Source organism: Osmerus mordax, chromosome 13 (assembly GCF_038355195.1).
Source record: "Osmerus mordax isolate fOsmMor3 chromosome 13, fOsmMor3.pri, whole genome shotgun sequence".
In the NCBI taxonomy this organism is placed as follows: domain Eukaryota; kingdom Metazoa; phylum Chordata; class Actinopteri; order Osmeriformes; family Osmeridae; genus Osmerus; species Osmerus mordax.
The window spans coordinates 8673931-8744687 of NC_090062.1; the positions used below are offsets into that span (position 1 = coordinate 8673931).

General features: G+C 40.6%; 5 protein-coding genes across 9 annotated transcripts; 3 read left to right on the plus strand and 2 right to left on the minus strand.

Moving 5' to 3' along the window:
- The first annotated feature begins 10604 nt into the window (after positions 1–10604).
- Positions 10605–23357, plus strand: kcnq1.1 (potassium voltage-gated channel, KQT-like subfamily, member 1.1). The gene is made up of 18 exons (XM_067249266.1): positions 10605–10978; positions 14045–14135; positions 16863–16989; positions 17113–17191; positions 17617–17713; positions 18113–18253; positions 18805–18915; positions 19140–19235; positions 19337–19453; positions 19813–19951; positions 20388–20408; positions 20780–20836; positions 21115–21247; positions 21988–22063; positions 22249–22343; positions 22488–22534; positions 22758–22819; positions 23097–23357. The coding sequence occupies exons 1-18, from the start codon at positions 10605–10607 to the stop codon at positions 23355–23357; spliced, it is 2124 nt and encodes a 707-aa protein (XP_067105367.1).
- A 3414-nt stretch (positions 23358–26771) lies between these two features.
- LOC136955698 (cyclin-dependent kinase inhibitor 1-like) lies at positions 26772–27450 on the minus strand. Its single transcript, XM_067249428.1, has 2 exons — positions 26997–27450; positions 26772–26875 (listed from the first exon to the last, which is right to left on the minus strand). Exons 1-2 carry the CDS (start codon positions 27448–27450, stop codon positions 26772–26774), a joined length of 558 nt encoding a protein of 185 aa, XP_067105529.1.
- Positions 27451–29021: 1571 nt separating this feature from the next.
- trpm5 (transient receptor potential cation channel, subfamily M, member 5) lies at positions 29022–40377 on the plus strand. The gene is made up of 24 exons (XM_067248729.1): positions 29022–29104; positions 31095–31153; positions 32104–32257; positions 32527–32707; positions 32848–33014; positions 33258–33435; positions 33598–33662; positions 33922–34107; positions 34268–34367; positions 34533–34651; positions 34822–35169; positions 35330–35473; positions 35793–35916; positions 36044–36189; positions 36791–36903; positions 37123–37221; positions 37422–37686; positions 37878–37996; positions 38284–38416; positions 38508–38682; positions 38972–39140; positions 39386–39564; positions 39887–40019; positions 40139–40377. Exons 1-24 carry the CDS (start codon positions 29078–29080, stop codon positions 40218–40220), a joined length of 3465 nt encoding a protein of 1154 aa, XP_067104830.1. The 5' UTR covers positions 29022–29077; the 3' UTR covers positions 40221–40377.
- Positions 40378–41210: 833 nt separating this feature from the next.
- traf6 (TNF receptor-associated factor 6) lies at positions 41211–46489 on the minus strand. The gene is made up of 8 exons (XM_067248730.1): positions 46436–46489; positions 45500–45819; positions 45033–45183; positions 44599–44757; positions 44242–44313; positions 43902–43979; positions 43358–43651; positions 41211–42968 (listed from the first exon to the last, which is right to left on the minus strand). Exons 2-8 carry the CDS (start codon positions 45817–45819, stop codon positions 42372–42374), a joined length of 1671 nt encoding a protein of 556 aa, XP_067104831.1. The 5' UTR covers positions 46436–46489; the 3' UTR covers positions 41211–42371.
- Positions 46490–47145: 656 nt separating this feature from the next.
- ttc17 (tetratricopeptide repeat domain 17) lies at positions 47146–58977 on the plus strand. Of its 5 annotated transcripts, none has more exons than XM_067249110.1 (25): positions 47146–47313; positions 47977–48066; positions 48312–48481; positions 48736–48847; positions 49044–49175; positions 49472–49581; positions 49801–49948; positions 50177–50316; positions 50529–50689; positions 50834–50946; positions 51104–51250; positions 51498–51613; positions 51751–51907; positions 52724–52795; positions 53035–53259; positions 53453–53642; positions 54344–54484; positions 54641–54912; positions 55007–55157; positions 55568–55691; positions 55923–56082; positions 56339–56422; positions 56750–56869; positions 57158–57301; positions 57524–58977. In XM_067249110.1, exons 1-25 carry the CDS (start codon positions 47146–47148, stop codon positions 57653–57655), a joined length of 3579 nt encoding a protein of 1192 aa, XP_067105211.1. In that variant the 3' UTR covers positions 57656–58977. The 5 variants fall into 5 exon arrangements, with proteins under 5 accessions (XP_067105211.1, XP_067105212.1, XP_067105213.1 ...); XM_067249111.1 differs by having other exon boundaries at positions 55571–55691; XM_067249112.1 differs by having other exon boundaries at positions 47192–47313; positions 54347–54484; positions 55571–55691.
- Positions 58978–70757: the final 11780 nt, after the last annotated feature.

The following is a 70757-nucleotide window of genomic DNA, read 5'->3' on the forward strand; positions in this document are numbered from 1 at the left end:
AACAGCTATCTCTACTCACCAACTGGTATAGCTGCAGGAAGAAGGGTAAAGTAAAAGTTGGGTAAGGCATGCATGAGTTCTTATGATTTCCCTCCCTATTACTGATGTAATATATACTACAGTAGTACATTACAGAATTTCAAGATGTTGCATAGATGGGTAACTGCAATTGTCCTTGACAGCATGAAAACAGGACACCTTACTTATCTGCCACACATAAACTATGTAAAAGCCCACATTATGCAAACATTTTTACTATTAGTCTGTAATGAAGCATTATTGCAAACTTCAAGTTGCAACTTCAAGTTGACAAAATTCCCAAGGTATTGGATTACATTCATGCAGAGCTGGTGTCATATGTATGACTTATCCCCACTCTTCAGACTTCTGGACTGAATACTTGAGCCATGTTCAATCAGCAAACATAACATAGTCAGAATGATTACATTTGTACATGTGTTTATTTTGTATCAGGGCTTACAAGTGCTTTATGCATCCACATTTTTGTATTCACACTGAATTGACCGTGCCCCAAGAAGGTGTTTTCAACAAAATGTGTTGACAGTTGTGCAAGGTAGGTTGGTCTAAAAATAGATAGACTACAATAGCTCAAGTCCAGCAATAGTCCACCCTGCGGCCCTCTGGTGGGTACCGGTATTGATCTATCTACCAAGAGCAGACAAGACAGTTTGAAAGACAGGAAGGTCATTGTCGGAGGTGTTGTTGATTGGTCTGTAAATTTACCACACATTCACACACACACACACACAAAATACATGCATGTGAAGTCCATATGCACACCCAATAGACTTCGACTTTGTAATGAGCTATTTCAATTAGCAATGGGCTTTTGCAGTCAAGTTAGTCTTCAACTATCAAGATAATGACTCCAAATCCAGCCCAGTAGCTTTAGAGTCACAATCTGGGGTTTGCATTTAAGATGGGGCAGATGGGGGTGGGATGGGGAATCAATTCATGAAGTCAGAGTCATGCCATGCCAATCAACCAACAAGAGTAACTTAATATCCCAGCATCCCTTTGCCTGTTGTGTGTAGAAGGGTATTGGGGAGAATTATTTTGAATACAGAATTCAGAGGTAGGTGAAATATTTGTGACACAGTGACCTGTCCTAATTAAATTGTGTCTCAAATCTTTCTATATGGGTCAAGGAGTTTTTTTCCCAGCTGCTGGAAGCATACATTCAAGAATTAAGTAGTAAGTCTGTCAGACCTCATGCAAGTTGTGGAACTGAACAGTTGGAAATGTATGTATTGGGAAGTCTAAAGCAGAAGTATAATGTAAATGCCCCTCTGACCATCCATGGCTGTCTCCTTCACTCAATTTATGTATAAAATGTGACATTAAATAATTTAAATAATAAATTATATTTTATTTTAGACTATGATTTATCAACAATATCTGACACTGGCAGTGTAGGTATAGTTCTCATACAGGCATATTGTTTGTTACATATTAAGGTTCTATGCTTTTAAGATGCAGATCATTGACACGGACAGTCAGTGGTTACTGTTTGTTTATAACTGCACACACTGTATACTGAAGCTAATATAAGGATGAGAAAATGACATTTGAAAACTTTGCGTTCCTGCTGTGAATCAAGTCTCCTGTATCTTGGGTTCATCTGGATCATCTTGTGAATTCTAGATACAGTAACTGAAACAGCTCCATGATGTTATTGCAAATAATGTAATTCTGACTGTCCAGGTATCTTCTACCATTCAGTGCATAGCTGCTGTCTGGCACTCGACCACAGCCTCTGGGGATGCGCATTAATTGATATCTTTCATCTATCTTGCATTATTAAGAATAACCACAGACCACTCAAACTCTAGCTTAGTATTCACATCCGCTTCACCCATAATTGTGTAGACTGAGTAAACAATGCTGTTTATTATCCCTCTATTTTTGTGAGAGACTCGAAGTCTGTAGAAAAGAATGGAGGCTGGCCAACAGAGTATTGAAAACACCTTGAGACTTGTCTCATCCTGTCTCTGGATTACAAAAACAATCCATCACTTCACACTTCAATTGCAAAGACAATCATAGCAAAACAACAAGATGGGTTAAAGATTCAGACAGAGTAGGCCCCTAAAAGTAATACATTTAACAGTTGGGTAAAGAAAATGTGGCTCTGGTGAGTAAATATATTGTAACTTTTCAATCCCTCCCTCTGTGTCATGGTGTTGATAAAATAAGCTCAAAGACTCAGCTCTCCACGTGAAAATCTATGTGGGGATTTTAAGTGAATCTACCATCTGTCACTGAAGCTGTCCTTTCCTTGACTAATTATTCATACACGCGTGCACAGACATGCTTATACACATGTGTTGAAACAAAATTATACACTGTATACATTCTCATACAAAGCTTCGCTCCCACACACCCTCAAAACATACACATTAGCCCTTCCAGCATCCCAGTATGATTTTCACTTCTCATCATCCCCAATGACAAGGAGACTTTGTTGTGCACCTTTATGTTGGTACTTGTGTTATCCCTGTTTTGTCAAAACTGTCACTGTAATTCCCACTCTCAGTGATACCTGCTGTTGACAGTTTCCAGATGCTGGGATAGACTGGAGGCACTGTGAATGCTATACTGTGTGAATGCTATCTACTAGTATCCAGGCAACGGATGCAGCAGGTGGAATCGCCATTTTATTCAGTGTAGAAGAAAGTGTTGGTGTTGGGTTTCAACTAAAAGGTATAGTGTTGGGCTATAGAATAGTATAGAATATTTCTAATATGTTGGGTACTATAAAAAGCTGATTACATAGGCATATTTATTGACACGGTTTCTGACACAAATGTAGAGGTTCTTAGAATGTTCCAATGTACTTTAACTACTTCTGTACTTGAGTTCTGTAAATGCTGATTCATTCTTTCATTCCTTACATTCCTCTCAAGACGATTTGCAGCTGCATAAATCAATTTTGTCTGCAGAACTCCATTCCTTATAATTAGGTCTAGGCCACTGATTTGACAAGATGATTTTACACAAGATCAGCTAATGGTTAATGGTTGATACCAGCCATTATGATGCATGCTGTGTCATGTAGTCAGTCATATTTCTGCCATACTCTTGTTGTAATTGAGGAAATGGAGTCGAGATTTTGTGTCAAAGAAGTCGAGTACATGTAAGTGGCTGTGGCTGTGGCCATAAGTGGGGTCATTACCAGTGCTCGTATTGCAAAAACATTTGTTTTCTTGTTTTCGTGTGTGTAAAAAAAGGCTATACAAGTCAAATTTGATTTGAACTTGCAATAGTGAACCGAAAACATTGTCATCACTGTTTGGAGATCTCTGGCATACAATTCAGTCCTGCCCCTCTTGATGGATTGATCACCCTTCCAGTTTTTTTCTTTTTAGCTTAACGAAAGAAAGACAAACAGTTGTGAGGCCACTATACATGACTGCACTAATATCTAACATTCATGAGCAAGAAAGGAAGAGAGAGGGTAAGAAATGTTGAAGGACAATCTGCTGAAACAGTGCAATTACATTTATTACACTCACTTTCTTTATGAATTATTTCTGGTCCATTATCATAATAACCCAAATTCACCTACTGAATTATTCAATGGCATATTCATTTAGAATTGTATTTAACAAATGTGTATTTGGTATTTATTTGAGATTTGATTTAATTACATTCTTAATTGATCTAATTATCAATACAAAAACAAATATCCATCTTTAATCTGCATGCATTGATTGTATTCTAGATAATTACAGGGTACATATCCATGATTATTAAGATGACAGCACAAAGATATTACTCAACATTTAGAGGAAAGCCTAAAAGATCCAGACTCACAATTTAAAATACTCATAGAGCAAATACATGCACGTTATTACATTATAAAATTGTGATCCTAAATGTTTTTAAGGTACAATGGTCAATACAGGTATAAATGTTAGTGACAAAATACTTATATATGTACATACTTCTGTGTTTTATTAATATATAATATTATATATAATATTATATATAATTTCTATGTAACCTGTTACTAGTAATGCCCCTACAGATGACAAAGTTACAAACATAGGGAATGTCTCATTTAATGGGCCACTGCCTGCTGGGGCCCCAGTGTCCTTCACCAGATGGTGCCCTTGGAACTAACCCAGAGGAAGGACAAAACTTCAACAGTGCAAACATTTTTTTCACACAGCACAATAAAGACTGAACACACTTTAGTACTTTTGTCAATTATTTGTCATAAGCTAAACAAACAGACGTAGAAATTGAAAATCCATTTGGAGATTTTTTTATGAAAATTAAGGTACTTTTTAGTCAAATACAACTCCAACCTGTTTCATGTGTGTACAGTGTACAGTAATTCAATTAAATGTTAAAGATAAATGAGTCAGCCTGTGGGAAAATACTGTACAGAAATTGTAAAATGGTGTAGGAGTGAGAAAGGCTTAGTGGTGAATAATGACAGTCAAAATTACGCGGAAAGGTGTTAAGTGGGCGTTAGGTACAGTACTTACTACTTCTGCATGGAACAGCACAGATTATGTTACAAGCAAGTTGCTGTCATGGAGAAATGAAATAATAATTATATTATTTTTAAAAGAATAGAAAAGAATAGAATAACATTTAATATCAGGATTTTTAAATATACACCTATGCATTCACCCTGCAGTCTCACTGCACCCAATTTTGGCTTGATTTCATGGTTAGAATATGCAGTGAAAGCTTCAACTCCTGGATATAGAATTCAAATTTCAAGCTGCATTAAGACAATGCATGACTTTCAGACACAGGCAGAGGGAATTGTTTTCGCTTAGTCCCTTTTATTCCCAACCCAAACAGTCAGTCCTCCAATTTACAAAAACAATATCATTTCTTGCCACTCAAGAAAAGTTCAACCGACTCAAAAAAGAGAGTGAAATCCCTGAGAGTGAGTGATACGTTTCCATGCTGAGCATACATTGATATTATGTCACTACAGGTCTGGCAGCGGGAAGCAACACTATAACTAAAAACTAACTGAAAGGTGTCTAAACCAATTATGCATTCATGAGTTATAGCTGGAGCTGAACCCATGGTTTATGTTGCATGTCATGGGGGAGTCAGATGGCTGAGCGGTTAGGAAATCCGGCTAGTGATCAGAAGGTTGCTGGTTCGATTCCTGGCTGTGCAAACCAAATGATGTTGTGTCCTTGGGCTTCAGTTCAGCTTCAGTGCAAATATTTTGAGAAATGGCACAGGAAATGACTGCAACAGTCAGCCATCTTATTACATTCCAGAGCAATACCAGCAGCATTTCAATTTTGGGAAACGTCAGCCAAACAAAAACATCTGATCATGGAAGACACGTTGATGAGCTCTACCTTGAAAGGAATCCTTTGGTTGCATTCCTTAAAGGTCACATTCAATGGACTATATTAAAGATTATAATCAGTACATGAGCCCCATGTGCCTTTGTGCTGTTAAAATGCTGAACATATGACAAAAACATAACAGCATTTATCCCACAGAGGAGTAAACTGGTTCCCTCAAGAATGTCTTGCTGTGCAGAGTGGCTCATCAAAGACTTCTGTGAATGAATGAACAGCAAAAAGGCAGATCCAATTTGAATACCAACTCTCCTCTATTACAGATGACCTCCCTGAACTGTTCATTCTGAGCTTGTTTATAAAATTAAATGAATCCCCATAGTTGGAGAAGAGAACGTGCTCATTATTATTATAATGCCCCATAAAGTCTTGTGTAAATGCTGAGTTGTGACTCATGAACCCTAATTACATGTGAACATAATTACATGCTGTTTAATTTTGAATGGGTGTCAATGGGAGGATGCCCCAAATGCAACACGCAAATTATGGGCATCTTATTAATATTTTTTTATGTCTTCTCTATTAAGCCCTAAACTTGAACCATAACCACATTTGCTACCATTTACATGTTTCCTGGCCCTTGGCCTCAGAAAGCCATCCATGGCCATAGGTAAACTCAAGGTGCTTCATGTTCTATGCATTTATTTGAAGTGTCCTGAAGGGCAAACAGTGAACATAGCGTTTTCATCACAACAGCAGTACTGTGTCACTGGCAGGATTGAACTGTATTAGCAACAACCACCTCTATTGACCTACATATTGACCTGGTGTGCATGTGGCAAAGTTTCAGCATTTAACATTGCGCTCCAGCAACCTGGAAGATCATCTGTGAGTTTGCGAGGGGGCACAAGGCCCTGAGATTTGTCAGAGGTTGGGCTAAACTGCCAAGTCACTGTAGTTCATGGGACTGATCCCATTAGTGAAGCAGTGTGGAATAAAAGCATCTCGGCGGTAAAATAGTGAGTCACCCTTCTCTCTTCTTCACTCACCCCCCACCCTCTATCCATCTCTCTCTTCATTTCCTGAATATCCGGTAGCAGCCTCCTTTCATCCTGTGCTTCTCTGTCATGCTGGATCCCATTCTCGCCAATATGACTCGATTTCCCTTTCTCCTTCTTGGTCTGTCATTCACGCCCCCCTCTCTTTCTTGCACTGTCACATGTTTTCTCCATCATGCTGTATCTCTATCTCCATCTTACTCATCTACTACCCCAGACGGAACAACGATGCGAGATGCCATGGCAGTGAGAGACCTCTTCTGCTCCACAGCACACGACACAAACCCATGCAAAGCACGTCTTCAGTGCAGAACATGTCTGATACTCACCAAGACCAAGTTTCTCTGCTATGCACAAAGACAACAAGAGGATCAGCCTTTATCTTCGATTGCTATGATGGAGATTGGGACAAATGGGGTCAAATGTTCAATTATCTATAAATGTAAGTAATATTTGTGTAGCAAATGTTACCTCCTGTGTGGCAAGGGAATGTCATTATTTATTTTTTATGTAAAGATTTTTTACTTTTGTGAAATTAATATAATTACATGATTACGTATTGGCTGTGAAAGGGAGTCCAAGTATTTACTTATCCAATCACCAGACATCAGATAACAGTGGCCATAGACAACCTGGAATAATGATATATTCAGGTTTGACTGGGCCTGAAGGCTACGATCTTAAAGTCAGCATAACTGTGACATTACTTAATCATTAAAAGCAGCTCTGTACAATATATAATATAACTTGCTAGCGCTATAAATGTAACCTTAAATATATTTAAACTTTCTACTAGACAAAGAGGATAAATGGGACTGAAAGGCAAAGCACTTTATTGAATATGATCTAACACACTCAATACATAATAATATTTCCTGATACACAACGTACTCAATTGTGTACTTTGAAATGCCTATCTTAAATGTATCTCTCTTGTCCTCCTCTATGCCTATCTTGTAGAGTGCCGACATACCTTTGTAACACCATGTTTGAGATATTTCAATGGCTTTTTCTTGCGCAAGGCGGGCATGAAATGTCACTTTTCCTCCAAAGAACCCCAAAATAGGTCAGTCATCCACCTGGTAGATCAAAGACACCCCTGAATATCTATCTGATGGAAGAAAACCTCTTTTATCTCCCTGGGAGCTTATTGGTAGTTCTGTCAGAGCATTTGCTATTCTGATTTCCTTATAACGATAAGAGTACCCAGATCACTGCAGCTGGTGCTACGACTTGTCCTCTGGATTCACCTGTCTATGTCTATCTAGAGGTAATACAAAATCATCTAACAGAAAAGAGATTGAATTTCTCTTTTGATTTTATAATATTCTACGGTTGCTACAGATTAAGTGATCAAATAAAATTTTATTTGTATAGCCTTTTTTGCATGCAATGTTACAAAAGGCTTCAAGGTGGTATGTCTGATACAGCACATATAAACACCAGGTGGTTAAAAGGAAAGCTTGTCTAAATGTAATTATAACCCTAGATAAGGTTTTAAAGGCAGGGTAGGTACGTTTTGCGAACCTAACAATCCTTTCGCAAGAGTACGAAAGGATTGAAAACAAAATATCCCAAAGCCACTCCTCCAAAACACATGAACGCGCTGCCTGAGTACTGACAGTATATAGGTAGGTAGACAGACAAGTAACCTGTCCAATCATTGAATTCAGTCTGAATGCCGTCCAATCGTAAGTGCCTGTTCGACCTTAATGAATGGTTGTGTTTACAGTCCTGCGACCCCAATGGATATCAGATTGATTCTCTTTTTACTATCAAACCTTTAGATTTATTGGTTGCTATCAGGATGTTCAGTTTATTACATCAACTGTGACAAAAAGTGCTTTTCAATAACATTACCCACACTTTAATTGCATAGAAAACCATTAAATGTTTTAGAAAACAGTAAACATGTTTATGTTGATTCCAGTAGTTTTTTTACCTTGTTGGATAATTTCTATATTTCATAATTTCTGATTACTCAAACTAAATACCAAGATTGAAGGGTGAAGGGGACTCACATCAAACAAAGCTATTGGCCTTAAATTACTTAACCTAGCAACCGTGTCATTCCTACAGATGTCCAAATGTATATGATTAAAATAATTAAAAACAGATTATGTGCAAAGCTCCTTTACAGAAGCTATGCCAAATCTTAATTTGTTGTCAACAATTGTAGGACCGTTTCAAAAATAGACCTCTGAACAAATGAAAGCCTGCCATCTGGTGTCTTTTTTAGAAATGCACACTGTTGAGTTTCAGAAAATATGGAAGTTCTCATTACCAACAATGTTTAATAGTCAAGCATGAAAGCCTACATACTGTGGAAAAAAACAAAAACCCAGTTGGTTAAAATGGTGTAAAAAAGGATCCTTTGACTCCTCTTCTCCTACCGCTCAGATCCCCAGAACACTAATCTGACTGTTCAGCTTCGACTGTTCACATTGCCCCATCTGGGCAAACCCCCCACACCCTTGTGGTGTGGGGGGTTTGAGCTGTCAGCACCTGCCTGGTCGTCGGTCAGCCAACGCTGGACCTGGTCGCGAGTCTCCCGGTCCTGTCCTACATCTATAAAATTGAACAATGGATTTTGGTGTTTCAAAACCCATTGACACTGTATGACTATGTTTAACCTGTGTTCTGCTCCTCTCTCTCACCAACCGTCTCTGGAGCAGGGGATCCCTCTCTGAATTGCTCCTCCCAAGGTTTCTTCCATTTTTTCTCCTGTTGGGAGTTTTTCTCTTCTTTTTCTTTCTTTCCTTGTCTTCCTTGAGGGTTTAGGTTGGTTGAGGGGCAGTTCTATGGGCGTATGTGAAGCCCTCTGTGACATGCTTGCGTGTAAAAAGGGCTATACAAATAAATTTGATTTGATTTGACTGCATGGCCTCTTTTCTGGACCCTGAGACTACACAGAGGCTACCGAATACGCTGGCTCACCCGAAACCGGAAAACATTGGTCTCCTGAATTTTGTGTATTTCCACATACCAACTGGCCAGCCTCCAAAATACACTAACTAGTCGCAGCCTTGATATCTCCTGTGGGCTGAAATGGGCATGTTATGGAGACCCAAACATCAAGACGTTTGGTCAAGCCTACAACCTGTAGCCCACTGCATGCTCAGTGGTGTTATACAATTGCAAACACTAGGCTAGACTACGTATTTGAGTGGTGATCCACCCATTTTAATTTTTGGTTCAACGGGTTGGTCCTCCACACCATCTGCCTTTATCAATAGACTCTGAGGAACCAGGGGTAGCCAGCAGGGATTTTCTATAATATTTATCCTATGATAAAACCAACTGTGAAGAAAATACATTACTGTAAATAGTGTGTTAGCATTGCATAGACCTAAAACGCTGAAGGCTATGTCTAAAAGTAGGCTAGCCTACTTGATGTGGGACATCGTATTTTCACAAGTAGGCAATGGGACACCAGTTGTGTTAGAATGGTAGACCTTCAACAATAGTATGCCTTCTGAGTCTACTGACGGGAACTCACCTGAAGTGACTGACATAGCTGAACCACAAGCATAGCCCCGCAGGTAGGCTAATGGCCATCTGACAACAGAATCTGTCATCACTTGAGCATTGTTCAATTTCTAGCTGCACGTCATGGGTCCAGTTAACAACCCTTTTTGTCAAGGTCATTAGAGAGCTCCACAATGAAACATTCACAGCAGCGCTCAGCCTTCTTATTAGGATGCTGTAATCCCCCTCCCCTATGTTTATTTGGCCACCAGATAACAAATTGTATATGAGATTCAAAGGATTCCGAAAGTAAATGTTTTTAGACTAGGCCTATGTCTATTACGTAATGGACAAAATGTCAGTGTTTGTGCTGCTGCCTATGGTGCATATGTGTGTGATATGAGTGAGTGAGTGAGTGAGAGAGAGAGACAGAAAGACAGAGAGAGAGAGAGAGAGAGAGAGAGAGAGAGAGAGAGAGAGAGAGAGAGAGAGAGAGAGAGAGAGAGAGAGGGGGGGGGGGGGGGTTGGTACATAGCCAAAGAAGCTGTTTTTATCCTGTCCTCTAAAGTTCTAGCCAAATAGACAAGTTCTGCAACAGGTGGAGATACTTGCTACTACTTTCCGAATCTGTACTAAGGACATTCAGTAGAGGAATAGTGTAAATGGGATTTAGCTCAATTCTTGACGTCTGCATCAAGTGCAGCAGTTTGGAATACGAATGCGTGCCTCCTACATTGATTGGAAACAGTGACAACAGTGATAATACGGAATGGCATCTAAGACACAAACCAAATGGAACGCACGGAGGTCTTCCGCGGCACTACATGGAAAGAAACAGTCGGAGTTAGAGATGACAGACGCTGCGACCGGCATCTCTTTTGAGCCTGGGCGGGTCATTTGCAATAGAAATCTTTTAGCAAGAGACCAAATGTCCGAGGATAATACACAAACTGATGGCATCACCGTCCACACAACGGACTCTCACCCGCAACAATCTCACTTTCCTGAGTTGAATCTCACCCACCGGATGTCTGTGTATAGCGCAACCCGTCCCGTCATCACCCGCACATACCTTCAAGGACGCGTGTATAACTTTCTGGAACGACCGTCGGGGTGGAAATGCTTTGTATATCACTTCACAGTGTGAGTGTTTTCGATAGCCTTAGTCTACTAGTGTTATTTCTGTTCATTGTTAATTGCTTAATTTGATGAGCATAAGGCTATCTGTTTCACACCACCTTATGGCCAAGTAAGCTAGTCTACTCGTTTGCAATTTAGGCCATCTCTTAAACTGTATAGGTTGTATTTAGCAATTCCCCACAACAATGAAAGGTACATATGGAAACTTTTATCAATCTGTTCTCAATTACCTTTTGAATAAAATGGTGAATACCATTTGTTTGTAGTGCGTGGTTCGAGACTGATATAGAGAAAGTTATTTCACAGTTTAATATTTGCAAATATTTTAGCATAAACCGTATTTGTTCTCAAATCAGTACTTTCGAGGAGTCTTATGACTATAGGGTAACAAACAAAGCTGATTTAATTTATTTATGTATCAGTTGCTTGTTTGCTTTACCTTGGATTAATCAAAATATTGTATCAAATGGATGCGCAGCCCACCTTTTCCACAGATTACAGTAGGTTTTGCTTTGCTTTGAGCTGGCAGAATATTAGTTCCTGACACAATATTAGGTATATCAAGAACAAGATATTGTTGATAGATGATTGTTGATATTAGATCCAAACTGATCTTCATATATTGGTATGAGCACTATTACTCAAAATCAACTGTATCAGTGTGAAAGGATAGGGCCTTCTTGTCTGTGGCTCAGGAATGTGCAGAATGAGGACCTCTCTCATCCCACCCTCTTCCATGTGTAGTACTGTGTGCTATCACTGGAACTGATAGTGGCCAGCTAAAGTTGGCTGCCAGGCTGCTTTCAGAGGAGTAGGCCTAGTCCTTGTCTGGCTCTGCTACCCTATGACCTCCAGATTGCCATGGGAGTGTGGGAGAAGATGTCCTGGGGTTGGGTCTGGAGTTCAAATGCCTGTGATCATTATGACCACTGTGAAGGCATGTTATCTTACATGTTATCTTATCTTAGTCTGGTTTAGAACAACATGCATTGCAAACATGCATACATTACAGTATATGTTATATCAGTGGTTCCCAACCCTGGTTCTCAGGGCACCCCTGTCCTACATGTTTTAGATGTTTCCCTGCTCCAACACACCTAATTCAAATGAATGGGTTGTTATCCAGCTCTGCAGAAGCCTGCTTATGACCATTCATCTTGAATCAGGTGTATTGGAGCAGGGAAACATCTATGCAGGACAGGGGTGCCCTGAGGACCAGGGTTGGGAACCACTGTGTTATATGGAGGCAATGTTTTTGATATCAGTTAAGTCCTGTATAATAGATTTATATTATAAATAAGGTGTAATATTTTGTTTGCAATTTGTCCCAGCTCTCACCAACATCCATAATAAGTTGTCAGATGTGGTTAGTAATGTGTTTTCTGCCCAGTGAGTTGTTGCATTCCTTGTGTTAGTGTGTGCAGGAGAGAGACCAGCGTGGGGAACCAAGTCTGAGCCAAGCCTTATCATTGACCTAGAGTTAGCTTCAGAGACCAAAGGCCCTTATCAGTGTGTGAGTGTGTGCGTGCGTATGACCACAGTGGAAATCCTGAAAATGTGCCCTCTCAATGCCCCTCTCTACAAATTGGCACCATGCACAAGTTCTTCACATTTAGTATAAAACTTACATGAAGAGTGACATCCCTTTTCTTTATTTTATTTCAGATACACTGCACTTTTATATATGACATGCTATTACTGTAATAGCTACAAAGGTTATGACTACTACTATAGGAACTATGTATCAGAATCAATGAAGTAACTAAAAAACTAAGGTTCCCCTCATATTGTGTGCCAACCACATAGTTGCCTGTAAAGCTAGTTATATTATGGCTATGCCCCACAAGGGAAAGCAGTTGTTTCCCATACTAAATAATGACAAAAACTAAATGGTCTGTAACTGCTATGGTAAACAGATTTGCAGTTATGCTGTCAGTTGTTTTCATATTTAATATTGCATTTTTCAGTGTGCATTAGATACTACAGTTATTGCTTTTTTATTTATGTTAAGGGCCCTATTACCTAGCACCAGTTGGCATTTTTATTATACATGGGCCTTCACCACTTTTCTTATAAAAATTGGAGATTTGATTTACGAAAGTGGTATGTTGGGTTAGGGTTAGAAGTATGAAGAGCTTTCATGGAACAAGCACTGACCGTAGACTGAAACCCTTCCCTTTTGGACAAAAGTATGGTTTTGTAACATAAATAGCAATGAGTATTGTTGTGATATACAGAGAATTGCTAATCCAAGGATCTACTTTCTACTTGGGGTCAAAACCAAATTACGAGAAATACAATGAGACAAATACACTTGGGCCCCAAAATACAGAAAAAAAACTTTTAAGGTTCCATCCTGTGTGCTTCAATGCAGTATGTAGACTTTTGACTAATCTGGTGAATAACCATCTGAAAGGGTTTCCGTACAGTAAGTAAGTCTGACAAACTGTAAAGGGGAGGACAGATATAAATGTTTATGTCATAGGTAGGCTGTGTCTGGTTAGCAATGCAGTAGAGTGCAACCTTATCTCTGTAAAAGAATATGACTTTATCTTAAGCTGTTCGAGGGACTACAGCGCTCTTATTGTTGGTGCAGTCGGAAACGTTGCCTTTGACCTTGTAAGGGAATGAAGATACTGACACATTTGTTCTTTCTCAATGTCAACCCCCCCCCCAACAAACACCCTCTTGATTGTGCGTGGAGGTCAGTCAAACCAGCTGGTTACTTTTGCTAGCGTGTGGGTACTGTATGTATAGCTTGTGGACCCATTCTTGTACTGTATATGTGCAATTGTGTGTGTTCACTGTATATTGATATTCAAAACTGTACTACTATTTTAAATACAGTACACAACCAGTGGTCAAGCATCATCTTTGAATATAAATAGTTGTTTTGATGTCCCAACTGATTATCACTGAAAGTTTAAATAATCTTTAGTGGAACATTTATATTATTTGATGTAGACTGTACAGTCTATTCTCACCATCTGTTCTGACTATAATAGTCTATGTCAGTGACTATAGGGATTGTAGATTTAAATATATGTTGGTGTTCTTCTCATTCTGCAGGTTCCTCATAGTCCTGGCCTGTCTAATACTAAGTGTTCTATCCACCATAGACCAATACCAGGCCTTGGCCCACGAAACTCTCTTCTTCGTGGTGAGTATATTTAAGATGGAGGATTGTTTGATCCTTGTGAAAAGCATTTGCTTTATGTGCCTGGTCTCTACCGACATGGGCTAATATACATTCTCTAAACATTTTATCAGCGGAACTCAAAACTTGAAGTTGATACAACAGATGTCCTTTGAGCATGCCACAAGATGGCGTTGAAGTAAAAAAAATTTTGCTCCTACAATACATACTGTACATCATTATGATAGAAGACAAACCCTCCCATAACATAACATATTATATTTACTGAGTTAAGAGGGAAAACAGAGATCCAAAAGACACACAATGACACGTACCCTTTGAGATAGGTAGAAGGTCAGTTAACGGGAAGCAAAACTCGAGCATTTTCCACTGTTGATTGTCTGAGCTTATTTTATGGACACATTCTCCAGCAGGGGGAGATAGTTCACCATTTTACACTTTGCACTTTTGGATGGCCATGTGTAACTCAATTTCCCTCACTAATATACAGTATATGTTGGAAACCAACAACAATGTTAAGCCATGTAATTCCATTCATAACCCAAAACAACTCTAGAATCATAACTTTGTACAGATGAACTTAGCCCTCACTTTGACTGATGGCACTACATAATAATTTCAGTTCTGTGAGTATAGCGTTATTCTTATGAATAAGTAACGGTCTGCAGTTTATTTGGGTTTCATGTACACTTAATTTTTTGGTGTAAATTTTTCTCTCTCATTTATTCACACTTTATGCGTATTGCATCACATGTTTTGGAAGAGCAGGAAGTTTATTTTAGGCTCAGATAAAAATCAACCCTAGCTAGTAGTAATTTTATTAACACCAACACCACAAACTCCTCCACGTTTTATTTGCATATCCCAACCTCAATCCATCTATAAATACTAGCCTGTCCAACCCCAAATTCTCAATTTAACCCCATAGGCACCAGCTGTTGAGTTAAGTAGATCCTCCATGTCAATGCTTTGGTCACAGATCAGCTTTTTTTGCAGTCAAAGGAGCAGGGATAAAGAAGAGAATAGAGGGACTCTATCCTTAAAGGTAGAAGTAAAAAAGTAGAAAAGAAAGATTAAGGGTGGCTGGAGGGTGGGTCTGGAGTGTGGCGGCACAAGGGCACATGTGAGGTCAAAGAGTGACTCGGCCAGTGAATAATGGGATTAAACTATGCAGGCCTTTTTTCGTTGATGCTTGGAATCACATATTAATCTGCGCCTAGAGGGATGGGATTTGCAGGGGCCTTTCAGGGCCTCTCTGTATGCCCAGAGTTTGGGATTAAGTGGTGCCCTGACAGGTGTTCCCCTTTGTGTCTCAACAAGAGGAACAGCACAGAGCAAATAAGTGTGTCTGTGTGTGAGGTTTTTGGGGGTTTCTTTTTAAAAGCTGCATTTTTTCCCCTTGAAAATTCAACAACAAAAAAATGATTCTATCCAGTATCTATCCCCACGCAGTAGAGGAATCTGTTTTGTTTTTGTTTACAAGTTTTTGAAGATTTGTTTGAATAGGCCCTCTTTGTAAACTTTGACCTTTGCTCTAAACCTCCTATCCTCTCCACCTACCTTCCCCCACAGTAGGACCTCTTTGTCTATCTTGCATCACATTGCACGCAATGTTAATCATTTAAGTCTGCTCTCTTCTTCTCTAGGCTGACAAGGAGGACCCTGTGCTTGCCTGTGATAGGATGTTTTGCTGTCATATTTGGTGCTGGGATGTACAGTTCCTTAAACGTGTTGCTCCTTTTGGGTTATAATTAGTTTGACTTCTAACTGACTCAACTACTATTCTCGATATCCCCTTCATCTGTAATTTTGTGACTGTATTGTTTAGCATATTCTATACAGTATATGTTTTTCCTCCCTTTTGTCGTTTATTTCATTTGTTTTGTTTGTCAGAGAGATTACATTTGGTGATTAAAATGTAGTCCATAAACAGACTTAACTCACATTGCCACTCCCAATAAGCACCACTGCTAATTAGATCTCATCAATCTGTCATTGTTAAAAGCCAGTTGAAATAGGTATTGATTATCTATCAGTCAACTAAATTGTTACTTCTTTTCAGGGATAAGTAACAGATTTTAGAGCACTTGTTCTCTATCTTACTGCCATTCATTAGTCAGTACATGCATCAGAGTCATGAGTGTAATGAAAGTACATGAAATGTACTTTCACTTCATTGGGCTCAAGGGAAATAGTAGATTACGGTAAACAAACTACCATGGGAAATCATGTGGTACTGAAATTTATGACACACCTTTTTTGTGCTTTTGATATTACATATATTTGTTTGTCTTATTATATAGTAATCCATATGTACTGTAGTAATCCATCATGCAGCAAACTGAGTTAGTGAGTTGGTTTGTAATTTCATTAGCTTCTAATGAATTAGGATTTATTGAGCAATTTACTGTGAGTTTTGAGAAAGTAAAGAATCCTCGAAAATAAACATTTGTTTTATTGTTTTGGGGACCGTTTTGTATACGATTTCAACCTAGGAACTTAAATTAAATACCGTACTAACAGACTTTCTGGCTTTACTGTCATTTATTGTTAGGTGTTCGGTACTCTTCTAATACGCTGTTTGATAGTCTGTGATTTAAATCTCATCTCTCTCTCTTTCACTCTCCCTCTTACTCACACACATGCTCTCTGTGTCTTCCTTTCTCTCCCACACACATACTCAAATCCTCCCTCTTTCTTGCCCTTTTCTATCCCTTTTCCCTGTCACAGGAGATTGTGCTGGTAGTGTTTTTTGGTACAGAGTATGTAATACGCCTCTGGTCAGCAGGATGCCGCAGTAAATATGTGGGGATCTTGGGCAGGCTGCGCTTTGCCAGGAAACCGATTTCCATCATTGGTGAGCACACACACACCTGCACACACACATTTATAGAAGCATTGCTTGTATTTCACAAATGTTTTGAAAATTACAGTTTTTTGTTGCTGTTCTCACAACTGCCCCCTCTTTGTCTCTATTTAGACCTCATTGTAGTTGCTGCCTCTATCATTGTGCTGGCAGTGGGTTCCAAGGGTCAGGTTTTTGCAACATCTGCAGTTAGGTGAGGCTTTTACATTTACATTTAGTCATTTAGCAGACACTCTTATCCAGAGCGTGTCTGCTACTCCAGAACGTGTCTGTTACTTATCCCTGAAAAGAAGCAACAATTTAGTTGACTGATAGATAATCAATAGCTATTCTTAGTGTGTAAGTGTATGTGTGTGTGTGTCTGTGTGTACATTCATATGCCTGTACACAACATAACAGTTTAGCATTGTCTCTGTGTTTAATGGTGTAGTCTACACGTTGAACAGGCATACACAGTATGTCCACAGGGATATCCTGTATGCCTAGGGTATGATGAGGGATTCCTGGGATGATACAAGCTTGGTAAATTGACAGTATGCCCATGACTTCATACTGTTACTACATGAGTAGAAATGTGTGGTTGTGCGTGTGTCATACTGAGAGAGTGTGTTTGTCCAGGGGCATCCGCTTCCTGCAGATCTTACGGATGCTCCATGTGGACCGCCAGGGGGGAACGTGGCGCTTGCTGGGCTCCGTGGTCTTCATTCATCGTCAGGTAGAACACCCACTCCCACTGTACAACAGCATTCACCTGAAGGGCCTTGCCTTTCGGCCATGGAAGGATGTGTTTCTGAGATCATATCCTCAATTACTGTTCTTTCTTACTAATAACAACAGCTTACACAGTTTTACCTACGCCACACCATTCTAATCAAACATTCTTAAGGTTTTTCTTATCATTGTACTTATGTAAGGCATCAAAAACGAGTTATGATCACAGTATGTCCAGTGCTCATCTATCTTAAACCTTTTAAAAACATAAAATAAACAGAAGTATAATCGTAGGGTCAATCTGGTCATTCCTCAACAGAACCTGTTTGCTATATACTCTGTTGAGAAATGTGAACATTTGTTGTTTTGTCATTTTTGTCTGGGTGTGTGTGTGTATTTTCAGGAGCTGATCACCACCTTGTATATAGGCTTCTTGGGCCTGATCTTCTCTTCTTACTTTGTATACCTGGCAGAAAAGGATGCTGTTGACAGCAATGGTGTCACAGAGTTTGGGAGCTACGCTGATGCTCTGTGGTGGGGGGTGGTAAGTAGCTCTACATGTGCGCATGCATGTGTTTGTGTTTAAATGTACCGTACTTGTGCTGTGCCCGTAGTAGAGACAGAAGGTGCTTTTTCTTGTGCATTTCCTTATTTTTAATTAATAACAACAAGCTGAAAAACCTTGTCAGTCAGCCACAACTAAAGTTAGCTGGCTATACAACCCGTCAGTCAGGTGGGCAGCTAGCGAGCTAATGTTTCTGAAAGCCAGACTAGTAGTTAGCTAACGCTATGTGGGTATGGATTTTAGCTAACCCATGCTTTTACCTGTCTTGATGGCCTCCTCATATGACAGGAAACCCATCCTTGACTTTTTGCCCCCCATGTTGCCCTATTTCATGGCAATGTGAGAAACAAGATAACATGTGATGAGGTGGAGTCTGTACCAGACTGTTTCTTGTTAAATCAATTCTGTATGCAATTCAATGATCACTACTACAATGCCAATGGTTTGTATATCTCTGCCATGGGTTTATGTGTAAACTATGTGTGTTTCAAGATGTACCTTACATACTGTATTGTGTGCTGTCCATCTAGGTGACGGTCACCACAATAGGCTATGGCGACAAAGTGCCTCAAACCTGGATTGGCAAGACCATAGCATCCTGCTTCTCAGTGTTTGCCATATCCTTTTTTGCCTTACCTGCTGTATGTACTATCATTTTTAGTGGAATTCTTTAAACAGTCAAACTAGTGGTCTTTGGTAATTATGATGCTTTTGTGAAATGGCAACTTGTAGGTGGTGCTTTGAGGGTTTGTTCAATCAAAGGTGGTACTTGGTTTGAGAAACAATACTGTAATTTACATATTCATTGAATTTGCATTTATGTATATGCTTATTTGCATATCAAAAAAACATTTGTGTTTTACAGGGGATACTGGGTTCTGGCTTTGCCCTGAAGGTGCAGCAGAAACAAAGACAGAAGCACTTCAATAGACAGATCCCTGCTGCTGCCTGTCTTATTCAGGTAACACTGACACAATAAATCAAAAGGGCATTTTTGTTGAACCCTCACCTTAACCCAAATGCTCTCTGACCATTCCACAACATTGACTCTGTTGGTCCCAGACATGCTGGAGATGCTTCGCTGTAGAGAACCCTGACTCAGCGACCTTCAAGATGTTTGTGAAGAGGAGATTCACACTTCAAAGCTCCTCAGTGTCCAGCCCCAAGCCCAAGAAAACCGTCAGTACTCACACGTTTTATGTACTTACTACTGAGTTCCTTTTTGGAACATAAACGGTCAGATCGGAGAAAAATATGTTCTAAAATACATATTAATTTTTATTAATATTTAGCTTTGGAAGTCCAATATTTATCACATAGAATACAGTTTCATGATACCCACTGACAGATAGTGTTTACTGATGTAAGGATAAACAACATAAATACATCATAGTTACAGATATTTTACACTGTTCTAGTGTTACAATGTTACAGACAGTAATTTTTGGGGTTCATACATTTATGAGCCATGTACCAAATGTAGCTTGGATCAAAACGGGTGAAGTCCTTTGATTCAAGTGCTCCTGTACTGTGACCAGGCGAAGATGAGGAGGAAGCTGAGGAGCAGTGAGAAGGACTACGGCCCTGGTTCACCCACTGTCCCCAGCATCACATTTGACTCTGTGTTTGACAGCAACAAGGACCTGAGCTCTGATATCTACAGCACTGTGTGCACGGGTAGAGTGATGTTCAGTGTGCAGAGTGTGTGTCGGTGTGTGTGTGACGTCTAAAGCATTGTGTGCTCAGACAGTGTATTAATGGAATTGCTAACTGACATTACCTTTGGTCCCGATACCAGGCCTATTGGTGCATATGTAAGACGATTTAATTGGTGGTTGATAAGCACATAATGATGAGCACACAAGATCAATGTTCTGTTCAGGATTTCATGTGACCAAAAACATCCTGCTCTAGATTTAGGTTTTTCCAGAATATTTCTGGAAAAATGGAACGTCACCTTTTTGTTTAAATTTACTGGTATTCAGCTTGTTGCCATCAAATATTAAAAAAGCATAATTCCTTTTCTTTCTGATCTGCTATGATTAAATACTTTTGACTTGATTTGTTTTCTCTCGTCCACTGTGTATTGTGTCTGTCCTGTGATTAGCTGGAGCCCATAATCTGGGAGGATGTGGTGAGCTGCTGTTAGTGTCCACTTCCTGCACGTCCTCTAGTCCAATCACTCTCACTGTCCCCTCATCCAATCTATGCCTGCCACTGTCTCTCTTGTTCAATCACCGTCACTGTTACCATCTCACTATCCAAGGCGACACTTGACCATAGACTTCACTTACTTTAGACGTAAAGTATTCGGGTTCCACTGAACATAGTTTTTATCAAGAGTCATTCACCACAAAAATTATAGGAATCTTTTAATACTCTTATTAGTCATGGTGTCACCAGTCATTCAGCATGCTTTGTATATCTGTGCCTCATTCGCTGCCATGTAAGAAAGATTGCATCATGATTCAGTATTTGTAAGCCTCATTCTACTGTGTCTCCCAGATCACCAGCAGTCCTGGCCCTCCCTGTCCTCGATTCAGTTCAGCTCACCATTACCAGGTAACTCGCCTTACAAGTCAGTCTTTGAGTCGCGTGTGTGTGCGTGACTTTGTTTAACTACCCATGTGGAGACCAGAAATCACCACAAGGATTTTCTTGAAAAATGTTTGGTCTGAATAAATTACATATAGTACTGTGTACATTCAGTTTATAAACAGTATACAGTATATCCAGTAAACTAATTGTCACAATGATCCTGGTAAACTATAAGTGGAAGAGTATAGAATCAAAATAATTCAATCCACTCTTATGTATTGTATACTGTAAATGTGTTTCAGTGAAAAAGAGCCGCCCTGGTTTTCTGGAGGTGCAGTCTCCACCTCCCCTACAGAGGAACAGTAGCTTTGCAGATGACCTTGAGATGGAGGGAGAGAGAGAGAGTGACCTAATCCCAGTCACACATGTATCACAGTACGTCTTCCATACTCCCAGCCTGGAAGCCACTTGACAAGTATCCGACTACATGTTAGGTTTAGTTTTTTATTATGTAGTTTGCAAGTTTAATTTCATTACAGAACATGCATTGACCAAACTATCTCTCACACAATTACTTTCCTCCCTTAGTTTCTCTTTTTAGAAATCTCTCTCTTAGTATCTTCCCAAAGTCTGACCTTAACACACAGCTCACATTTCCTTCCATGTCATCCTTCTAGTTTTACTAATTCTCTCCCTGTATCTGTCTCTATATCTTATCACATGTTCCCTATGGCTGCCTTTAGTAGGGGGGATTTCACCCTGTCCCGAGTCTCCCATCCTCACCTCTTCCCCCAGGTCCAGACTCTCTCTTTTGGCTCACTCCATCTGGGTGATGAGGCCTGACAGGCCACAGATTCTCACTAATATTTGTTATACCACAGTCTGTACAGCTCCGGGCTTCGTTTCTTTTTTCACAAAAACATTAAAAAAGTGTTTTACACTGTTCTGTTGAGTATTAAATAGGAGAATTGAAGCTTGTGGGAAATGCAGTAACAATCTCATCCATCGCTCTGTTTTCGGGTGCATCCTCTTTCAGGGTGTTTCTGTCGCACTATGCCATTACAACTATTTAAACAGACTCTATTATTGTTTCACAATTGCTTACAAAAAAGTTACAATAGAAACACTGGTTGTGTTATGCAACATGTTTTAACTAATATAACTTTTTCATGCAGGTTGAAGGACACTCATAGGAGGGCTATTCGTGTGATCCAGAGAATGCGCTACTTTGTTGCTAAAAAGAGATTCCAGGTAAGTGAAATCAGTAAGGTTAGGTTAATTGCAATATTCCTATATATTGTAAATTGGGTGGCAGAGAGTGAACAGTCGAGGAGACTGTTCACCCTCTGCCACCCAATTTACTATTTGAAAATGATGATTGTGAAATAGCACAAAGAGCATTTCTTTGCTACTGCATTTCTTTTTTTTTCTTTCAGCAAGCACGTAAACCTTACGACGTGCGAGACGTAATTGAACAGTACTCCCAAGGACACCTCAACCTCATGGTGCGCATCAAGGAACTGCAAAGAAGGTGACCTCCCCTGTCCTATTGTGACTATGGGAGTTTTTTTTTATGGATAAAGGGATGGATGATTGGATGGGTACAACCTACGGATAAGCATACATGTTTCAAAATGTATCATTCAAATCCTAGAATGATTTGACTTTCTCTTAGATTGGACCAGTCTCTTGGGAAGCTGAGCCTGTTCCAGACCAGTTCAGGTAGAGGACTGTCCGAATTTGAAATATAATCTGTCATTCAATAGATTAACTGTCTTGTAAGTCTGTGGTCTCAAAAGGGAAAATAGTTAAACACAGGAAAATGTGATGTTTGTAACTTTCTAAAACATTAATGCATAACTGTAAGTGCTAGTATTAGTGGAATTTTTTTTAGTATTTATTTTTGTTGAGTTGTCTTTATATTCCTTTTTTTTATCATAAAAAGAGAGAGCCAAAGATAAAGGCACCAATACAATCGGCTTCAGACTAAACAGGATGGAGGACAAGGTACTACAACAATTCACACAATAACCCACATTAAACAGTGTCTGACCATAGTGCTATTGTAACCTAAATTTGAACTTCTTGAGGTCATTTCTTTGTGAGATATGTGCAAACAAATGCTAGCTCGCGAAATATACAGTACAGTCAGTGTGTATACAGTACTGTTTAATAATGCCAGGACACTTATTTATACAGACAAAAAATATAAGGCAGTCACAGCATTTGTATTGGCTGACAAACTAGAAATTGCATTTGATGTTCTCCTACTGTACCTCATCAGATCACACACATGGACAAGACGCTGAACCGCATAGCTGAGTCCCTTAACCGCCTGTTTGGCCAGGTGGATCTAGGGGTGGTAGGGGAAGGACCGGTGGGAGGGGGCAGGAGAAGAAGGTCCCAGGATGTTGATGGGGGAGCACAAGGAGCCAACTTACCCAGCCAGGACAGCCTGCCGAGCTATGACCAGCTCTCCACTTGCTCTGCCTCTACCCTCAACGTGCCCCTCGACTCCACTCACAGCCTGGACGAGAGTTGCTAAACTGTATTCATACCAAAAACCTCTGTTACCCTACCCCTTCCCATGCCGCCTTGGAAAGTGCTTAACATGTCTGATTAAGACTTTGATGTTACATTCAGCATTATTGTTGTCATATAGTTTTAGTCACTGCATTACAGGCATTAACAGGCAAAAGATGTTTGTAATTATTCAGACTCTACATTTAGGGTCGCCCCTGTTTCAGCATCCTCTTCCTCTTTACACCCCTTCCCCATAATGCTTACAACACAATGAAAACAAATGTCCTTGATCAGCTCCCATCTAAATGGGGATACTGAGACCTTTTTGAGAATGTGAAAAGTTATATAGTAGTCTATCATTTAAAATATTGTATTTTATTATCATGAGTTGTGCATGTAGTGTATCTTAAATACCAATCCAAAACAGTCATATCATAATAAAAATGCTTTACCTTATATTAAAAAATACATCTAGTTACAACATGAGATTTTGAAGCATTGAGTGTTAAATTGTGAATCTACCAACCATGTACTGTAGATGTATTTGAATATTCAATTTGATTATTTTGTCATCAGTGTTAAATAATCAGCTTCTAATGTTGATGCCATTAGTAAAAGGTATGCACATGATAAAAATTGTATGTATAATTTAAGAGGAATTCTATATCAATTGTATGATAAATTGTCAATGGAATCAAAACCAATGAGAAATTTACAGTGTTTAGGTTTGGTTCAGACATGAATACATATTAGGTTTAATGAATGTTTTGAATATGCAGGACCCTAGAAATAAATTAATGTGGCTAACGTACAGAGTTCACAGCTTTCTTGCTTGTAAAAAGTTCTGTCACATCAGTAAAACCTTAGAATGCACACAAGACGATCCAAATTTTAAAGTTACAATGTCTCATCTCTGAAACTGTCAAAGAACAAACCAACAGTGTTCTGGACTGTCACCACCATTGCCTTTAGGAGAAACTTCCATTATAACCATTGGGTTGGGATAGTTAATTGGACTTAGTCGAACCAAATTGGTTTCTGGGGATGGTAACGGCGTTGGTGGTTGGTGGCTAATACATGGTCTCTGGACTCTGGACAGGTGACCTCTGCAGCAGATGGTGACCTCATCCTTGGCTAGCCTGATGGGGGGTCCTCACATTCCTTTAGTTGTAGTAGCCTCCCATATAAAAGACCAGATGACCATCTGGACCTTGCCTCCTGCCTCTGTGTTGGCAACAATAACCCCCATCAACAATACACCCCCCCCCCTTCCCCTACCTCCCCCAAAAGTGTGTAAGTGTGGTGGCCCCTTTGTTGATATTTGGAGGTGGGTGAGGGGAGAAAGTGTTGCTATTGAGATGCAGCTGAGGCCTGAGGCTTAGATTATCCCCTTTAAAAAGATTTTGGATGACTTTTTGGGCTATAAAGGTGGTCTTGAGGAGAGAACTCTGACTAATATTGATCAGTTTGAATCTTACTTTGAAATCATGTACAGGAAGCTAGTTAAAGGAACTGCGTGGGATTGAGTTCCATATATACAAGAGATATTAAGTATCTCTTTTTGAGGTTCACTTAGTTAAGAGTGAAAATAAAGTTTTAGTCCCACTGTCCATACTTTAGTCATGTAACCTTAACTCTTAACATAACATGTTGCCTAAACCTAACGCTAATCCTAAACCCCCTCAACCTCCTTTTTAAGATTGCTTAACCCTAAACAGAACCATTGTCAAGCTTTCAGATTGACTGGACCAATGCAACAGCCCATTCAATTAAATCAACTTCATGATATACTGAACAGCTGTCTGTATGTCAATTTCCCACTCTAATATCATTAAGGGACATGGAACAGCAGTGGTGAGTGGTAACAGTGGACCCCTGGGACGGATTCACAACAGATTAAAAATGGATACCCCCATCCAGGTCCCCAATATTGACCATCTGGTTTTGGGAATTATGGAGGTAAAATAGACTGGGTGGAAGAATTAGAAGACTATATACTCACATTGCTTTTCTTGTCGGCAAATGTCGGCAAATAATACAGTCTGAAGAATACAGACAATATTATTTATATATTTTAAAGATATACTTCTTCGGACCATGTTGCTAATTTGACTATGAAAAGTGTGCAAGGAATAAACAGAAATTGGTTGAGGAGGGGGAGGAGGGGGAGGAAGGGGAGGAGGGGGAGGAGAGGGAGGAGAAAGAGACTTAAATTAGCCACAAAGCCTAATTTGCAGGTGAAATAGATGGCACACTCTTCCCTTTTCGCCATTGTTGCCTGTCGTGGGGCTGATGCCAGATGGCCACTTTTGTTTGGAGTTGTGTTTAGATCACGTGTGTTGCTTTACTTTCATAAATCATGGAAATACATGCGTTAAAGTATGGTAAACCGCACGCTGTTGAAGGAAATATTAGTATGTATTTCATTAATAACATATGCCTAATGTTTTTATCATATTTGTGTGTCAGTAGTCTAATTGACAGCATTGTCTAGGCTATTTCATATACATTTTACCATGTGTAATGTTTTACTTCGTGCAGCTAGTCTAATATGTAAATAAAACCTTTCTATTTGTTTCTGGACTTGAAAGCGATATTTTCTGTTTGTCACCTGGTGAATTGGTGGAAAGGGGATGTATTTATGTGTAGTTGCTTGTTTTTCTGAAGCACAGCCGTGATGATCCATTGCCTTTAACTGCCGAATGTAAACGCATTTCAGAGGCACAGGAATCTTGATTGCATTCATGTGTGTAAAATGCTTATTCCTTCACGCATAACCCCTGGTCCACGGAGTCGAAAAGTATCAATGAGTTCAACTGCCATACGAAGTTTTGTCTTTTGTAATTCATGACATTGTTCAACTAAATATATACAGTGGTTTGACGTGACGGCCGCAGTGGCGCACGCATAGCTCGTGGAGCATGACCAATTAACCATTTAGATACCCATTAGGCTATCTTGGTTTTCATGTTTTCAAAATTATTTAAACCTAAATAATAAACATGATATAATATAAAAAGCTATAGCAGATGTTTTTAATCCGTTTTTTCACGTGATACAATTGGACAAAAATATATTACCATCTCAGACACACAGAAACAATAGGGGTAGGCCTACAGCTACGTACAAAAAGAAATTAAATACAGATAAATAAAATAAACATACAACGAAATAAATTATACATACCTAGCCTACTAAACATTGGTTGATACAAAAAGTGTACACAAACATTTTGAACCCGGTGATGATAGTGCATTTAAGTCCTTTAGCCTCATATGAGGCTATGGCTGCGTTCTGCTGACTCAGTCTGCTTCCTAGGGTTATCCATAGGGTAGCCTAATGTTAATTGGAAATTGTGCAAATCAATGTGTTTGACGTGTTGTATTATTTTGGATGTAGTTAGGCCTATCTGAATTGGATGACGTTATTTCCTTCTTTATCGTATTCTTTTGCGTGGAGTTTCCTCAGTGGCAAATGCAAGAGAAGAATTGAGATTGATGCCCTTCGTCTCTAAAGTTCTTTTCCTCTTCACAAAGAAATCTGAAAAAAAGAGAAACAGTTTGTTGGTTATTATTCGCTCTTGTGTGGCCGTTTCTATCCGAGAGGACAACAAACATTGTCAGCAAATGTGGAAAAGTGAGTAAAATGCACATAGGCCTACCTGTTATTTGTGTATTGTTGTTGGGGTGGGGTTTCCTCATCTGTCGGATGAGAGGACTATCCGCTGTATTAGAGATGTTGAAGCAATTCTCTTGGTTTACCTCAATTGAAAAAGGTCGGCTTACAGTTTCTTCAATAACGCAAGTGTCCCTATAATTGACGTTCCCTCTAACATCCTTTTCTTCGACGTGTGTCAACTCTTGATATAGTCCAGGGGATGAGTTCAGTTCTTCCCACTGATATCTTCCAACCAGGGGCGTATTAGTCTCGAAATTGAAATTCCACCTACATTCGTCCTGTTCGTAAATTTCTTTCAATTTTGCCTTCAATTCGCAGCTCAACTGGTCATTATCGATTGGTCCAAATAAATTCCGACAAACGCCAGATCGATGGACTGGAATTTTCCCGTGCACCACCGAGCTCTCCAAAACATGTTTTCTTTGAACACTTTCCATGCCTGACACTAAGTCTCAGAAAATGTTAAATACAATCCTTACTTGAAAGCAGAGTAATTAAATGCGAGTAAGTGCAATCATGGGCTAACCAAGTCCCATTTAAGGGGATTGTAAACAATAGTGGGTCATCCTTATTGGCTGTCTGTCTTTTGGTTCGCCCCTTCAACTTCGTGGTTCGTGCAGGTTCGTGGGGGTTAGGTTATTTGGAATGGCGCCAATATTGTGTGTGTGTTGTGTGTGTGCTGGGACGCCAAACCTATAGGCCTACTAAATTTACACAAGCTATTACACATACCGAAAAAAATTCTAAGATAAATGTAACAAATATGAGAACACAATTATGGTTGCTTGCATGTAGGCCTATGCCTAATTATAGACAGTAGGAGTGCATGGAACTTTATGTGGACATTGTTCTACTACCTATCTCCGATCGACAGTTTGGTGACGTTCACTCATACTCATTGGTTCTTTTGCTATGATATACTCCCCCCTGCTGGCAAAAACAGACATGATCAGCATTCTGGAACCAAAGGTTTGTACAGTTTACAGTACAGGCTTACTGTGAAATGTGTCTGTATGTCTTTATGTCATTTTTGACATGAGGAGTAAGTTCACATTTTAGCATATAACAGTTTACAGTCCCAGATCTAGCTAGCAATGTTGTTGTTGTTTTGCAATCTCTATAAATTACGATTAATAATATCTTACCAATACCTTTCCTTTCATTCCCATGATCTGATTCACCCGACTACATCAAGTCTCTCTTCAAGCCTTACACCCCCACCTGCCACCTACGGTCTTCTTCTGACAACCGTCTGGTGGTCCCACCTGTCAAGAGCGCCCGCTCCCAACATAAGCTCTTCTCCTGTCTGGCCCCCCAATGGTGGAATCACCTCCCCACCTCCATCAGAGACACTGCACTTGTTCCGGGAGTACAATGGTACTTAGGAATGATTTGCTGGACCTGATGTTAGTTTCCTCCAGGAACACAATGACCCTTATTGAAGGACTTGTTGCTCTTGTTGGTTAGTTGTAACTGATTTAACTTCTTGTACTCGCTGTGAATTATATTATTGTTGCTTTTTTTTCTGCAGGTACACTCCTGCACTTTTTGAGGTTAATGTATTTTAATTGTAACTTGTTTAACTACATGCTCTTATGGTTCTTCCCATTGGCACTTATTTGCTTCTCACAATGTATTCTTCATGTTTTGGCTACCCACAATGTTTTTGGGCTATCTCGTTGTTATGATCAGTGACCTATGCACTTTTGTAAAGGTCTCTCTTGGAAGTCACTGTGGATAAAAGCGTCTGCTAAATGAATATATGTAAATGATTCAACACAGCTATTTATTACTTACTTATCCCCCATTTCAGAGATAACAATGTATTTCAAAGTACCTACTGTACAGGACCTGACTCTGATGAGTATGCACCTGTGTATGGGCTGATAAATATGCAAATAGGAGGAAAATCAACTCAGTCTAGTTTATGTTAGGAAAAGGGAGAACGTCTGGGTGTGGCTCACCTGCTGGCACCCTCCTGATGGATCCATGGATTTACCTGAAAGCACTTAGCCCCGAGGCATGGACAGAGACGAAAGCAGCGCTGCCTGAAACAGAAAAGCCATGCCAGAACGACAAGAAACCTCACTGGTAAGTAAAATGATTTGTTACCCTAATTAATGGATGTGCCTCACAGAACATGGTAGCCAATGGATCACATTACTGCAATTACACATTTTTCATAGAATAGCCTATGTACTTAAAGATAAACCCTTCCAGCATCCCACCATGGTGCGGATGTAGTTTGTGTTTGTTACTAAAATCAAAATGTGTATTTGTGTCAAAAAGTGATTTAGATTTAAAGTTGTATGTCCAAATAATAGACAATAGTGGTTTGGGAAATGCATAGGACTATTATGGTTTATAAATAATTAAACAGAATGACCATCCTAAAAATGCTTTGACACTTAAGCAACATACATACAGTAAGATGCTTGGCCAGAATAATGCAGACATTAACACAGGCAATTGTAAAGTCATATATCTTCATAAATTTGTGTTAAGAGTTTTGTATGATTGTCAACAGTTATTTAGTGTTGAAATATTTACTCTTGGTTTGTCATCACGCGAGGACCCACTTGATCCATCTGACATGTATAAGATAGACAAGAGCCTGCATGCCCGTACGAAGAAAAGAAACCCAGACACAAAAAATGAAGAGACCCCCCCTTTCCACTTGTCATTCCTAATTCTTTTGGTGCATACAAGCCACTCCTGGTCACACCAAGGCTTACACGTTCATGACATTCAAAACCATGCTGTCATATCTAACAACACAAGTGCATAGAAATCCACATGCGCAGGCACACACACACACCAGTCGTACTGACAAACCACATCTCTGTGTAATCCTGTATTTAAATGCTTATATTTGCAAGGCCTTTTGCACACATGCCCTGTAGTCAAATTAAGCACTCCCTAATTCAAAGGACACTTTTACATCAATATTAAAGATTTCATAATGAGTCACACAGCAACATAAATCTAAAATAAATGTATACAACTTTAACCTGTGAATATTATGTACCATACAACAAATATTCTGCACTGTGAAGTAATAAGAACTGTTTTCGTTGTCAAATTATGATCTTGTCCTATCATATTTTAAAGGGTGTCCCCACACAGGCAAATGACCACTGCTGAGCAAATTTAAGGTTGACTCATGCAAATTGTCAACTGCTGTCAATAATGAAAACAATTATTTTGAGTGATTACATTTGAGCTACTGAGCAGTCACGATACTCCAGAGAGTTGTCACATTCAGACACATTTTCTAGAAACCATAGAAGGTTGAATGGATACTTAACTCTACACTTTAAAGTGTATTTTATTCTGAAGCCTTCATTTTGTCAGCTTTCCTGTAAAGAAAGAAAAGAAAAGGGCCATACCTTTCACTTCTCATACCAAACTTTTTATTAATGTGAAATACTTGCCCTCCTGAGTATATATTGAGTTACAAGTTTACCATGACAACAAGGATGTTATATGCTGTAATATCAATAGGGTTGAGGTGTGTGGCCTTTCAAACTGTAGCTACCTTTTAGAGAAAAGTACATATTTCTCAAAACCTGGTTGATGACACATCAGGACCCAACGTCAGCAACCAGTCCATTATTTGGCAGTTGTTTCTTTCCCAAAAAGTACAAAAAATTCAGACATTTAATTGTTTTCACTACCAATAGTGTGTGATGGGTGAATCATGATACACCTACATTGTCACTTTCATTTTCATGATGATGACCCTAAACAGGAACAATTGAGATTCCATTGCTATTCATATGACCATTTAAATATATCAAGAATGTCGATTTTACATTACTTCATGCTCACGACAACCCATCATGCGATTTACAAGGGATTGTTAGACAACAGTACACTTTTATTCATGGTTTTCATGATTTTTATCTTTAGAATGGCTGTGGTTCAATGTGAGCTAAGGGTCAGAGTGGAGACTTTTTGCATTTGAAGCAAAACATGAAAATGCTTTACGTATACCAAACCCCTACAGGCCTCACACCTGCCGGTGAAGCCAGTGATGATTGCTCTAACAGTAACTGAACACAACGTGTTTTGCCAACAGGGGGTGCATCAGCCGAGGCGATGCCCTCGATGTGGAGATATTCTGGAAATGGAACATAGGTGATTATAGTGTGTGTGTGTGTGTGTGTTTGTTTGTGTGTGGTTACTGTATGTGTGTGAACAGTACAATAGTTTCCCAAAATGTTTCCAAATCTGTCTCACAAACAGAATCACTTGTATTTGGTATTTGCCATCCTTCCACATCAAAACTGAAAATCTTCTAATGCTAAACACACACACAGACAAGACATCACCGGACTAGACTGAGGTGCTGAGCATTGTATATTGGTTTCCTTGTCAAAACCAGATTTCAGGTGTTTACTAAATGTTTTATATATGAATTTGGTCAGCAGTTAAGAGTCAACTCCAACTCATATTATGAATGGTTGGCTTAATGCCTAAATATCCGTATATTACCACATTGTTGATTTAGTGACTAATGTAGTCTGACAAGTATTACCTCCTGATATGACAAAGGATGGTGTTTACTGATGCTCATCATGTGGTTATTGATGTGCACAATACCCAAGTCTTTTGTGGAGGCAAACCTGAGAGAAGCTATTTTCCTAGAAGTTGGCTTTTCATTTTAGTGTCTATTGTTGCCTTAAGCATGTGCATATTTCTTTGAAGGTAATACAAAAGATAAAAAGGTCAAGGTTTGCATTCAGAGTTATCACGTGCAGATGCTTCATGAAATTGGGAGGTGCTCCTGAACATGTTTTTTTAGACGTTGTAGTATTGTTCCACGTGCAGTGTTAACCATGGTTTAAAAAATTAAATGAAGCAAATTATTGTTTTATGGGCCAATATAAATCAAATTTAGAATAATCACTAACTCCTCCATGTACCGTATTCAGAGGGCAATTGTTCTCATTGGTTAAACAGTTTGAGGAAGTCAAAACTAACCTAAAGATGACCTTAGGCCCCAATGTAAATGACCACATAGCTTGTATGTAACATTGATGGCTTGCTAAAGGTATTTATATTGAATGTTTGTACTGTACTTACAGTGTTCTTTTAGGCTGCCGTTGCTGTTCTCCACTGGACGAGGTTCTAGAGAGTGTGGGCCGAGGCCTGGGTGTCCAGGCTGAAAAGAAGGCCCACTGGGCGGCTAGCCGAGTGGGGGACATAGACTTCACTGGTCCAAGCAGGACAAGAGCGAAGGTAAAACAAACCCAGATGGGAGTAGATGTCACACCTGCAGTGCAATGTACCACTGCCTTTGAAAATATCTTTGTTGAGTTTTTTTCCTCTTACGCAATAACAAGTTAACCAAAAATGTACTATGGCATCAAATGGCAACCAGACCCTCTATGTCCTAGTACAGTATGTTAGCAATTTGTCTATGAACGACAGACTAGTTGGAGAAAAATGCACTCAAATAATACAAACAACATATCAATGTTTCGTATTTATGCTCTTTTATCCTCCAGTTTGTAAGGGTTCACAGCTCCACAGACCCTGTGCTTATTTATCAAATGCTAACGGAGCAGTGGGGCCTGTCACCTCCACACCTGGTGGTGGCGCTAGTGGGAGGAGATGAATTGGCTCAGATGAAACCCTGGCTCAGGGACACTGTGAGGAAAGGGTTGGTGAAGGCTGCACAGAGCACAGGTGTGCCACAAGCATTCATTAATTATCACACACACAAGTACCCACAGACACATAGTCACTCAGTTTTTAGGACACTCTCTCAACAAACAGCATCAAGGAAAGGACATCCAGCATTATTCACTGAATTACTTATTTTACAGGAGCATGGATCCTGACCAATGGCCTTCGATTTGGTATCACCAAGCAGCTGGGCCAGGCAGTCCGGGACCACTCTCTGGCCAGCACCTCTTCCAAAGTCAGAGTGGTGGCCATTGGCATTGCCCCCTGGAACATGATCCATAATCGGGAAGCACTGCTCACCTCCAAGGTCACAACAGGGATACAGTGCAGTAAATAAAGAATATGACTTGTTTAGTCCATTCGTTAAAACATTCTGTTGTAAGGACAAATATTCATATGTATGAATTTGTGTACTGTTTTTCAGAAAGCATACATGATCTAGAATATACTTAATTATAAGATTTTTTTTTACATTATTAGAATCGAGGCCAAAAATGTGCGTGTTTGCCCATAAAGTAACTCATACCTGTATGTGTGTGTGTGTGATTAGCGGGATGAACCTGCCGTATACGTGCCACAGGATTTGCCTCATGGGACGGTCTATTCACTGGACTGTAACCATTCACACTTTGTCCTGGTAGAGGAAGACCCCAATAGACCAGGGTCCACCAGTGAGATGAGGGTCAAACTCCTCAAACACATCTCCCTGCAACGCACTGGCTATGGCGGTAAGCTGTTAATGGTCAACTTAAACTGTTAACATTCATTTCATAGTAAATTCCTACATTGGTATTCTAAAATGGTTATTATGTCAACGTGAGATTGACAGAATCCTTGTAATATATATTGTAATCTTTGTCAGTAGTAGATTAACATATTGATTCTCACAGGTGCGGGAAGCTTTGAGATCCCAGTGCTATGTTTGCTAGTGCACGGAGAACCTAAGATCTTGCAGGTACCAAACATACCAGCATGCACTCTTTAAATTCACGCAAAGTGTGTGATTTCAGTTTTTGATCATTACTAATTCTGACATTCAAAGGAATAGTTTAGTCAAAAAATATTACTAAATGTAAATGTATACACACTTGGTCTAAAAATGTGGGAGGCAACAGTATTTGTTTAATCAAAATGTCTCTGCTGGCTAATTTAGCCACAAAGACAAATGCAGTAGTAATGGGATAATACCTGTTAAACCAACTCATTTTCCACAGAGGATGTATAAAGGAATTGGAAATGCAACACCCTGGCTGATACTGGCCGGGTCGGGGGGTGTGGCAGACATCTTGGTCACTTTGATGAACAGGGGCAGTTGGGATACTGACACTGTCCAGGAACTACTGCTGGACACATTTCCCCATGTACACCACAGCACTGATATCCCCAACTGGGCCAAACTGGTGAGGAACTGAGAGACTGTTCAACAGCTTGAGTTTACAAGTTTTTGTATTTTTTTGTATGTTTATCTTGTTGAAGTACAGTACAGTGCTGATAGTAGATGTTCTTAATACCTGAATATATAGGAAAATTTAAGATGCTTGGTATTGGTTTTTACTCTAGATTCAGAAGATAATGGACAATGGCCATCTTCTTACCGTCCATGACCCTGAACAGGAGAGTGCTGAGCTGGATACGGTCATCCTCAAAGCTCTGGTCAAAGGTATGAGCAACTATTTTTTCGTTAATGTGTATCGGGTCTGTGAGTATCTATACGAGTTCTATAGGTAATTCAATTTCTCATTCTGCAGTTTGGGAGTTGTTAATTTAGTGATCTGAAATGGTATTAATCGTAATCATAAAATACTTTGGGATTTCTTTACTCCAGCCTGTAAAAGTCAAAGTCAAGAAGCCCAAGATTTCTTGGATGAGCTGAAGTTGGCGGTAGCCTGGAACAGGGCAGACATTGCCAAGAGTGAAATCTTCAATGGTGACGTTGAGTGGAGGGTGAGAAAAAATAAATAAAATAAAGGCTTCTGGTATAAATGTGGATCATTCTTTTTTTGGAACATAGCCACCAACTTAACTCTATTATAGCAAGAATACATTAATCCAGGAGTCGTTGAAGAGCCAGTTCCACTAATCACCAGAATAATGTTGATGAATGATCTCTGTAGGCATGTGACCTGGAGGAAGTGATGATGGATGCACTGATCAATGACAAACCAGACTTTGTGCGCCTCTTCGTGGATAACGGGGTGAACCTGGCGGAATTCCTGACCTATGGGCGTCTGCAGGAGCTCTACTGTTCTGTGTCAGAGAAAAGCCTCCTTCATGACCTACTTCTCAAGAAGAACCAGGAGAAGCAGCTTCTGGTGGGCTCGAACAGGCCCCCTGGGCTCCCTGGGCATCACCAAGCAGAGCAGGGGGACCGACGTGCACGCTTCACCCTGCAAGAGGTGTCCAAAGTGTTGAAGGATTTCCTGCATGACTCCTCCAAAGGTTTCTACCAGAAGTTGCCTACGGTGAGTCAAATGTATGCCTGAGGCTATGGAAACAAATCACGGAAATAATAGCACTAAATTGAAATGCTTAAGACTTTTACTGTCTTAGAAATTGAAAATGGAACTTCATTGGGGACACGCTGATTGTGTGTCTGTGTGTGTGTTTGTGTGAACCATCTAGGAGAGAGTCAGCAAAGGCAGACTCTTTCACACCCAGAAGAATCCTGCAGAGTTGGAAGAACGATGTGAGCACCCTTGGAGAGACCTTTTTCTTTGGGCTGTTCTCCAGAATCGACAACAGATGGCCAATTACTTCTGGGCTATGGTCTGTCATTTTACTTATGTCCATTCACAGAGCAAACTATCTGACCACAAAGTATATTATTCAAATTTAGGTCAAGTATGCACTGTCTAGTTTATGAAGTGGGTGTTAGTGGCAGTTGATAAGCAAACACACAGGGAGATAAGTATGAGTGGGAGCATGTATAAATATATATGTTGTCACTACACAACGATAGTGTAGTAGTTCTAAAATAAAAAAGCGAAACATGAACAAACGCTTTAACATGCACACGTTTGCCATTTCACTCAAATACACATTCACACACACACATAAATATGATCTCGTTCTTTTTGTGAGGCAGGGCCCTGAAGCTGTGGCTGCTGCACTGGCAGGCTGTAAGATCCTGAAGGAGCTGGCTCGCCTAGAGTCAGAAGCCGAATCTGCTCGCAGCATGAAGGAGGCCAAGTATGAGCAGTTTGCCCTCGGTGAGAACAACACAAGTAGAAGTCTGCACCCAGCCCAGACAGTCTAAACATTATTCAAATATGATCATGATTTGCAGGGTGAAACCTAAAGTGTTTGGTCTGAAATATTGGTGCTGTGCTGTTGCAGATCTGTTTGGAGAGTGTTACTCTAACAGTGAGGACCGTGCCTATGCACTGCTAGTTAGGAGAACTCGCTGCTGGAGCAAAACCACAGTTCTCAACTTGGCTACCGAAGCGGATGCCAAAAGCTTCTTTGCACATGATGGGGTACAGGTGAGATATATGACAGAACCTGACAGACTATTACAAAGGACATGTGCATGAGATACTCTGAACATACACACCCATCATAACAAGCCCTATATCGATGCACACAAAAAGCCAAGAGGTTACTGCTTTCTGTGGTGGGCAAACTGGTTGATACCAATTAGATTTTTTTGACAAATGTGGACAATTTTATGTGGCACAATTATGTGGCACAGTAACTTAACTGCAAATGCCTATTTTAGAAGATAGATATAACATTCAACCTAATTACCTTGAGCAAAGTAGATTTGGACTTATCTCAATGAATAGTCAAAGCCAGACAACAGAAATGGCCACGTGTCTGTGTGTGACTTCATGTGTGTGTGTGTGTGTGTGTGTGTGTGTGTGTGTGTGTGTGTGTGTGTGTGTGTGTGTGTGCGTGTGTGTGTGTGTGTGTGTGTGTGTGTGTGTGTGTGTGTCAAAGCAGGGCAATTAGGTGTGTGTAGTTTGTAGTGCCCTCTGTTGGTCAAGTTAATTTCCATTCCTTTCAAACATTCTCTATTGGATTCTGACATCATTTTTGCGCTAATAAAATGTTGAACCGAAACTGACACTGTTGTTACTTTAGGCAATGCTCACTAAGATGTGGTGGGGAGCAATGACCACAGACACAGCCATATCTAAACTGGTAGTTTCCTTCTTTTGCCCTCCTCTCATTTGGACAAACCTTATCAAATTCAGGTGAGTTAAAACCTATACGCTAGCTGGGACAGCATGTCCTGCTGTATTTGTCTAAGTATGTCTCATTTAGTTTTGAGAAAATGTTATGCACTTGGACATTACTATATCATGTAATGTTATCATGTACTATATCCTATCCTATATCATTACTATATGTTAATGTTGTGAGTTGTTTGTGTTTATGCATGGGGTCATGCTTTTTCTTTTCCGGTGTTTTAGTGATGAGGACACGGATAGTCACAGTGGGGGAGAACAGTTGGTAGAACTGGATAGTTTAGACACAGAGAAGGCTCTACAACTAACAGATGAAGACCCTTTGTGAGTCCAATCATTAGTTTCTGACTCCATTTTCATGGTTTGAGCATTAAAATGAACATTGTGTTTGTGGATGTTATTTATTTTCTTTTGAAGAACCGTCAGATTTTTTTTGTTGCTATTCCTATATTTCGTAAATCAAGGCATATAGTGTTTCATTAGATGTATTTGATGTAACAAATGGTTGTAATGTTTTCATACAGGGACTCTAGGGCACCCCCAGGTGCTACAGCAACCCAGAGCAATGCCGCAACATGGTGGCGTTTTCTACTGCGCCGCTGGAGACGTTTTTGGAGTGCCCCCGTCACTGTATTTCTGGGCAACGTCATCATGTATTTCGCCTTTCTTTTCCTCTTTACCTATGTTCTTCTTTTGGACTTTCGCCTGCCCCCCCCCAAAGGCCCTGGAGCCCCGGAGATCATACTCTATTTCTGGGTCTTCACACTGGTGCTGGAAGAGTTGAGACAGGTACCCAGTGATTCTTTACAGGGAAATACTTTTACATTACATTACATTTTATTTCTCGATGCCTTGGAGGAAAGTCGACAGCCTTCCCTCCCAGCCTTATGTTATCAGACATATCTTGTCTTATTACCTAATTAAATCATAAATGTGTACTTTTACATTACGTGTTTTAAGTTGACCTTTTACTGATGCAGAGCTTCTTTACGGATGAGGACACAAATATCTTGAAGAAGTTCAAACTATACGTGGAGGACAACTGGAACAAGTGTGACATGGTGGCCATCTTGCTTTTTGTCATAGGAGTATCCTGCAGGTCACCTACATGCTTCCTATTTCCTTCAAATTTCACCTGTTCCAACTAACTACCATTTGTATCCTGTTATTGTCTTAGCACTTAACACTTATAGTACAAGTTAATTATCAAAAGCTAAGATAAATCTACTGCAATATACAAATATAAACACTATTACATGAAACTACAGTGGTACATGAAATAATCACAATAAAATACATTTTACATGTCTGAATTAGCACTGATTTTGACTGAATTTCATTGGGAACTAAAGTGTGGTAAAATTGTTGTTACCGATGTTCTCTCAGGATGGCTGATAGCACATATGAGGCTGGAAGAACAGTTCTGGCACTGGACTTCATGGTGTTCACACTTAGGCTGATCCACATTTTTGCCATCCATAAGCAACTGGGACCAAAGATTATCATTGTGGAGCGAATGGTGAACCTCACTTACATTCTATTGGTCTTACAATGTACTTATTTGCGCAGAAAAAGGCAATAAACTAATATTTTGTTTTCTCCATCCACAGATAAAGGATGTGTTCTTTTTCCTCTTCTTCCTGAGTGTTTGGCTCATAGCATATGGTGTGGCCACCCAAGCCTTGCTCCACCCCAACGACCCACGTCTGGATTGGGTGTTCCGCAGAGTTCTGTACCGTCCTTACTTACATATCTTTGGCCAGATCCCCTTGGAGGAGATAGATGGTAAGAAACTTTTGTATTGACAAATCCATGAATTGATGCATGTGATATATATTTGATTATGATACAAACAAGTATACTGCATATTATTTTTTTATCAGTAGCTGTAATATTTAGAAGGGTTGTGAGGGCTTAGTAAATAATTGGAACATTTTGTTACTATTTTTACTACACACCAGACAAATTTTTCTTAAACTACTTTTCAGTGGGGGCAAATCATCACGTTGTTATTGTTGTTTAGTACAACTCCTTCTCCTTGAACCCCTCACTCTTTATTATTTTGGGTTCTCAGTTGCGAGAATGCCCGAGACCAACTGCACCACAGTGATCGAGGAGATCATCATGGGCACCCTGCCACCTTGTCCCAACATCTATGCCAACTGGTTGGTCATTCTACTGCTGGTGATCTTCCTCCTGGTCACCAATGTTCTCCTGCTCAACCTCCTTATTGCCATGTTCAGGTCAGTCGTTTTCTGGTCATGTCAGGGCAAGGATGGCTTCACTATGAAATTACTTTAAAACAACATAAATGGTTTGCTTTGTCTAAATACAAGTATGTTTGTTTCATAACACATGTTTTACAATAACGTAAACAATAATGTCATCATAATTTATAGTTTCTTATTAATCAATTTGTGAAATGAATAAGCATGGTATACTTACTAAATTCTGGTCCGACTGAAATCTTATCCTCCTTTGCCTGTAGCTACACCTTCCAAGTGGTTCAGGGTAACACAGACATCTTCTGGAAGTTCCAGAGGTACAATCTCATAGTGGAGTACCACAGCCGACCAGCCCTGGCACCACCCTTCATCATCATAAGCCACTGTTCCCAGCTTCTCCTTAGTCTTGTCAAAAGGCCTGAATCCAAGATAGAGCACCTAGGTATTACAGCTTTATGATACAATAATGTAGAATGTTTTGTCCATTAATATACATTTTTGTGATGTCACAGTGCTTAATACAAGTCAGACATACAATACATAAATAACTGGACATAGGACAATATCTAGCACAGCCATCCAAGCAATCACAGGTGTACAGACATACATAATTCTTATCAAATGTATGACCATACTTACAAACTGAATATTAGCAAATATGTATACCTTCAAATACTAGCTCTTTGTTTCAAATACATCTGACTATATTTTGTCTACCTGTTTATGCTCTTTGCCTGCATGTTGCATGTGTCTGTATGTGCCAGAGAGGGAGCTTCCTGTAGGGTTGGACCAGAGACTGATGACATGGGAAACTGTGCAGAAGGAAAACTACCTGGCTAAACTTGAGCGGCAGCACTTGGAGAGCAGTGAAGAAAGACTCAGGAGCACCTCTTTAAAGTAACAAGCATTTTAATTTAAACAATCCCGTTCATTATATTCTCACCCATTTACTGTCATTTTAATTCAACAGCTCAGTGTATGTACTTGGATATTAAAAAATGTTTTGTGATGTAAAGGGTTCAGAGCTTGTTGAGAAAAATTGGGGGGTTCAAGGAACAGGAGAAAAGATTGTCATCCATGGAGGCTCAGGTAATTTAACAGTTAAAAAGATTTTTCATTCACTCTCACCTTTATTCGGCAGGTTGATGTACTGCAATTGCAAAAGTAGTCTACATCTTACTCATATGATAGCACACTGTAAACATATCTCTGTCAAATGGACACAACAATGACTATTAGCACAAGGTCTACTGTATTCCTCTTACCTTTCCTACCTCAGGTGAAGTACTGTGGGGAGGTGCTGTCCTGGATGGCTGAATGTTTTACTCTGAGTACACTCAAGTGTGAGCGGGAGGCTCCCAGAGCTCCATGTAAGTAAAAGTAATTCCTATAAAAGTTGGTGCAAAGATCAAATGATTCAAATTATAGTTGTAAAATGTAGTATTGTAGAATATACTATGTTTTAAAATTATTCAAGACCTCAATGAATGTGTCTGTTTCTCAGAACTGGGATTGTAATGATGGTAGCAGTATATGATACGGTATTTGTTTCCTAATAACAATACTATTTTATTTATTACAATCATGTCCAATGTTAGTCTCTTTAACAGGTGTTCAAGCCAGCAACTTTTCCGAGTGCCCTCAAAGCACACCAGACAAGGAAGCCAAATCAGAGAGGAGAGAACCCAAACCTGGCACCCCAGGATATGGAGCCACCAAAAGGTTCCCTTATATTGATGAGTAAAACAAACAGCAACTACAGTGTAGTTTTCTGAGATATATGAAAGTGACATTACTAACTGATTACTATAAAGAAATATTATGAAAACTGTCATTATGAATAGCACAATACAAGCACAATAAGATATGTACAATATAGTACAGTTTGGGATTTCTTCACTTCATTATGCTTTTGGGCCAAACAAGTGTCAAAATGTAAAAAATGTGTCAAAATGCAAATGTCTGTACGAATAAAGTTACTGGTATCATAATGTACTGTATTGATAATTCTGTACATGTTACAATATGTAGATAAGGGATTTGGTCATCTTAAGTAAACATAATGTCCCTGATATGAAAGATGTCAGATTTTAAGAAAAGGCAAACAATTATTTTATTTGTTTTTGCTTTGGAGTACCATGCATTCTTTCAATCCTTCTACTGCACACAACAGACATCAAGACACAACTGGATGATAATATGGTACAATTGATCTAAACTGAGAACTGAGCTGTCAAACAGCTGAATGTATCAGCAGGGGTGCTTCTAAATGTATTGATCATAAATATAGTAGTATTTAATAGCAGGTTTTTTTTACCATAGCAAATGGAAAAGTCATTATTGTTATTTCATTTAGCCTTCACACAATCCAGTGTCACCCCATGTTGAGGTCCATTAAGCTTGGCAGCATATTGTAGAATGTTAGATTATAGTAGTTCTGTTACTGTAGAAATGTCACTTTCATTAAACGTGTACATTAAAGCACTGAAAGAGACACTTGACAATTCCTACTACAACCACTTAAGCATATTTTAAACAGAACATTCAGGAAAAACATTCAGGTAAAATAAATACAAGATACACACCCTTAGTCACACTAATCACTGCGGGTGGATACAGCAGTCTGTGATTCTTTGCATCTTTACAAGAGTAATTGTGACAGCACAAAAACTTTAAGGAAGTCACAAATATCTGGTTTTGGGAAGCTCAGTACATAAAAAGAGATTCAAATATCAACTTTCCCCCACAACCACTCACTAAGGTGACAGGAATGTTATATTTTTTCTAACTTAATGTAAGAGTTTCAGAAAGGATCTTTGTCTCTTACCAGAGTCATCCTGACCATGCCACCAGCATAATTGGACTGTAATATGGAATACTTATTACTTATATTATGCTTTAAATACAGGAATTTATAGATATTATATTAGAAATGATCCATTCCCTACAATGTAAAAAAGCATGTATTATTTTGACTGGCAAAGGCACTTTCATAGATGTATAAAGCACATTTTTATGCCGCTAATAGTGTCCACATCTGAACAGGAAGTAATGATGTCTTAGCAAGGTTTTCTTAGCTCCCTGGTATCTGTTGTTGCAAGCCTTGTGGATTTTCACAAAGAATTCTGTGACAAGGGGATGTACATTCAGTTATAAAGATCCTGGCTCGCAAACAGCCACACATCAGCCAAGTATGAACAACACTTGCTATTTTTGTCTCTCTCCTTTTCTCTCTGAATCTCCAAGTCCTCAAAGTGAGGCCTCGGGGCCTCGTGGTTGGACCCCCGCCCCCTCCCTCCTGAGGGCGCAGTCGAAGCGGGGCGTTACCTCGCAGCGCACTAGCAGGGTGTCGTCCTTTATGAAGCCCTTCTGCTGCAGCTGCTGTAGGTGCAGGAATGTGACGTAGCCGAAGCCCTTGGGGTTACGATGGAGGGTGGGCTTCTGAAAGGCCTGAAGATCTGGCTTTGTCTCCATCACCTCCAAGTGATGATTCCCTTCAGGGTTCTGGTCCAGCACTGCCAGGCGGATGCTGCCCTGCAAGGGCCATGACAACTGGCTGTCGAAGTCGCCCTGCATTGTGTGCACAAAGAGCGATATGTAGTTGGAACAGCGCGGAGCGGTGGGCGTCTGAAGGTGGAGGCGCAAGCATAGCTTGTAGCCTGGGCGGCCGGTGTAGAAGCCAGGGCTGTGCACCACGACGGGATGCCCCCCCTCTTGGGTACGTAGGTGAGCAGAGAAGCCCTCCAGGCGCCACACGAAGATGCCCTGGCACTGCTGGGCCTCCAGCTCGCTCACCTTCTCCTCCAGAGATGCCACCTTGCGTCTCAGCTCCATCAACTGAGTAGACTGCAACCATGATATGGTTATTCAAGTAGTTACTGTATGACGTGCTTGTTAAAAGTTAGTTCACAGAATGCTGAATGCAGTTTATTTTACAGTTCACACCTAATGCAGGGTTTGTCAATTAGGTTTGTCTGCTCATTTTTTTGTCGGACAAATGGTCACACAATGTATGACTACTTTAAATAAAGTTGACAAACTGCAACGATCAAACCAAATTTGGCCCCCAGGCCTCAAAATTTCAATCAAATTAAAAGTCTCCATCAAACACTATCGCCCCAAACAAAACCCTTTTGTTTTGAAAAAAATCAACAAAATGTATAAAACCTTTTTCATTTACAACTCATCATAGTACACTAATAGCAAGAATGATGCTTATCACACACTTGCTGTACCTGGTTGTCCTTGTGAATGCTAAGCTCGCGGAGCTGGTGGTCCTGCCGCACCAGCCGGCCATCCAGGTGCTGTGTGGTCTCCTTAAGTGCCTGTCGTTCCTTGCTGCACTGGCAGGGGGCAGCACTGCAGCTGGGTCCTGCTCCCCTGGCCTCGCCTCGGGGGTCAGGCGAAGCGGCCCCTAACGGCTGTGGCTTGATTCCGTTGATGCTGAGGCCGCTGAGGAACTCTGCCATGTAGTGCATGTGCATCTGTGTGAACTCCTGCATGTGCTGAGCCAGGTCATGCCGCAGCATCTGGAATATATGCATCTCAAAAGTTACAAAGTCTAGACACAGCGGAGGTTGTGGGACAACTAGGTGGCAACCAGGGTTGAACCTTGACAACCTTGACCTTCAGCAAGGTCAAGCTAAATAAATGTGACATTGGTCAGGTGTTGCTAAAATTAAAGTGGTAATTTGATGGTGGCCCATGACATTTAAAAAAAACTGTCACTTGAAAGGATTTGAAGTGGGTGTAAAATAAAAAAATACATTTGTAGCTTACCCGTTCTCGACATCCAAACTTGCTAAATGGACAGGCTATAGGCGCTTTCTGACAATCCATATCACAGTGAGATTCCAACTGAAAGAAAAAGATGCCTTTTTTACTGGCCTGATTATGATTGAGAAGTCACAGTTTCTGCTTTAAAATGTTCAATCAAATCAATTGCAAGACATACTCAACCCAAGTGTGCCAAATCAAGAAACACATAGTTCTGAGGGGGCACACTTCAACTGGAATATGTGAAGAGCATGCTCTATAAGACATAGCCCAACTTGTTGAGACAAACAGCTCAGTACACAGCAATTTTATAAACTGACACAAGAAAATAATGTTGACTCACCTGGTCTCTAATGAGCTCCATATCACAGTACTGACATGACACATTGGCAAAGGGACACCTTTGCTTATGGAGCTGCAGAACCCGAACAAATGCATTATTAGTGATTACAAATAAATACATTTTAAATAACTTGAATACCCATGCCACCCAAGGGATTCTAACTAGAGCTTGAGAATGGATGAGCGGCTAGGCATCATTTTTGTGAGGTCAATGTTACACATAGGAATTGACTTGTAGTGAAATAGCTTTACAATTTAATCCTGCAGTGTTATTCTTCAAATCAGCCCATTAAAATACAAATATTGAAAAACAGGGGATTTATTCATGTAAAATAAGGACCATATAGGTGAGTCATACTTCACTCTCTTCATAGACAAAGCTCGCCACACAGTCAGGGCAAGAAACCGGTCTTCGCTGGCATTGTAGGCTTGTGTGTTCCTCTAGCTGGCTCTTCCACACAGATTCCTGGCACAGTGGGCATGGCACAGTGGCATACTGGCACTGGTTCACATGACTCTGGCAGAGAAAAGTTGAAAATCATTTAACAACAAATTATGAGAGGGTGAGGTGTCTTAATAAGATTTCAAGTGATTGAGCCTTTTTGTCAAAGAAAGCCTTTAAAATCAATTTGCAAGAATACCACACAGTTGATAGCTCCTCTCAATGAAATGCTTTTGCCTCCGCCACAAATCAAAACCTCCCAATATCCATGGTTCCTCCCATACAGTCCATGCACTACACTGAACATTTAACTTATAGGGTTTAATCAGCTGACATGCTTGGTTGCTTACTTCTAGATGGCGAAGCTCCATTTTCTCTATGCAGTCTTTGTTGGGACAGCGCACAGTGAGGGACAGAATCTCTCGTTTAGCAAAATTATCTGGAAAAAGCTGGTTCTCCAGCAGTATCTCATTGTCCACTGGACACCTCTGCCCTGTATCACTAAGGAGAAAGGGATAGTCATGGTCCTTAATCCCAATAACAAAGTGCTGCATATCATTTTGCACAGTAAAAAGCACTGTACCACTCAAGGGATAACAGCACCTGTAACAAACAAAAAAAACTGACAAGTTTGTAATGATAAGGATAAGAATATGGATAACAACAGCTAGACACTTCCAGTAGCATCCTCAATTGGTAGAACTAGGTATGAATGGAAAGTGAAAGTGGAAGTGAAAGGTAGGGAATACCTAATTGAAAGGAAAAGCAAAAACAGCCTTAGAGTGAGAGGGGGTGCGTGGGTGGTTGGTTAGCCTACCGGATGGACTTCTCAATACAACTCCGACAGAAACGATGTCCACATGGAGTCTGCACTGCTGCTCGTAGAGCCATGAGGCAAATCGGGCACTCGTACTTGCTCTCCAGAGGAGGGTCGAACTCCACGTCGTACCCCTGTGCAGGAGTGTCCCTCAGAATGCCTGTTCCTCCACTAAACAAGCCGGGGCTTTCTGATGGACTGAAGTCACCCTCTTTTTCCATCATAGCTAAGGCACAGTTTGAGAGCTCCGCTGCTAAGTCACTTGCCCCACAACACCCATCGTCCTCCAAGCTGCTCTTCTCACTCTCAAAGCAGGACATCTAAACAGAGGGAGAGAGCGAAAGAGTGTCTATGAGAGACATAAAAAGGCTGAACATAGTTAGACCAATTGATAGAATCTCAAATAAGTTAGGTGCTGCTGGTGTAATTGGCCAGAGAGTGGCGTAAAGTAACAGAGCTCTTGCTTGTCAAGAATTAGTAGATGGCAACTTATCATTGAGGTAACGATCGCAAGTCAAAAAAATGATCTCTCATAACATGTAGTCTGAATACTATCTGCTTGAAGCCAACGTTTGACCTGGGCGGGGCTGTCAATTCGTCAAATCCCTTAGTAGGCTAGCATAGCTAAAACAAGTTATGACAAGCTTCTCCAGTTAATTATTAAGTAAAATGAGAAGAAAAGAAAATAACAGCCATTTTATGAATCCCGTATCAGTGAGCTAATTTGCACCCCAAAAAATGAATCACGTCGATTTGTGCGATACGGAAAAGCACCTCTGTTACAGTGGTACACTTCCCCAAAATTTAAGCAAGCAAACCCGTCAAACTACACGTCAGTATAAAAATTGTTAATGTTAGCCAATCGCAGTCTATAGACGACAACGTTTTATTTTTAATTGTATAGTCCTGTAAATTGTATAACATTTCACATATTACCTTTACGTTTAATAATGCCTCGAAGTTTTTTTAGTTGACTCACTAGTTTTCTTCCTGCATTTTCCAAACGTCACAACACAAGGTTCTTCTTCTTGCTCAAAAGTCAAATTAAGCTATATTAAATACAGCGCCATCTTTTGGTCATATTACTAACCACACTCGTGTGTGCATGTTTTTATTCTGTCCAGATTTGGAATGGTTGTTGATGGGATTACTGTATACGATTCAGAAAATGGTCAAAGGGAGCGTTGATAATGTCGAGTTCAGTACCAAAAACTGTTTACGCTGTTTACAAGGTTTACACTGTTAAACTAATTGAATTGTATGAGCTAGGTTCAATATATAACAGTATACATAGGATTATAGCTACATTAGTTATTGAACCTAGGTGCCAGTACCTTTCCGTTTTGGGAATTTCCAAACGCATCAAGGTACCGATATGTCAACTCTTGCGTCAGGCATATATTCCAATAGTTTATTACAACAAATTGGGAACGATATATATTTAAATTAAGCCATGTGTCAGTGTTAGGGAGTATGTATATATTTATATATTACATGTATTTATTACAAATACACATTAGAATATACAGACAACATAGCTACAGTACTTTATGTTGATGGACACAGGAAGTTCACAAGAATTCCATCGTCGGCTGCTTTTACGTTGGGAGCGTTTTCTGCCACAAGAGTGGAAAGGAGACATAAAAATGGCGGACTTCTGGAAAATCAGTCCTGGGTATCTGCTCTATGTCAACGTATCACGAAAATCCTTTGTACAAGTTAAGATTTTCATCTTTCTATGTATACTTTTGGTCGAGTCCGGGGGCGCTACTACCCACTGGGTCGTCACAGAAGATGGAAAAATTCAACAACAAGTACGAAATCGGCCGTATTTATTCAAGACCAATGCTAGCTACATTACAAATAGCTAGCTTAGCTACCTAAAGCGGAGCTTTGCATTACAGTCGAGCTAGCATTAGCTGTCATGAGCTGTCCAGCTAGGTACTTTTAACACAGTCTAATAAACCCTTGGGAGTTTGAGTGGTACAAGAAAGTGTTTTTTAACGTTGGGTTGATAGTGCAACAGTTAACATGCTGCACATTTACAGCGAGACATTGTAAAGCGCTTCTAGCTACTGTACTGTAATTATGGTTAACCGCACGTCATATTGGCCATTTACTGCCGTCTTTTCAGGAATACCCAACAACGGTAGCGCAGTACCAAACATATCAGTTGCCAGCTGCGTTGCACAGTGAATGTCAACTGAATGATGTTGCAAGAATTGCTTGACTAGCCAAGCCATTTCATCATGCGACATTAGGACCAAAGACAGTGGCTTATAGGCTATGGCAAATGAAACCATTTTACAAAGTGAAATGTCCAGGGATGACATAATTTTTTAAACAACACAACCAATGCTTAGCCACATAATTGAGCCACTGTTGCATGTATACTGTGTTCCATGCGAACTAAAGGAGCTGCTTTGGATGTGTAATGCCATCAGTCTGTTTTGAAGCTGACACTTTATTTGTTACAGGTCGACTCACCTTTAAATCTCAAACACCCACATGACCTTGTCATCTTCATGCGACAGGAGACCCGCGTCAACTACCTCAAGAAATTAGAGGTGCTGTCACCCTTTTATGGCATTAATAAACATGGAATCACTTAATGGGAAATCCTTACACTAGGACAATTATGGTGGTAGGTCTATTGGGCCTAGAGACCGGTTCATGCATGCTTTTAAAGTATACCTGAGTTTTGATATCATTTAAAAAATGCTCTTACACTATTTACTTCATGATGATCACATTTGCATTAGCAGAACAAGGTGGTAATTAAAAATAATAAATAAAAACTCTTGTCACGCAGAAGCAGCTAGTTGCTCAGAAGATTCATATAGAGGAGAACGAGGACAGGGACACAGGGCTGGAGCAGAGGCACTACAAAGAGGATGCAGACTGTGTTACGGCTAAAGTGCCCCTGGGAGACCTGGACCTGTACGATGGGACTTACATCTCATTGGAGAGCAAAGATCTCTGGTAAGCTCAAATGGTTAAAACTTCTTTTTTACGCTAGTTTTAATAGAAAAGGTATGTGAGCGTCAATAAGCAATTAGTTTCAACAAACTGCCAATAGCAGCAGCATGACATTGAATTGTGAGTCCACTGTGTCATGCTCTAGCATAAAAAATTAAACAGTCCTTGGAATAGCTGTGAAGATCAGGAACTTCAAATTGAGTTATTCTTTTGGTCACATTAGAAATGTGAACTAATCATGTGTTCTTCCTTTGCAGCCCTGAAGATTTTGTGGATTCCAGGTCCCCTCTGCCCCCAGACCTGGAAATACCAGACTGTGCCAAAGTCTTTGACCTGCCGTATAGTATCCATGCCTTCCAGCACCTAAGGGTGAGACTTGCACATATAGGATACTTCAATTCAATAAGATATATGGACAAGTATCTGTGTGAAAAAAATATTTTAATAGTCTTTTGATGGTTTTTATTGAAATATTCTCACAGGGTGTCACAAATGGAGTGTATATTGACACACGTCTCACTCTTGCCACAGCATTTTGTTTACGTATTCTCTTTCTGTCCTTAAGGGTGTGCAAGAGAGGGTGAACCTGACCTCCCCTCTGCTCTCCAAGGAAGACCCTATCTTTGGCTCTGTTTCTCACAAGCTGGGCCACAGCATGGATGAGGTGGGACACAGAATCCACCAAGGGCTTCTAAGGGTGAGCCTTTTCCCCACTTGACACATCCATATCAGTGAATTTGCTTGTAAATTACTAAAACAATGAGGAATGCACTGATATGAATATTAATCAAACTCTGGATGAATTTGTTTACATCAAATTAAAAACATTCTTTAATTATGCTTTTGAATTAATACAATTTCATCAAGCATAACTTCAAAGGATGACAAAGCCGTTATTATATTGTAAACTTGAGCAAGTTTAACCATCAATTTGTAGTCCCCTCCTTTCCCATTTCCACCCTGACATACCGTGTGTGTTAATGTTTGTTTCAGAACTCTTCATCGTGGGTTTTGTACAACCTAGTATCATTCTACTGGCGCATGAAGAATGAGCCAAAAAGGGCAGTGGACTGTGTGGTTCGAGCCTTGCACTTCTCTCCAAGGTATGCCCTGTTCATCACTGCTGGTTTAAAGGGATTAGCAATGGGATTAACAATGATAACATCTCTCAGCTTTCCAAAAGCAAAGCTTCTCTTTGATTTGTATATTTTGTTGTTGTTGATCAATCAAAGCAAAAAGGCTTTGGCAAAACAGGCGTACTGCAGGTACTTCAACATTTGTTGTGTCAACCTAGTTGTGTTTGTTTCCCCGCACACATGCAGGCAACACAAGGACATTGCCCTGGTTAACATGGCCAACATCCTACACCGGGCCCACTTCTCTGCCGATGCTGCCATCTTGGCGCATGCAGCCCTTGACCTGACCTCTGACCTCCTCACCAGCCACTACACCCTGGGCAACATCTATGCTGTAAGTGATTCCTAAGGCCATACCAACCTATCCGCATAATGTAAATTCTATTTCCTGTGTAGGAATTACAAAAATATGAAAGTTAATGTAATTCCAAATGCAAGTGTTTTTACATTAATAGACATTTATACCCCACTTGTCATTGTCTTGTACTTATATATTCCTCACCCTCTTCCTCTCTCTAAAACAGACTAACATTTTCCCTGACATCCGATTCTCTGTCCTTAGATGCTGGGGGAGTACAACCACTCGGTGCTGTGCTATGAGCAGGCCCTGCAGGCGCAGCCTGGCTTTGAGCAGGCCCTGAGGAGGAAGCACGCCGTGCTCTGTCAGCAGAAGCTGGAGCAGCGTCTGGAGGCTCAGCACAGGTAGAGACAGGAACCCTCACAGTGTCTACACACACTTCCATACACGAGCACAAAGAAAGGCAAGGCAAGGCAAGTCAAATTTGCCGGATAGTTGCTGCTATCACGTTATGCACGTTTACCCATGCGCATTCTTGGAAAGAGGGATCCGAGGTCTTAGACTTGGCGGTGATTCGCGGACCCGTCACTTCCTTCCCCTCCCCCCCGCTCCCCAGGTCTCTGCAGCGCACCCTGAACGAGCTGAAGGAGTACCAGAGGCAGCATGACCACTACCTCCGCCAGCAGGAGGCGCTAGACAAGCACAAGCTGCTGCAGGAGGAGCAGATACTACGCAACATTATTCACGAGACTCAGATGGCGAAGGAGGCACAGCTGGGTGAGGATATAGATGGAGTGGCGGTTCCATCGATGACAATGGGGGTGCTAGACTAATGCTGCTAATAAATGATGCTGCTTTTACACTCATTAACCACAATACATTGTCTGTCCATAATACGTGTGTGTGTGTGTGTGTGTACAGGGAACCACCAGATGTGTCGTCTGGGTCCACAACAACGCAGTCTCTTCTGCCCCTTCGACCTACCTGTACGTTATCACCGCGGAGACCTGTTTGAATACGTCCACTACATCCAGGTATACTGCAATTACCAGACATGTTCAACTTTAAAAACGAGTCACTTTCAACAATGAAATAAGCTAATTGTGCTTATTTTGTGTGAGGTGTGCAACTACCAAAACAACCATTTTGTGAGCGTTTCCTCATGTCCCCTCCCTCTCCTCCCCTCCCTAGTTCGGAGAGGAGATGTCTGTGGCGGGCAGCGTGGCTCTGGTCTCCGAGCACGGCTCTAACGAGACGGCCAGCCCCCAGCTCCAGCCCTCCGTGTCTGGAGAGCAGGAGCCCGCAGCCCTGTGGAGCCAGGACGCCTACCCTACTGAGGTGGGTGCGTGGGTGCTTGTGAGCTTGTGTGAGTGTTTGCTAGACCATCGTTGATTAATGAGTCAGTCCTGAGTGTCAACAATTAATTGATTACTGTTGCGATTCTGTACTGTATATCCTAAATGTTTGCATAATGTGCCGGTACCACAAGCTGAACAAGTAAGAGTACAATTGACTGTACAAGCAGTGTGTGTAATGTATGGGCTGACCTAGAAAGCTAAGTGGGTCCATGTATTTTTTTCTGCAGGACGTCCAAAGGATGCTCTGGCCCCAGAGAGCCGACTGCGCCCGCGAGTTCCCTGCAGTTCCTTCGGCACATTTACTTCCCACCTTCTACCTCCCTCCCGAGACGCAGGGCCTTAGGTGAGTGTGTCCGGGCTGCGTGAGTAACTCAGACCCTAGAAGACCTTAACCCGTGTTAAGTATTAGAACCTTGGAGTTGAGACCTCTGGTTGTGCTGGCTATAGATAACAGCATTGTGTGCGTGTTCGCTCATGCAGTCCAGTTCAGACTGTGCTCTATGAGAGTGGTGACCCTCCTAAGATGGTGGCCGTGCCAGACTGCGGCCCTGGCCCCCAGCCTGCCCCAGCTGACCTGCCTGCCTCGGTGGGCTGGCCAATGGAGGGCAAGGAGCTACCAGACCCCTATTCATTTCAGGTAGCTATCGCTACTAGGTGTGTGTGTGTGTGTGTGTGTGTGTGTGTGTGTGTGTGTGTGTGTGTGTGTGTGTGTGTGTGTGTGTGTGTGTGTGTGTGTGTGTGTGTGTGTGTGTGTGTGTGTGTGTGTGTGTGTGTGTGTGTGTGTGTGTGTGTGTGTGTGTGTGTGTGTGTGTGTGTGTGTGTGTGTGTGTGTGTGTGTGTGTGTGTGTGTGTGTGTGTGTGTGTGTGTGTGTGTGTGTGTGTGTGTGTGTGTGTGTGTGTGTGTGTGTGTGTGTGTGTGTGTGTGTGTGTGTGTGTGTGTGTGTGTGTGTGTGTGTGTGTGTGTGTGTGTGTGTGTGTGTGTGTGTGTGTGTGTGTGTGTGTGTGTGTGTGTGTGTGTGTGTGTGTGTGTGTGTGTGTGTGTGTGTGTGTGTGTGTGTGTGTGTGTGTGTGTGTGTGTGTGTGTGTGTGTGTGTGTGTGTGTGTGTGTGTGTGTGTGTGTGTGTGTGTGTGTGTGTGTGTGTGTGTGTGTGTGTGTGTGTGTGTGTGTGTGTGTGTGTGTGTGTGTGTGTGTGTGTGTGTGTGTGTGTGTGTGTGTGTGTGTGTGTGTGTGTGTGTGTGTGTGTGTGTGTGTGTGTGTGTGTGTGTGTGTGTGTGTGTGTGTGTGTGTGTGTGTGTGTGTGTGTGTGTGTGTGTGTGTGTGTGTGTGCGCGTGTGTGCACGTGTGTGTGTGTGTGTGTGCACGAGTGCGTGCGTACACCTGTGTCTTGCTGCATGCTTGGGGATATCCATAGACAAGCCTTCTCCCTGGCTGAATTGTGTGTGTATGGTTCAGGTGCTGCTCTCTCGTAGTGGAGGCTGGAGTTTGGACCAGATTGGCGCAAGTATAGTGCAAGCAATGAAACAGGTAAGGCACTGATGAATTCTCCAAACAGCCAGTGCAACCAAGGATCTTGTAAATACAAGCCCCAGAACATCACTAGAGGCAAATTTTTAAAGTAAAATATATATTGTTGTCCTATTCTGGGCCTCAAATCTCACATACTGTAACTATCAGGACTTTGCTCTTGACATAGCTAGTTGAGCATTTGCCATACCAAAGACTCAACACCCCTTTTCACTTTTCTTTTCTTTTTTTTCTTTCAGTCTAGCGCCCCCCACTGGCTGCTCCAGAACGAGGCCGCGTTATTCTGGAGAGCTAAAGGCAATGGCACTAGAGCCCTGCAGTGCTTACGCCACGCTTTAGTGTCCGCCCCGCCGTCGTACCGCCACCTTCCCCTCACCAACGCCGCTAACCTCCTCCTCCACCACAGCCTCACCGCCCACGCGTGCCCCCTGCTGGTGGACGCGCTGGCGCTCAACGCCTCCGAGGTACTTAACACGCATTCGCATGAACTAGCGGCCCCCTGCTTGGGTCCAGGAGCATGTGAACCCAAAAATGCACACGGTATACACTCAATGTATTGTTTTTTTGCTCTGGTCCTTTTCTACAATGTATATTTCTGTCACCTCACTACTTTTTCCTCTTGACCTCTCACCCTCCCGCTGTGGTTGTCCCTGGTAGCCTCACACCCTGCTCAGCCTAGCGAGCGTGCGCCTGGCCCAGGGCAACGTGACGGGTGCCCTGGCCCTGTTCCGCCACGCCCTGGCCCTCTCATCCATCTGCCCTCAGTGCCGGGCAAGCCTGCCCCTGCTGCGCTGCCTGCAGTTCTACCCCTTCCTCTACAACCTACCGCAGAGGCCACCATGCCAGCGTGAGTCCACACACACACAAACGCACATATACACTCAAACACAGTCTTGCAAGGCCACACAAGTGTGTAGACTGAAACACAAACGCACTGCACAAATAATGTACAGGCCATACAGTACCATTCCCTTGTCTACAATCTATTCCAGGGTATTTCATGCACATACACACTCACAGCAATAGCCACCTGTAAATCAGATCTATCAAGATAGTAATCAACAGCATATTTGTCTTAATGCCTTATTTGAGCTTTTCTGTTCTTGCTGTATGTCTCCTTTTGCCATATTTGTCCTGGTCTCCTCCTCCCTCCATCGGGTCTCCTCCCTCCATCGGGTCTCCTCCCTCCATCGGGTCTCCTCCCTCCATCGGGTCTTCTCCCTCTGTTCCTCCCCATTCTCCCTGTCTCTCCTGTATGTTTTCGGTTTCGTATTTCATGCTCTCTCACCCTCCTCTGCTCATTCTTCTCCCCCTCTCCCTTGCTCTCCCACTGTTTTCCTCTGGTATGGTGAGTGAAGGGGAAAGGGCTTTGAAGTGGAGAAATCTGCCACTCAATAATTCAAGCTGGCCAAACATAACAGCTACCTAATTTAGAATGCTGTATATTTTCCTCGCAGAGCCCAAGTTTGGCTCCCATTATTCCATAAGATTGCACATTGTGTGTGTGTACGACATGTTAATTTCGTATGTGTGTATTTGTCTATACAGAAGGTGCCTTGTGTGTTGGGGAGGAGGACCTAGGAATGCAGTTGGATAAGTGGGAGCCTGATAGCGTGGAGAAGCAGGACCCCACAGCCCAGTCTGGGTCTCTGCCTGGGGCCGCTTTAGAGGAGGCGCTTCTCTTTGAGAGTAAGGGGCAATCAAAGCTGGGTCCACAATTTATTGAAGTATATGAATATTGTCTATACGCAAAACCTACAAAATACAAGTGGCATAAGACTGGGCAGAAGGATAATTCCATGTTTCTTTCCTCCATTCCTCTCTCCTTCCCTCCGTGTCCGTCAGAGGTGGTCCTGGACAGCAACGGGTCAGGCGAGGCAGCGGCAGGACAGCAGCGGGCTTCACCCTCGGTCAGCGCAGCGGGGAAAGCAGGAGGCAGTGAGGGGGGTGAGGAGGAGGAGTGGCGGCTGAAGGAGGAACTGATGGGGGCTCTGGACGTGGGGGGCAAGAGGGGGGACCTCCGGGGGATCCGAGTGCTGAAAAACGACCGTGTCATGGGTGCCCGCCCTGGAGGGCCCTGCCTCGGGAACTGTGAGGATGACGAGGGGGCCGAATGGGTAGGTGTTTATTTATTTGTTTTGTGTTTAATCATCCAAATATTGCAGTCAAACCCTGTTTGCCTATTTCCTCACAAATGTCTTCCCTGTTCAGATAACATTTCAAGTGAAGCGAGTGAGGAAGCCTAAGGCTGAGAGCCTGGAGGTCTGGAGCAGCACTGACGATGGCCAGCAGGGGGACCTGCTGCCTGGGCACTCTGTCCTGGAGATCAGCGGGCCCACCATCCCCTCCCCTGGCCCTTCGGGTACAAACGCTTAAACAAACACACTAGAAGCATCTGCAGACATTTTATGTATTTTCTTCACTTCATTTAAGAATAAAATCCATACAGGACAGAGGAGCCCCCAGGAGGTGGTGCTACTGTCACTGACTAACTCATACTCTGTGTGTGTGTGTGTGTGTGTGTGTGTGTGTGTGTGTGTGTGTGTGTGTGTGTGTGTGTGTGTGTGTGTGTGTGTGTGTGTGTGTGTGTGTGTGTGTGTGTGTGTGTGTGTGTGTGTGTGTGTGTGTGTGTGTGTGTGTGTGTGTGTGTGTGTGTGTGTGTGTGTGTGTGTGTGTGTGTGTGTGTGTGTGTGTGTGTGTGTGTGTGTGTGTGTGTGTGTGTGTGTGTGTGTGTGTGTGTGTGTGTGTGTGTGTGTGTGTGTGTGTGGCCAGCAGGGCGCTGGAGGGACTACACCAGTCTGGGCTGGCCCGGGCCTGAGGAGTGCCAGCGGACACGCAGGGTGGACCTCACCACCGTAGCCAGCACCTGGCTGGCCGTGTCTGCCAAGAACATTGAGTCAGTACCTACCTCTGTCTTCTCTGTGGTGCTCTGGCTGTTATGGAATGGGTTACCATATGGCATTTCGTAACACCATTGCAGTCATTTTATTGCGAACCGACTAAGATCTCGCTGAGAAAGGAAAATAACCGTTTACAATAACCACGCTGTGGATATCTGTCGTTTATTCCACACTTGAAAATACCTCAAATGACATGATCCTTTTTCCATCTCCTTACACCCACACAGCATCACCGAGCACATCGACTTTGCCACCCCTCTCCAGGAGCCGGCAGCGGAGCCTCTGTGTAATGCCAACCTGGCCACCAGCATGCACACCCTAGACCACCTGGCCGGAGTGGCTAACCGTGCTGCCATCCACTACACCGGCGAGAGCCAGCTCAAAGAGGTTGCTGCTAAGGCTATGTTAGTTTAACTGAGCTTTTAGTGTCACCAGTAATAAACTAATAACCTACCTACTAATGCAGCAGTGTAGTGAACAACTCGCAGCTACCCAGTCCAGTGTTCAGAAAAGGGATGAAATGACATGGATATTCCAAATGACCTCCTTGTTTTGCCATGTCCATCTGCAAATTGCACCCACCTTATAGGCACCCCTTCTTCCTCATCTTCTCCCCCCCCCCCCCCCCCCCCCGGTGCTTTAGGTGCTGCAGAATCTGGGAAAAGACAAGTTCCCCCCCCAGTCCTTTGAGCAGGTGGGCACGCGCATCGCCAAGGTCTTGGAGAAGGTACAGTGCCATCGATGCTCACACAGTTAAGAGGGTCAAATCTAATTTTGCTCAGTAGAAAGATGATCAACCTCAATTTGTAACATGTTGGATTCTTTTTTACTGATTCAGGTTGCAGTTCAAATCTACAGGACAATTGACTGTACAGCTTCGATTGTGTTTGTTAAAAGTTAATTTACAAAGTAAAGGCAACATGAAGCCACAACATGTGGTTGTGTTATCTAACCATACAGTATATCAGCCATGTTCACATGAACACACTCTCTTCTCAATCCCTTCCCCCTTTCTTTATATCTAACTGTGTCTCTATAACTCGTTCTCACACAGAACCAGACCTCATGGGTGTTGTCCAGCATGGCAGCTCTTTACTGGAGGGTGAAGGGACAGGGAAAAAGAGCCATCGACTGTCTGCGCCAGGCCCTTAACTATGCCCCCCACCATATGAAGGTAACATGCACTTCATTTTAATTATCAAAACATGCCATATTGCATGAAAGCATCATAGATCACAGCCATGGTTGAACTTAAACATAATTGATGTAAACGGTACATATATGTACACAATATGTCAACATTGTTTAAAGGATACTGTATCCAGTCTCTTAATTTACATGTACTTGCAGTTCTTAATCTAACAATAGCTAAACCCAGCTTTTGTTTCTCTTACTGTATCTCTCCATTTCTCTACCTACCTAACTTTCCCTCTCTCTCTCCATCTTTCCCTCCTTCTTCTAGGATGTGCCTCTGATCAGTCTGGCCAACATTTTCCAAAATGCAAGGCTGTGGGAGGATGCCCTGACCGTGGCCCGCATGGCAGTGGAGATCGCCCCGCACTTTGTCGTGAACCACTTCACTCTTGCCAACGTCTACATTGCCATGGTGAGATTCCAATAACATTTAGAACATCATACCGTTTATTCTGGTGGAAGGGCTCTGTTATATTTTTTGATAGTCGATATAGGTTTGGCAGGATTTTGACAGGAGCAATAGGTTACATTGTAAAGGTTTTTCATTTGTTAATAAAGCTAAATTATATGATATATTATTGATCATATTTATGCTGTATGAAACCTAACATTGTTTGTGGATTCCCATTTTCAGGAGGAGTTTGAGAAGGCCATGCACTGGTATGAGTCCACTCTCAAGCTGCAGCCAGAGTTTGCTCCAGCCAAAGACCGCCTAAGAACCATTCAGTGCTACCTGCTTACCAAGAAAGAGCGTCGCCAGCCCTAAGATAAATGACCTACGCCAAGGAGTAACAGGGCACACACTCAACAGAACCAACATATGTTACACGCAACTAGCAGAAGATTTGTCAAAACGTATTGTTTGAAGTTGCTTGTCTATTACCAATCTTAAACAGAATTTTGGGATTCCTTTTTGTTGGGATTCATTTCTGTAAAGGCATAGTAAACAAATATAAATTTAGCTTCAGACAGTTGGAAAAAGAACTTTGAAACATGTCAGAAGTTCTGTTTGGCTGGGAGCCTTGCTATGCCATATAAATACAGCAAAAAGCTGTCCCAACCTAATGTACTGCCCAAGAGATGCATTTTTCACTCCATTTGATCTCAGATCCAGTGGAATGAGCTGTGTGGGGTTAAGCATGACCTACGAACCAATCCCCATGTTATTTATAATTATTTATGGCTCTTCCCTCTAAGGCAATCACAGATTTGCAGTGACAGGAAGCCATGTTTCTGTAAGTCAATGACAGGTATGAGAATAGAAAACAAGATGACCCATTTTAATAGTATTAAACCTCAGATTCTTTCTTTCTTTAGAACGGTTGAGAGTTTAACTACTGCTACAGGGAGGTAAAACCACACCAAAGGGAATATATTATGTCGCTCCAATGCCCTCTAGAATAATACTAAAAGAAACGTGGTCCATGGGTGGTGCCATGTTTTAATTAAAATACATTTGTGGGTTTTAATTGAGAGTTGTCATCCAACTATATTTTTTATGAATTAGAACATTATTTGCTAAGAAAATGGAAATTGCTGCTGTTTTTTCTGGAGCAAGTGTACTGAAGCTGTAGAATGACCTGTTTCTATACTTTTTTTCATCTTGTTTTGCACTTTTAAGTGTTTTTCTTAATGATTCCTATTTATATGGGACCTAGCATTTTGCTGTAAGCAAAGTGGATGGATTGCAAAAACAAGAAAAATACAAATGAAATATGCTGTTAATTTTGCCCTTTTATTTATGAACATCAAAAACATTGAATTGGTTGATTCATGACCATCTTTGAAACTGAACCGAGATTTTAAGTGTTCAGTGTATAGTGTTTAAAACAGTGGATGAAATGCTCTCATTTTGATGTATCCATTCATTGTCTTTGTAAAAGTCCCAACCTCTTTTTTTTCTTTTTTTTTTTTTTTATATAAAAGTGAGGTGATGTGTTGCCTTGAGGCTTACGATAAACAGAACTTGATAAGGCATTTTTGTCAAGTTGTATTTTCACTCAACCAAAATCAATGTTCTATTATTATTAAATTAAAAAATGGAGAATAAATTGCTATGAAGATTAAATTGAACATGGTTACAAACAATTCTCCAACTGGACAACTGTATTCACTTCTACTCAACCATTGTTGTGCAATTGATGGTGTTGTTCAACTCAAAAAATCTCTTTCAGGCCAGAGGATGGCAGTGTTTCATTCTTAAAACTTACAAGGAAGCAAATGTGGTTTCCATGGCTTCAGACATAGAATTATTTGATGTAATCCCAATTCAGGAATCCTTCTACACCCTGACATTAAATTGTGAATACTCTTACTATTTCTATGACTACTTCTAGAATGGATGCCATGACAGCAAGGACCTTTCATATTAGACATCTACAGTACGAGCCACAACCAGAAATATATAAACGTATATAAATATATAAAAAATCTAGTTTGTATAAATGTAGAGTGTTGCAGACTGGCCCCATATGAAAAGCCCTTTAGGAAGGCCTGGACTTTACTGGTCACTCGTTTAAGGCCCTTTGGAGAAAGTGCTTCTCTGGAACAGTCAGATGAGTTTAGCCTCTACTTCTTGGTTTACTCAATGATCAGGTTCTTCCATACCTCAACAAGGTTTTGTTGTTGGAGTCCTGGGGTTGGGGCAATGCTTCAAAAACATGTTTTTGTACGTTGCCACGTGTGGATGGAACTTAATCAGTCTTTTTTCAAAGAAGAAGCTGAAAACATTTGACATCAAAAAGGCAAACATTGAAAACATAGGAACAAAAAAACAACTAGATATGATTTGGTTTCCACCAATAATGATTATAAAGAATTGATCTTGGTCTATTCGTTAACCAGGCCTTGGCCTGCCTCTTGAAGTACTCAGGGTGGATGTCTATCTAACAGCAAGAGGCAGTATGTTCCGCTGAGGTTCCTTGATATGAAATATTCAGTAGCCTGACGGGTGCTGGTACTATAAGAGCTTCTGTTCCTAATGAGTGAATAAAATAAATGACAAAATGGTAAGGGTGTACTAGTAGAGGTCTTACTTTTGCAGTCTTGATATTGAGTTGTCCAAGACCTCATAAACATGATCTTGATCTGGGATCTTACTTCATAAACAACCAAATCAATCAATCACAAAATCAAGTGTAACTGTAGCTATTTTACACATGCTACTTAACTTAAGGAAGACCTAATTATAGAAGACAGTTTTCATTACATTGTTCATCTGCAAGCACGTTTATTATGATGTGAGTCTGATTTTAATTATTGGAACTTGTTTATTGATGGGACTGAACTGTCATTATGTGATAAAACCTCAAAAAAACGACTTTATAGGTTTCATAGCAGATTTTCTAAAGATATCAAATTATTTGTGAAAGAGCGGTGTTCCATTGTTTCCATATGCAATATATGCAGATCTGCATAGACAATGTCATTTTTATCTGCCAACACTTTACACACAAGTATAGTGTAGCCTGATATTTTTAGAAACCTGTAATGAAACATGTCAGTTGTAGAGAGGCCCATCACACATGCACTCACTGCTAAAAAATACCATCACAACACATGAGAAGGCAAAATGCACATTTGAGTGTTTTTTCCCCCTTTCCTTGGGTTCAGTACCTTGGAGAGCGAACATCTCATTGGATTTCGAATGGTTGTGATCATTGTTACCCCTGCATGAGTCTATTTCTGTCCCCTGAACCCTCTCAGTTTTGCAATGTTTCTCAATGAATAATTGACTGTGGTGGTATTTTTGAACCAGTCATGTCTTGGGTACAGTATATAAATAGACCGTGTGCAGCAAAGCGTGCATGGATTTGTTAGGAGCGCTTGAACTGGGAGTGGGAGTTGTGTTATGTAATAGGCATGTGAGTGAGCACGCCACAGAGACTGCACTGAATGGGGCCAGGCAATATTCTGCACCCATTGAATGTTTTAAGAGTACCTGTGCCTCAAAGAAAAGCAAAGAAACATTGGACAAATAGTTTCATGATGTTACCCACAGTCACTGTACAGTATGTATGCACCATTCTGAGCAATGCTTAATTCTTGAAAGCTGTTCCTCTTAGAACAGTGGCAGCAAGAGTGGTATGCAAAGCTGTGCATTCATCCTCTAGAAAGTACTGCTATAGATTATTGTGGAATGCACTGTTTTGGGGTTTTGCTACAATGAAATTAGGCATGCTACAGTGCAACAGAAACAGGTAAATATCCAGGTCAAAATCCCATTTGCCACATCCTAAATCTTAGTCCAATGCATTGTGGATTTTTATCACGGATATGTTATGTTAAAGAGCTGAAGGTGCAAATGATCCTCATCATTTGCACACCATATTGCAGTCCTTATACTACATTATCTCCCACTCTACTGCTCCATAACTCTTTTTTTGTACAATGTGAATTCATTTGATACTATTTTTGAATGTCTGTGTTTCTAAGGGATACCTAATGACGCAATGACGTCAATGCGGGTCAATGGCACACTGGTAGGCTGAAGCCATGTTTTCTGTAAAACAAAAAAGAGAAGAAAATGATGTTTTTTCAATGGTTAAACATACAAAAAATTTAACTGAATGTAAAACATCTAAGTTATCACATGGCGTGTAACAGTTTCACCTGAAATTCTATCACTGTCTTGGGGTAGCTGGTCCAATAATTCTCTCTGCCGCCACTCTTTCATTCACACACAGACTCACACAGATACTTGGAAAACTTCTCTGAGAGAAATCTACTTCTGATCAGGTGACCAAATACACACTGGGTAGTCTAGCCATCTCTGCTGACGTGGCTTACAATAGAGTATGGAGCATCTGGTTGCCTGGTGAAGGACATGAAGGAGCAGTGATTTGTATTCCATTTCAATAGCATGCTATTCTCCTTTATATACATATCTAAGCAAGATGTCATGTTGACTGAAGCACTTGCTTTATTAAAGACTAACAACATTAACCTATAGCCTATGTAATGGTGATGGTGATGTATTTGAACCCATGTTGACCACAACATCCAGACAACAGTTCCTTTGTTGTATCAGCATTTAGATTCAAAGGATTTCAGTGAGCGCTGATAAGGTAATTTTAAAACCAGCAGACAATGACAAATTTGGCATTAAAATGAGTGATTAAGCAGCAGACAGAAATTTGATTTGATATTTGCCCATGGCCTACACCACTCATTGATTTTAAACTTTGTAAGTAAACATTTACCATGACATTCATGTGCAATGATTGCAGTTAGAAGTGGACAAATAGTGTTTCAATGAGATCAAGCAGGTTGTCTACTTGAACTTCTGATTTAGCACTGTCCATGGCACTGAAACATCTGAGAACGCTCATAGCTGTTGTTCGTGCTGTGCCAGAGTGGCATGCAATTCATGTGTATGCATCATGAGAGGAGACGCTGGTATCTGTTGAGGGACGTAGCCTTCCTGGCACCGTTCCTACAGAGCTCTTCGTTGAGACAAATCTGGTAGGCTCAATCAAATGAAGTAATCATTATGGTCTTTGCAGTTTAGACTGTTTTTAAGGAACTTAGATGGTGGTTGAAGGACATTTTCCAAGCTTTTATCTATCTTGAGAGCATCTGATGTGACAGGCGACATTGGCCAGGCATACACAGAAAACACACAAAATGCTCTACATGAAAAAAATGTAACAAAGAAGATGTGTCTGCCCTTTCAGATTGTAAGATGACATTTAGGTACTGTTTTATGTCAGAAACATCTATTTAGGGTTCCTATGTGCAGCAGAAAGTTTATATCTCATCTATTATATCAGAAGGTGGTTGTACTATTCCACAGGGTTTTCATTAAAAGTTAACGTTCATTAAGTACTCTCGGAAAATGTTTAGAAGTACTGTTAGGTCTGGCTATGGTTTGGAACCCCTGAGCTTACTCATCCTTGGTTTGCATACATGTGTGGAAACCAATCCAGTGCTGTTATATTACAACAATTACACAATAAATGGTAATGCCCTGTGCGCTTTCAGTCCAAACACGGTATTTACTATTTATCAAGCAACTCAGTTGGTCATAGTCTGGTCCAATTGATTTCAAATTGTATGGTTGGGCTAAACTACAGTATGCAAAACCGAAATTAACGTGTAAACTGCAATTCTGAAACTGTTGACTATCTCAGTAGCACATGGTCGACAGGAAACAAATCCCTATTTATGTTTTTACTGTACATTGGAAAGAGAAACCCGCAGCGCCAAGCAGTATGGGAGTATGGGAGCTAAAAATAGTATCATTGGTCGGCCACGCGCTACTCCGTTACCACGCGTTTCAGCATTCTGCCCGGTGCAGGGAAACATCCGTCAGGCTATATTAAGACCGCCCTTTAGCCGTTATTGTGAATTATATTTGCTTTACCTTTTGTTATTGTTTACATATGTGTGTGTTTCGCTCGTGGATGTGCATAGCTAGTTTTACATGCATGCGTGCGTGCGGTTGTACACGCGTGTCAAACTATTGCGTTGGCTGTGGTTTCCATATGAAAAGTAAACGGAAGAGGATGAGAGGAGGAGACGATTGGCTTTTTATTGTGACAGAATTTTACGTACACTATTTGGTACATCTTTTAGTAATAGTAGGCTTAGGCTACCCTTTCCTTTGGAAAAAGGAAAGTGGAGCAATAGAAAACTCAATGAATTCAATGACAGTAGCCATGGGCTTCAAATTTGGAGAATCTTAACGTGACGTCAATGCCTAGCAACTGACGCAGTCCTCAGGAGGAAAATAAATAAATTTTAAAAATGTCGTTTTTCTTGCATACAAGAGTTAATTGTTGATCTCTAAAACAACTGTAGGCCATTATAATGTATTAAGGATAGAAAATACAAAATAAGAATAGCCTAGCACCGTGACCCTTCATTTTCATAAGAAAAGACAGAAAGGGGGAGAGAGAAAACATTAAACATTTGAACAGACAAGGCTTTGATACTAGCACTTTCACAATCTACAATATGAAAGGAAAGAGAGCTTGGTGTTGCTGAATGTACCGTTCGTCAATTACTTCATTGAAACCGTGCCACTTCATGGATATATGGACGCGCATTTATGCGTGCACAGTGAACGCGCATGTTCCCTGGGCTCGAAATTCCGCGAGGAACCTCTGTAGGTTTTCTTTTTTTATCACTGCGCGAGCTAAAAATAGCAACGGGGTTGGATCGTGATCCTGAAATAGATAGGGGGCATCACTCGTATAAAAGGCATGCCATTCAAGAGTACAGTGGGCGCACGGATTCAGAGCAGTAAGCTTGAAATTATGTGTTACTACATTCTCGAAAAATTGTAGTTTAGTTTTCCCTTTTCACGAGAGGTCCTCTAGAGGTGAGTAATGGAAAGGAGAATCTGTTTATTAAGACTAAGATTAGAATTTTCCCTTTAAGCCGTTCTGGCGGCCTTATACAGCACATTGCAGTGATGTTCTCAGTGTACTAATTTGGGGAAATAAATCGTGAAGCTTGATGCATGCTGAAAGTCATACCAGTCTTTGCATTTGGGGAATCACCTCAACTGTGAATCAATAACTGTGGCGTTGAGGTTGGCGCTGTTGAGCTCTTTCACATATCCTATAGGCTAGTCATATTTGCCTCTCCGTGAAGATTTACGAATGGAAACCTGTACCTGACCTGAGACGTGGAATTTGTTAATGTAATCCCATAGCCTATACGTTTAGAATGAGACACAACTGAAGGAGCAGAGTTGATCACGAATCGGAAGGAAAGCTGCAGATTGAAGAACTCAGTGGAGCTGTCCACCACAAGTGGTGCTGAAATGGGTGTAAATCCTTTGTAAAGCTTTCGCTGTAGATGTTCACTTTGTCATTTGTGCACATTCGATTGAATTTGAAAGAGGAAATCTAATTGCATTCATGCATAGTGTATTTTTTAATTTTATTTATCGCCTTTGGATTTCTGCTTATGGCACCCGCATGGACAGCTTAATCGGCACATCTCAAGAGGTAGAACTGCTCTGCTCACTTATTTTTTGAGATCCTAGTTTTGTCCAGCCTGAAAGTATGCGAGCATTTTTCAACATAGGATGTTAACTTCTGTTGAAGAAACAAATCCAAGGCTACTTGATTTCAAACTTATGATGAAAACGATCCTGCATTCTTGTTAGACAAAAGCTTCATATTTTATTTTTACAAGATGAGTTTCAGTGCATTTCATGTGTAATGTAGAGTTTTGGATTTCGTTCTATTTTTATTATTATTCTAAACATCTTAATGGGCCTATTCATGAACGACAATGAGTGTGCTCTGTGAAAGTCAATGCTAATGGTGTCACCTTCGCAAACAATTTGAATGGTCAAAGATGGGCGGAATTGCAGGCGAACCGCCTTCAAAAGCTAAAATGAATTCTAAAGCACGGTTTTACAGGGAAAGAGCTCTGCTATTTTGTGTCGTGACTGCCAAAGAAGGTAAAACGCGCGTGCTGCGTCAGTGGCGGCTGGCTCCGTGCTTTCCAGACAGATGGAGGGAATCGTGACTGACTGGAGACCGCCACAAATGAAAGTATCAGCCAATCAGAGCCGCGTGAGGGTGGGGCCGTCGAGTATGGGAACTTCGGGTTTAGGACTGAATCCTCAGACAATTCTTTCTCGTGTCACTCACTCAAAGCTGTAAATGTAGTCTGCATGCCCCGTTTGAAATTCGTAGGGGTGCAATGGAAAACTAGGAGTGCATGTTGCCCGTGGCCCATGTCCGTTTGCGCGATAAGGCCTTGAAGGAGTAGTAGCCACATAACAATAAAAAGATGCGAGATACAATAATAATAATATTTATACTGTAGTAGGCTGGGAGCAAGTATCCTAACTTTCCACAGCCTGGTAAAGCTAGAATTGCTTTATTGATGTCTAAATCTAATATTAGCCATGATCTCACTAAATGTTCGAGACAGTATTTTAACCATCTCATTTGCTACTCGGAACGATTGGTATTGCAGTAACTTGGAAAGTAACATTTGCTGTTTTTTCCTGTTGCTTTTGCACAGAAGAACAGTGTAGTTGGTTTCCTTTTTTTTTTCTCTGTGAGGGGGTCCCTGTATGAGATAGGCAGCGATTGGTAGATGTCGAATTGTGTCCTCACCAATGAAATTCGTCGCTGTTCTGTATTTATTGTGTGTTGAAACGATGTAGCTCCTTTTATCGACAGCGGGAGATTGCATCTCCATTTGGCAACATCCCACTGATGTAAACCGATTCCAAATATACTGGACGAACTAAAAGAAGTGTAGTGCCTTGTCATGTCAATGGATCTATTTTTGTGGTCCGATTCAGACGAATAAGGATGCAATGTCGGATTCTGTACCATTCCCAAAAGACTATGCAAACCTTGCGCGTAAAGATAGATCTTGAGAGTTGGTTTAACGATCCTTGCTGGATCCTTGTACTGAGCGTGGATAAGAAGTATTTCAGCAACAGCAGTGGTTCGTGGAGTGAAGTGGATTTTGGACCCAAATGTTATTGTCCGTCACGAATCTTTTTGCGGTCTGGGCTTGCTGTGCAAGATATCAGTCTGGGAAGCCCTTACCCCAAAAAGCATTTGCGGTGGACTCAAACGCCGAATCAAACTAATTTAAAAAGAAGATTTAATAAATTACCACACGATTTGGGGATATTAGCATATTTGCACAGTTTTGTTTGTTCACATGTAAAGATAATATGTGCATATAAAGTCTTATGTAGGCAAATGGATGTCTGCAAAAAAATTCAAGTATAGGCTACACCTGTTAATCCCCTACTGGACACACACACACACACACATTCCCTCTCCGTCTCTCACACACTCAGACATGCACTCAGAACTTACACACAGATTTAACAATGATCCGGAAGCTAAACTTTACAGTGTTATCAATGATCTAAAAACAGACAGATTCAATAGTTAGACATGTATGTATTTCACTGGTCATGTGTTGTGCAACGCAGTTTCACAGGAATTTGCACAAAGAAATCCTTAGATGGCTCATTTTTTTGCTCAATACACTTCAAATAACTCTGTAAATAAAAACATCAGTGAATCACTTTGTAAAACACACAACTTAGGGGTGTTGCATTTGTTTAAAATACAGCTCTTGCAAGCAATATGTGAATTGTAAGTTCACATTGTTTTGGTATACCAGTCTAAAACAATTAAATAAAGCCTTTAAACTATCGCGTATTTTTGTTGTACACTGCAGTAGTAATACAATATTACACTATTAACAAATTCCTAACTACTGAATACTGGAGTGTGTATATGTCAGCACCTAGCGATGCTTGCATCTCACAGCTTTACCCTGAGCTTTTGTAAAACAACACAACGTGGTTTAATGACAATCTAACAAATATTTGGGAGAGAAAAAGGACAAAAGCATTTTATATTAATTCATAAGTGAGCAAAGAACAAGCTGACTGAGTACACCACTGTCATGGCCTATAACCCCAGTCAAGGCCAACAATATAACCACATGAGGCTTGGGCAGCTCTTTATTTTGAAAGCCTTAATGAAGGCCAATGTGACACATATGCTTAAGGCACATAATACAGTAAGATAAAGTTAATCTTAGTCAGTGTAGCTTAAGTGATTATTTGTTGGACGTCGTGAAACCCAAAACACATAGCTTTCCTTGTTTTACTTTGGTATAGGCTAGACAAGGAATGTTCAGAAACTGTCATGTATTGTAATTCATTTTTCATTACTGACCAAGGTGTCTATACCATGTACTCCAGGACAGAAGAACTGAGGTAGGGAGAAGTTGTACAGCATGGCATCCTGTTTGGATGTAGTTCATTTTAAATAGTTATCACAGTCTTCACGTGGTTCTGATTGAAGAGAGTACAATGTTGCCGTTTTTATGGTTTTAAATTGAGCTCTGATCATTCCACAGGAAGGAATAAATGCAAAAACGCATGCATGTTTAAACTGAAGAAATTGTTATTGTTTTTTTTGTGCTTTTACTTTGAGTGTTCCTGATCTCCCATAGTAAATAAGAGTCTATACTGTTTATTCAAATACAATATACATTTTAATCTATACATTTAAAGTAACGTGTTTTTCTCTTGTTAAATGCTTCTTTCTACTGTTTATTGTTAACATATTGATGTTTTCAGTATTATAAACAGGCAGGACACAAATAACATTGTCTCCTCATTCAGTTTGTGTGTGAGTGTATGTGTTTGCATGCATACAAGTTACATACATAATCATTTTAAAAGTAAAAAGTTGTCAAAAATGACTTGGATATTTATTAGTTTGATGGCATTTCTCGTGAATTAACAGCTAGCTGAAATAAGAACCAAATGAAAAAATACGTTGCACATTGTCTGTCTCAATAATTGCAATTTCCACAACAATATTTTATACTGTATTCCTTATGGATTGATTCATCATTACAGTGTTGCAGTTTAGAAGTTTTGGAAAACATTCAATCTTATTTACTTGACACTGCTCTGACACTTCTTGAAACACTGGTAATTTTGCATGTTCGACATTAATCAACAAAGGTTATTGTGATTCAATGACTATACTATTGGGTGTTAGTTATTGGGTTTGTTTCAATGCACTGGTACTCCTTGTCTGATGATTAGTGTCAAGGATGACACTAACTTTCAGACAAATGCAGAGGCATGAGGGACTGGTGAGAGGTGTGGAAGAACGCTTCTGCTGGACGTGTTTTTAGGTTAAATTCACACTGACTTTTGGGACCTTTTAAATTTTCTGATGCACTTGTGTCTAGATTAGATACTGCCAAATTATCTGCAGTATTAGGTTTATTGCATTGTCTGTAGCATTCAACATTGGTATTTTAATTTCATAATTAAAAAACACGTTCAGGATACTGTAGAAAGGTATTTGGGGTTGTGTGCGTGTGGTGGCTTTGCATCATATGAATGCATGCACACACACACACACACACACACACATGCATGTCCATACACTCACACACACAAATACACACACAGTTATATTTTCCCTTTTATTGTGCATAAACTATCCTTTTACTTAATGGGAATTGGCATGTTTAAATATTGTGTGGTGATGTGTTTTTTTCCCCTTACTTTTCTCAGGTGTCCTAAGAACAACCTATATATTTATAGATTACTGTATGGTTTCTTGTACTGTACCTATCCTGGGATGTTTTCCCATTGTAATGTTCAACTAACTAACTAATGTTCATCATAACTTTATATCAACAAATCCACATTTGACAGTTTGTGTAATCATATCCTGTTGTAGGCCTTTATAAAAATAGATTTTTCCAACTTTTCAAACATAGAAGATGGTCTGGTCTTGGAATCAGACCACGCTCAGAGAATCCTATGTGACAGTTTCAAAATGAGATTCAAAACCACACTAAATTAAATGATGCTATAAACTTAAATGTTTTGCCTGCCTCCATAAACATATCTTAAATCCCAGGTTTATAGAGGTATGATCAGATATCACGAACCAACCTGAACTAGGTAAAAACAATGTTGTTCAAACTGTGCTTTGAAATATGTCAGACAATTAAATTGCTAGAATAATATCTACTTAAATTTTACATTGCTATTTAATATATATGAGCAACAGCTGATGAGATAATAAAGATAATGACTGTCATGTCTGGCATCAAATGCAGACATCCTCCCGCACTCGCCATTCTTTTTTTTATATTGAGTAGTTTGGTTTAGTTATTGGATGCACTCTAAATGTTAAAACAAAACAGATGACATCACTTTTTTGTTCCAGACAAGTCAATTCATTGTACATTGTTTTAATGAACCATAAGTATGGTCAACCACTCTCACACAAAAAAGCTGCTGGAATAATATCTACTTAAATGTTACATTGCTATTTAATATATGAGCAACAGCTGATGAGATAATAAAGATAATGACTGTCATGTCTGGCATCAAATGCAGACATCCTCCTGCAGTCGCCATTCTTTTTTTTCATATTTAGTAGTTTGGTTTAGTTATTGGATGCACTCTAAATGTTAAAACAAAACATATATTACATCACTTTTTTGTTCCAGACAAGTCAATTCATTGTACATCGTTTTAATGAACCATAAGAATGGTCAACCACTCTCACCCAAAAAATCTCTTGCTATGTATGTTTCTCTCAGTGATGCAGTTTAAAATTCTATTTACAGCTTGGGTATAATATGCCACACATATTATGTATGTTCTAGACAGGGAGAAAGTATGTAACATGTTTCTGTCATGTGTCATTTCTTTCATGTTTACTAGCCACAACATTTTACCATAGGAAAGTTATAGTTTTGTAAATTGTTGCTTTTTGTTAGACATTAGTTCATCATGTGCATTGTTGTACAGTAGTCATCTACAATGTAAATATTTTAAAAACAAATTGGCAATAAACTTAAAAGAAAACATTGATAATGTTGGTATTTTGTATAAACAAACACAGAGAATAAAATCTTCATATGGAATTTTTCTGGTTCAAAAAAACAAGCTTTGCACCTGCTAGCTATGACAACAACTGCAATTAAACAAAATGTAATACTACCTCAAAGTGTTGAGGTAAAAGAGATGAGTAAAAGATTGGTTATATAAAAACGTTCGGCAAGGAACATTTTGATGAGTTAGATGCATAACCAATAACAGCTCGACCATACACTCAAAATCTGATTGCAGATCAACTGTGGTGAATAACAACATGAATAAGCATGCATGTGAATGTGTGTTGTATCGGGATAAACCATGTCAACAAGGGGTCAGAGTTCAAAACTTCGCCTTCGTGGTGCAGGAGGGAGCCCACCTTAGACCCATCCTAGAGCACTTTAGAGAGATCGTTGAACCTCTTTTTCTTTGAAATAATCTTTTTACATTTACAGTTTAGTGGTAAAAACATAAAGTAGAAAATTGCGCCATTTAAATT

What these genes read in the sequence shown, in the direction of transcription:
- kcnq1.1 (XM_067249266.1), top strand. Translation starts at nt 10,605, where the DNA reads ATGGCATCTAAGACACAAACCAAATGGAACGCACGGAGGTCTTCCGCG. An exon ending in CCATAATCTGGGAGGATGTG is followed by an intron (nt 20,409 to 20,779) that starts GTGAGCTGCTGT and finishes TGTGTCTCCCAG; the next exon opens with ATCACCAGCAGTCCTGGCCC. An exon ending in TTGCTAAAAAGAGATTCCAG is followed by an intron (nt 22,064 to 22,248) that starts GTAAGTGAAATC and finishes TTTTTCTTTCAG; the next exon opens with CAAGCACGTAAACCTTACGA.
- LOC136955698 (XM_067249428.1), bottom strand. Translation starts at nt 27,450, where the DNA reads ATGGAAAGTGTTCAAAGAAAACATGTTTTGGAGAGCTCGGTGGTGCAC. An exon ending in CAACAATACACAAATAACAG is followed by an intron (nt 26,876 to 26,996) that starts GTAGGCCTATGT and finishes TCTTTTTTTCAG; the next exon opens with ATTTCTTTGTGAAGAGGAAA.
- trpm5 (XM_067248729.1), top strand. Translation starts at nt 29,078, where the DNA reads ATGCCAGAACGACAAGAAACCTCACTG. An exon ending in GTATGAGCAGTTTGCCCTCG is followed by an intron (nt 35,917 to 36,043) that starts GTGAGAACAACA and finishes GTGCTGTTGCAG; the next exon opens with ATCTGTTTGGAGAGTGTTAC. An exon ending in TTATCATTGTGGAGCGAATG is followed by an intron (nt 38,417 to 38,507) that starts GTGAACCTCACT and finishes CTCCATCCACAG; the next exon opens with ATAAAGGATGTGTTCTTTTT.
- traf6 (XM_067248730.1), bottom strand. Translation starts at nt 45,819, where the DNA reads ATGTCCTGCTTTGAGAGTGAGAAGAGCAGCTTGGAGGACGATGGGTGT. An exon ending in TGTATTGAGAAGTCCATCCG is followed by an intron (nt 45,184 to 45,499) that starts GTAGGCTAACCA and finishes CTTTCTCCTTAG; the next exon opens with TGATACAGGGCAGAGGTGTC. An exon ending in TTGTCTATGAAGAGAGTGAA is followed by an intron (nt 44,314 to 44,598) that starts GTATGACTCACC and finishes CGGGTTCTGCAG; the next exon opens with CTCCATAAGCAAAGGTGTCC.
- ttc17 (XM_067249110.1), top strand. Translation starts at nt 47,146, where the DNA reads ATGGCGGACTTCTGGAAAATCAGTCCTGGGTATCTGCTCTATGTCAAC. An exon ending in CGTCTGGAGGCTCAGCACAG is followed by an intron (nt 50,317 to 50,528) that starts GTAGAGACAGGA and finishes CCCGCTCCCCAG; the next exon opens with GTCTCTGCAGCGCACCCTGA. An exon ending in TCGCCAAGGTCTTGGAGAAG is followed by an intron (nt 56,423 to 56,749) that starts GTACAGTGCCAT and finishes GTTCTCACACAG; the next exon opens with AACCAGACCTCATGGGTGTT.